The following is a 72,089-nucleotide window of genomic DNA, read 5'->3' on the forward strand; positions in this document are numbered from 1 at the left end:
GGTCAGGCGAACGCGGATGCGGGGTGTGACGCTGACCGGCGGGCCCGGGTGGTCGGTAGAGGAGGCAGGGTCGGGCGAGGCGAGCAACGCGCGAGGGTCGGCTGACAGGTGGGCCATCCTTGTCAGAGGACGCGGAACGCTGAGCAGTGCGGCGATGCGAGCGTGCGAGTGTGCGGCTGAGGCTGACATGCGGGGGCCGACTGATCAGCGACGGGGCAAGCGCTAACGCGGCGAGCAGGAGCCCGGGGCGCTGAGGAAGCTGGGACGCTTGCGGGTTTGGGCTAGGTCGAGCGCTGAAGGAAAGAGGGGAAAGGTAGGCTGGGCTGCGGAGAGGGGAGAGGGGGAACTGGGGCTGCCGGGTGAAAGGAAAAGGGGTAGCGGGTTGGGCCAAGGCTGAGTTGGGTTGGGTTTGGTTGGGCTGGGTTTTCCATTTCCTTTTTTCTCTTTTTCCTATTTCAAACCAAACTAAACCTATTTGAATTCAAACCACACTCAATCAAATAAAATTATGCACCAGCATGAATGCACAACATGTTTACCTAAGAAATTTTTTTTATTTACTTGTGAAACAAAAAATTAAATTAAATGCAAGGCTAAGCATATAAAACCTTAGAAAATCTGGTAATGCCAAAACTGGGGGAGTCAACATGGCTTGCTTTAGTTGCTGGAATGCTTGTTCCTGTGGATCAGACCAATGGAAGGCATCTTTTTTGAGAGCATCATACAATGGTCTGCAGATTGTGCCATAACCTTGAACAAATCTCCTATAATACCCAGTGAGGCCCAAGAAAGCTCTGAGTTGTGTAATTGTTTGAGGTGAGGGCCAATTTGCAATAGTACTCAGCTTCTGTGGGTCTGTTGCCACTCCATCCTTGCTTATAATGTGTCCCAGATATTCAATCTCTTCTTTGGCAAAAGAGAATTTGCTCATTTTAGCATACAAATTGTTGCATCTAAGAGCCTCCAAAACAACCCTTAAATGACTCACATGATCTTCTAATGTGGAACTGTAGATGAGTATGTCATCGAAAAATACTAGAGCAAACTTTCTGAGATACTGAGAAAGAACTGAATTCATGAGAGACTGGAATGTAGCAGGAGCATTAGTTAATCCAAATGGCATTGCCACATATTCAAAATGGCCCAAATGTGTAGAGAGAGCTGTTTTCTGGATGTCAGCCTCTTTCATTCTTATCTGGTGATATCCAGATCTCAAATCAATTTTAGAGAATAGTTTGGCTCCATGCAATTCATCCAACAAATCTTCAATGATGGGGATGGGATACTTGATTTTCACAGTATTGGCATTTAATTGTCTGTAGTCCACACAGAGTCTCCAAGTTCTATCTTTTTCTTAACCATAATGACTGGAGAAGAGTATGGGCTTAAACTTGGCCTGATCATATTGGATGTCAGCATGTGCTAAATTAATTCCTCCAGAGCATTATTCTTGTTATAGGGCAATCTATAGGGTCTTTGATTCACCACCTTTGAATTGTCCATCAACAGAATAGGATGATCCACTTCTCTGTGGGGTGGAAGGTCTGTAGGTTCCTGAAAAATGTCAGCAAATTCCTATAACACTGTGGAGATAGCTGGTGGAACCTCTTGTTGGTACTCAGCAGCAATGCTAGAATTTGTAGTTGAGAGAACTATGACAGATGAGCAAGCTTGCTTCTTCAGTAACTGATACAACTTCTTAGGCCCAATTAGCAGGTGTTTGGGTGGAATAGATTCATCCTGAAAGGTAAGGAGTGAGTGGCCATCCTTAGTGATAGTGAACTCCCATGTTTTCAGATTCAATCCAACTAGACTATGAACCAAAAGCCAATCTGCCCCTAAAATGACATCATAGCCTTGCAACTCCAATAGTCTGAAATCAGAGATGAAGTCATGTCCCTGAATGAAATAAGGGCAAGCAGAACATGCAGTTTCACTGAGCATTGTTGAACCATTAGCTGCTGCTACTTGTAGAGGAGAGGTAGTCGAAATATGAAACTTATGGCGTGCGGCAGATTTAGCATTTATAAAGGAAATGTCACTGCCAGTATCAACCAATGCTGTTGCTGAGTGTTTTCCAAACTTTAATTTCAGTGTGAAGACAGTGGCATGAGAAGTGGAGCCACATAAGGCATGCATAGAAACTTGTGCCACAGGAATAGGTTGTGCATCAAAATATTCTCCATCCTCTGATTGAGTTGTATCATCAACAACTGCAACTTCCTATTTGCCCTCGGCATTCTCCACCAAAATCATAGAAAAGTTTTGTTTGCCCTTACAAACTTTAGTGTGACCAGGAACCCATGGTTCTCTACATTTAAAGCATTTGCTAGCAGCTCTGAGATCTGCTATGGTCTGGTTAGTAGCATCTTTTTGCTCAGTTTGTTTTGGGTCCTTAACCCAAGGTTTCACTTGCTTTTGCACTGGTGGAAAGACAGTGTATCTCTTGGATTGATAGGTGGCCTGTTTCAATCTTCTGGCAAACCAGAAGGCTTGAGTTAATGTGGTTGGCTTGTGGCGTTGGAGGTGGTGCTGAATATAATCTTTCAATCCTGCAATGAAACTGGACAAAAAGTAATCTTCTGGCAAGGTGGAGTATAGTAATAAGTGGTATTTGGTTGCTGGGGTGGGCCAAAATGTAAAGATTTGTTGGCATGAACATTTGGCTTACTCTTGGCATTGGAGCCTTTGTCCTCTACCACAGGAGCAGTATCTGTGGAGTATAGTTTGTCAAGCTTGCCAAGGATCTTGTCCAATGTATTTTCCATTGCAACATTGCGTTGTTCCTGTGTCTTCATGAAAGAATCCAGAGTGCGACGAATGCCATTTACCTCCTCAGCTGTGGCATACTCGTCCAGTTCCCCATCTTGTGGTGTCGTCATCTTCTCCCTCTTACAGATATGGTTTGAGACTAGCTTTCCCCTTGTAGATCTGCAAGAATGGTCTACCGCCGCCTAGGTTACGGAAGAGGATACGGAATTTTACACAAGGACTCGCCTTGAAACCCTTTCCACAGAGTAACCTCGCTCCCGCCAACGCCTCCTCGGTCTAAAACAGCTTACCGGCTCCCGGAATTTTACGCAAGAACACCGTCCTGCAACCCTTGCCTCAGCAGAATCTCCCGATAGTGAAAGGGAAAAGAGGGGTGGTGTTCACGGATCAGGGTGGGATGGGTGGGATTTTACACGAGTGAGTCGAAACCACGAATCCACCGCGCCGATCGGACTTGATCCGGAACTATGGCTCTGGAACAACCGAATCTGGCCAAGGATAGCCGGCTCTGGATACCAATTGTGAGGAACGAACTAATCCTAACAGCTATACTACAATAGATCCATGGAGCAGAAGAACCAACGAGCATGAATTAAGCTAGGAGCAACTGCAATTCAGGGATTCAGTACCTATGACAAGACGAAGGTCTGATCTCCCGGCCGTCAGAGTGGCGGTGCCTACAGCTACAAACCCTAGCCTAAGAACGTGTTCTTCTTCCACGATAAAGTTCAACCACTCCTCCTCCGCCTTTTAACAGTTGGCGGGAAGTTACATTAGCGGTAAAAGTAAAACATAAATTAACTCTGCTTATTACAGTTCATTCAGAACCCAGGGAGCGCCTGAGCAGCTGTAGCTCGTCACCCGTTGCCATGAACCATTGGATGACGATCCTGCGATAGCTGGTAAGTCGACGAAGCGGTAAGTTGAGTGCCGGCTTTCACTTGCATGCGTAGACTGAACCTTCTGAAGAACTGAAGGGCATTGCCGAGCCTGACACTCGCCCTGCGCAAGTTGCTCCTTGATCTACCTCTCCCTGAATCCCCAAGGTGCGCAGATCGATCCAAGGATGCCCTACGAGCATGTTTTTCTTTCTAATTTCCTCTTTGCGAGCAGATAAAATATTCTTGGAGCGGAGGATCTTAACTAGTTCTAGTTTATTTGGAGCATGGCAGATGTGATTTCTGGATGGATATTGGTTGAGATTTTTTTTCAATCAACTGCTGTTTTACTCCCCGCTTGGTGCGATGGTGCCACCGCTGCCTGCTGGGATGACTGGATCTACCCTGGTGCCAACGACTATTCGACAATATGCTGAATGCCAAGACCTCCTTGCGAAACTGTCAGGTGATGCTTGCCAGTGCTGGTTCAGTCTCGTTCCCCATTGTCATCAGTTTGTACTTTAGCTCCTGCATATTTTGTTCTGGCTCCTGCATGAGATGGGTCCAGCAAACTGCAGTCTTTTTCTGCATTTATGTTTTTTTGTTAATAGTTCAAGTTATGCAGTAAAGGTTAGATCATGGTGCCAATTACATGATTTTCTTACAGAAATACCTTTTGTTTCCTGAAATCCTATCAGTATGTCTTCTTAGATTGCACCTATTAAACTTTGGGCATAATATGCAGTATCGATCAATCTATACTTATCTATATATAGGTGTTGATCGTTCAGATTTGAGGTTTCTGATTGTAACACTTTATGGCATGCTTAGTAGAATTTCTTGTGTGACAAAGAGGTGCTCATATGCTCATAAATCTTAGATCTGATGAACATTGTTGTCCATATGCATGCTTATGTATTCTGAAATTTCAGTATACAATTATGCATGCCACTTTGCTTGCTGAAAGGCATTTATATATTAGTTACTGAGATGCTTATCATTGAATATATGGACATCATTGCATCTTGCCAATTTGATGCACACCTCTACAACTTGCTGCCATATCTTGTCAATTTAATGCACACTATCCAACATTTTGACCGGGTGCCGATGCCTGTCCTCCTGCCATCCTAGTATTAGTCTGCCCCCGCCGCACCGCATCCTCGACTTACCCGCCTCCGGCTGCCCTGGAGAGACCCTACACGGATGAAGCCTTCCGGTGCATCATTGTCTCCCATTCACTGCTTGCTTCGATTCCTTATGTGTGCTTTTATGAAGATGTATTTCGATTCCCTACATCTCAATTTATGCAGTGATTAGTGGATAGTTGTAACACCCTAATTTAAATTTCAGCATTTAGTAATAAATTTAATTGGCTTTATTTAATTTTCTAAGGTTTATTGTGTTTAGCCTTGCATTTAATTTAATTTTGTTTCACAAGTAATTAAAATTTGTCTAAGTTTAAAAATTTGTGTTGCATTCATGCTGGTGCATACTTTTATTTGAGTGTGGTTTGAATTCAAATTTATATTTGAATTCAAACTTTGTTTGAATTAGAAATAGAAAAGAAAAAGAAATAGAAAAGGAACCCAAAACACCAGCCCAAACCCTCAGCCCGACCCAGCCTCACCCCGGCCCACTCCCACTTCCCCCACGGCCCGCTCGCAGCGCCGCGTCACCAGGCCCCCGCCAGCGCGTCCCGCTCCACTTCGGCCCAACTAGCGCTGGCCTGCTTCCGCTCGGTCGCGTCACGCAGCAGCCCAGCGACTCGCCCCCGCGCGTCGCCTCCCGCCACTGACCGAGCGGCCCCACACGTCGGCGCCTGCCATCGCAGCCTCCGCGTCACCCTCTCCCGCTGACCCGTGTGACCCACGCCGTCAGCTCCGTCTTCCCCGCAGAGCCGCAACGTCCGCCCGAGTTTTCCGCGACCTTCCCCGCGGGCGCGCATGCCGCAATCCCCGGCTCTGCCCTTCTTAACCCTAGCCGCAGCCCCTGCGCCCACCAACTCGCTCAGCTGCGCCGCCATAAACCCTAGCGCCGCCTCCATCCCGCTCCGCCGCGCTCCGCCACGCCGTGCCTCTGCGCCGCCGTGGCTACGGCACTCCACCACGCTCCAGCGCCACCGGAGCCGCGCGCTAGATCCGCCTGAGCCCCAGGAGGCCCCCCCGGGCCCTCCTACCCCGGCCGAGGCCCCTGCACCGCCGAATCTTCGCCGAAGACCGCCACGCCGGTGAGCTCTCTGACTTGAGCAATTACTCACCGCCGTTGAGTTCTGGGCCACGCTGACCCCCTGGCTCGCTTCGCCGTGCCACCAATCGTCGAGCCGAGCCATCCAGGGAGCCGGAGACGTCCTCCATCAACCGCGCCGCGAGCTCCGCCCCACCTCCGCCGCAGGTCCTCGACGCCGGCCGCCCTGCGCAACAGCTCCGGCCACCACAGGCCCTCGGTGAGCCTCACAACCACCCGCCCGTTCATTTGCGCTAGATGTTTTGGCCTAGGACGCCCCCTAGGTGCTGGTGCGCTGCTCGCCGGCGAAACACCGCCACGCCGAGCCGCCCTCGCCGTCGAGGAACCCCGTCCGAGCCCCGAGCCACCTCCCTGTGGCCACCAGTGCATTACGCACGCCACGGCGGTGCTCCACGGCCAAACCTCTTGCCAAAAGACCCTCGGTAGCGCCCAATCCCCCTCCTCCGGCGCTGCGCCGCCGCGGGAGTACACGCCGGCGGTGTTCCGCCGCCGCTCCACTCGCCCTTTGAACCCCAGCCGCCCGATCCGAAATAGATGGCCACGATTAGATCCCGCGACGATCTATTGCTAGCCCTCAGATCTAGATCCAGTGGCCAGAAACCGCGCATAACGGTTCGGCCTGGTTTAATTGCTAAAGAGCCCCTGCACTTTTTGTTATTCAACCCGCACTCCCAATCTGTTCAAAAATATTTCCTTTTTAGTCCAAAATTTGACGCCCAGCCCCCTGAGCTTTCTAAATATAGAACCCGCCGTCCTGCTCTGGTAGATTTGCGAGTTAGACCCTGGGATTAAAGTTTATTTACATTTAGACCCTCGGTTTTAGCATAAAAGTCCCTGGAACTTTAGTTTTCTTACAAATAAGCCCCTAGAACTTGTTTTTAGCCTAGATTATGCGTTTTAGCTCCGTTTTAAGCGTTCTTTATGTCCACGCGATCGTTGTAACGCGTAGAAGAGTTCTAGAGTAGTTTTGTGTGCTGTTTTCATGTATTGTTGTACTGTTTCTTAGTTTTTGTTAGTGTTTGCTTGTATGCTTATTGTTGTGCGTTGTTTTGGCCATGTGTTCGTGAGTAGACGTTGATCCATCTGAGGAGCCCCAGTACCAGTACCAGGAGCAGCCGTCTTCCGAGCAGTTTGAGCAGCAGCCAGAGCAGTACGAGGAAGGCAAGTATAACATGAACAACCTATCACTTTTAAATACAATTTCATACTGCATTTTAATACTGTATGCCTATAAGGACTTTCCTAGCCACTTTATATCCTTTATATATACCTTTGGGTTGCATTTTGGTTAGTTGTGCTAGGTTGCTGCGCTACAACATATTCTGGTCCTTTTTAATTAAATTGATTAATGTTTTACTTGAATTAAATTCTGAGAGTGGCACTCTGTGTGGCTTGAGTGGCTCACTTCTCGTTAAAATTGGTTTTGTTAGAAACATGGTTTAGGGGGCCAGCATGGTGCTTAGTGCTTGGTTGGCCACTCTCCATAAGGACCGGTTCATAGAGCGACAACCTGGGACAACAGCGCTACCACAAGACTGGAATGGGACGGTCTTGGCTTACTAATTAGGCCATTTTGGTTCGGGAGTAACTTACCGACGGGGCATGGGGTGTGGTGAGCTTCAATGGTGGCCAGGCTACGAGGCTGGTCTGTGTGTCTTGTACCCCCTCGAGGTGGTTACCATCGTTGCGGAGCCTGATTCCTTAGCGGTTACACCTTACCAACGTGTCCTTTGTAACGGCCTCGTAGTGAGTCGCTAGTCATCTCACCTAAGGAAGTGTGATGAACAACTGGCGTAGCTCACGACTTGTGGGTAAAGATGTGCAACCTCTGCAGAGTGTAAAACTGGTATACTAGCCGTGCTCACGGTTATGAGCGGCCCAGATCCTCCTTTTGATTAGTGGGGTTGTCTCCTTCCGACAAAGGAGGTGCCTCTCGGGGTTACCTTGGTGGCTTGGTTTCGGTTTGGTTCTCAGTAATAGTATGAATAATTCTGATAATTTACTATGTAACTGGGTTAATGGTAATTCATCAACTCGTAGTAAATAGTTTTAATAAAATTTTACCAACACTTAAAAGCTAATGCAGTTGAGTCAGCCAGCCTAGAGCCTCATAGTTTGTGTTATACTTGTTGAGTACAAGTTGTGTACTCACTCTTGCCTCTTCTCTACTTTTTCCTCTTGGTTACGCTACTGCTGCTCAGTTCCTGCCGACGCGAGGGAGTTCGCTTAGCGCTACCAGGACTACGAGGACTTCTAGGTGTTCGTCTCCCAGTTGACGTCCCTGTGGCGCCCTGCTTCAGCTTCGGAGAGTTTTATTCGTATTTTGTACTTCGCTTCCGCTGTATCAGACATTTATGTCATTATTGTAATAAATAGCATTCGTATTCGCTTTATTATATCTTTTTACGTGATATGTGCTACGATATACTGTTCATTCTGTTGTATATACGTGTGACTTGATCCTGGCACGTATATGATTGCTCGGTTTATGTTCTTTTATAAACCGGGCGTTACAGAGTGGTATCAGAGCCGTATCGACTGTAGGACGAAGCCTAGATAGAACTGGTCGAGTTTTAGGACTTCTTCTCACCAATCCTTGCCTGCTGAAACTATTTTACTATTATACCCCTTGACTTCTATGACCTTTACCCTTCTTGCCTCGACTTCTCTCTCTGAAGAATAGTTTTCGTAGATTTTGGCCTGAATCAGTCATCTGACCACCATGAGTTAGCTAGGAGACCCTTTTATAATAAAACGATAGCACGTTCTGCGACGCGTTGTGTTAGTCGAGTCTATTGCTAAACTCGGCTAAGTCGTGAAAATTGTTTGCTTGTTATTATGCTACATGTTTGATTTGGATTTTTGCCTGATTGCATAGCTTAGTAGTTTAAATTTGTTTAAAGAAAATCACTTAGATGTTAAAGTTAACTAATTAATAAAATGAGTTAGATCGTTGGGGGTAAAACAGTTCACTCTATCCTGTCTACTTTATCATGGCTGAGTCTTTTTCCGCAAAAGTTATCATATCCATCTGAATTTATTCCTGCAATATCCTTACTCGTGAAATCTTTTGTTCAAATCAGATGGTGAACACCAGGAGCACCAGTTCCGGTTCTGGCCAGCAGCACGGTCAGAACAACCAGGGTACCGGGATCCCGATGCCGCCGCCTTTGACTCCGGAGCAGTACTTCCAGCTCCAGATGCAGATGATGGCCACCCTGAACAACACTGTTCAGGCTCTTCAGCAGGCTCACACTCAGCCTCCGCCTCCTCCACCGCCGCAGCCTCGCGACAGGCGTGCTGAGTTCCTGAGGGGTCACCCGCCGACGTTCTCTCACACGTCCGACCCCCTTCAGGCTGACGACTGGCTCCGTGCAGTGGAGTGTCAGCTGGACATCGCCCAGTGCGATGATCGGGAGAGAGTTCTGTACGCAGCAGGACAGCTGCGAGGGGCAGCCTTGGACTGGTGGCAGTCCCACCCAGTTCATGACCGCGAGTCTCTTACTTGGCTCCAGTTCAGGGAGCGTTTCCGCAGCCACAACGTCCCCACGAGCGTTATGAAGATGAAGCAGAAGGAGTTCCTTGCACTAAAGCAGGTAATCTTAAATATAATCATTCAGCGGTTTCTTTTGAGCTAATGCCCCTTGTTCTATCCTTATGAAATCTTGAGTTAATCTTTCGATATCTATCTGTCTTTGTCACTTCAGGGGACTATGTCGGTCACGGAGTATCATGATCGCTTTCTGCAGCTTGCTCGCTACGCCCCTGCCGATGTTGCGGATGACCGCAAGAAGCAGGAGCACTTCATGGAGGGCCTTGAGGACTACCTCCAGTACGCGCTGCTCAACCTCCGCTTCGACGACTTCAACCATCTGGTTGACAGCGCGCTCAACACGGAGCGCAAACACCTGGAGATGGAGGACAAGAAGAGGAAGATTGTCCCCGTTGCTTCCGGCAGCAACACTCGTCCTCGCCTCCAGCCGCCTCAGCCGTACCAGCAGCAGCAGTACCGGCCTCCCCAGCAGTACCAGCAGAGGCCGCAGCAGTACCCGCCTCGACAGCAGCAGGCAGGTCAGGGCCCGAGGTTACCGGCACCTCCGGCTCGTGCTCCACCAGCTCCACCAGCACCGCAGGCTCCACGTCCGGCAGCTCCTACCGGACAGCAGGCTCCAGCACCTCCTCGCATCTGCTATCACTGCGGCCAGCCGGGGCACTATGCCAACACTTGCCCCCGGAAGGCGCAGGCGGGACAGCAGGGGCGCCCAGCTCAGCCCAGGGCGCCACTTCAGGGCAGAGTGAACCACGTGACGGCCGAGTCAGCGGCCGAGGCTCCCAACGTGGTTATTGGTACGTTCATGGTCAACTCCCATCCAGCTTCAGTGCTTTTCGATACTGGTGCTACTCATTCTTTCATCACCAAGTCATATGTTGAGGAGCATAGTTTCTTTACCACTGCATTAAGGAAGTGTCTGCTAGTCTCTTCACCGGGAGGGGAGTTGAGATCCCATATTATTTGCCCCCAAGTCAGTGTAGCCATAAGGGGGGCAACGTTCAGTGCTGATCTGAGGGTGCTAGACACCAAGGGTATCGATGTGATTTTGGGAATGGATACTCTTGCCAAGTGGGGAGTCAGAATTGATTGTGCTCATCGGGAAGTTCACCTGACAGCATCTGATGGCCAAGAGGTGACAGTCAGTGCTTCAGAGCCTTCTGGATTTCTTCATCAGATGGAGGCTAGACCCACGGACGGTATTCATGTGGTGTCTGAATTCCCGGATGTCTTTCCGGATGATCTGCCAGGTATGCCGCCTGAACGCGCCATTGAGTTTTGTATTGATCTCTTGCCTGGCACAGCTCCTATTGCAAAGCGGCCCTACCGTATGGCACCTATAGAGCATGAAGAAGTTAAGAAGACTATTGATGAGTTGCTAGCCAAGGGCTATATCCGTCGCAGCTTCTCTCCTTGGGCTTTTCCATTATTGCTGGTAGATAAGAAGGATGGCTCGAAGAGGATGTGTGTCGATTATCGGGAGCTGAATGCAGTCACTATCAAGAACAAGCATCCACTGCCCGGTATTGAGGATCTCTTCGATCTGCTTCGAGGTGCTCGTATATTCTCGAAGATTGATCTTCGTTCGGGTTATTTTCAGCTGAGGATCCGTCCTGGGGATATTTCGAAGACGGCATTCACCTGCAAGTACGGGCTATATGAGTATACAGTCATGTCCTTCGGCCTGACTAATGCCACGGCTTTCTTCATGCATCTGATGAACATGGTCTTCATGGATTATCTGGATGTCTTCGTGGTGATCTTTATTGATGATATTCTGATCTTTTCTAAGACAGAAGAAGAGCATGAGGAGCATCTGAGACTCGTATTGCAGAGATTGAGAGAGCATCAGCTGTATGCCAAGTTCAGCAAGTGCGAGTTCTGGATTGACGAGGTTCCATTCCTCGGTCATGTTATCTCTCAGGGAGGCATTGCTGTTGATCTGAGCAAGGTGAAAGATGTGCTCGAGTGGGAGACACCGCAGACAGTAAAGGAAGTCAGGTCTTTCTTGGGCTTAGCAGGATATTATCGGAGGTTCATTGAGAATTTCTCCAAGATCGCGAAGCCTTTGACTTCCTTGCTGGAGAAAAATGTGGCTTTCGTGTGGACTGATGATGTAACACCCTAATTTTAAATTTCCGTATTTATTAATAAATTAAATTGGCTTTATTTAATTTTCTAAGGTTTATTGTGTTTAGTTGGCATTTAATCTAATTTTTGTTCCTTAATTAATTAAAATTTATCATAAGTTTAAATTTTTGTTGCATTCATGCTGGTGCATAATTTTATTTGAGTGTGGTTTGAATTCAAACTCAACTTTGAATTCAAACTTTGTTTGGTTTAGAAATAGAAAAGGAGAAATAGAAAAGAATAAGACCCAAACCCAAATCTAGAAACCCAGCCCACCAGCCCAAACCCACCTCAGCCCAGTCCGATCCTCTTCCCCGGCCCGCTTTCCCCGGAAGCCCAAAACCCAGCCTCTCCCCGCGAGCCCAGCAACCCGGCCCTCACCTCGGCCCAACGCGCGCCAGCGCTGAAGCCCAGCGCAGCCCAGCACCCCGCGCCCCCGCCTCAGGCCCGCTGACGCCGCGGCCTGCCCCTCCCGCACACCCCGCCTGACGCCTGGGCCCTGCAGCTCAGCGCACGCGCGCAGCAGCATCCCGCGCGACGCGCCTCTCCGCCCGACTGCCAGGCGGGCCAGACCTGCCAGTCCCACACCGTGCGCCGTCTCGCTGCAGCCCGGGGCCCGCCTGCCAGCTCCTTCTTCCCCGCAACGCCCGCCCGCGACTCCCGCCTGGGATCTCGCCGGCCTTCCAACCGGGCACGCACGCCCAAGTTGGCCGCCGCCCTATAAGTAGCGCCCCCGCGGACCCCTTTCCCCCACCTCGCCTCACAGCCGCCGCACGAAGCCCTAGCTCCGCCAGCTCGCGCAGCTCCGCCGCGCAGAACCCCTGCGCCGCCGTGCTCCCACCGCCCTATTGCCCTCCGCTCCACCACGACCAGCGCAGAAGCTTCGCCAGGGTCCAGTGAAGTCCCCTGCTCCCTCCACACCGACCCCAGGCCTACCCCTCGCCGCAATTTCTTCGGCGACGCTCGGAGGTGAGAACGCTCCGCCGTTCAATTTCTCCTCGCCGCCGGTGGCAATCGTGTCCCTCTGACCCTGAAACGTTTCCGCAGGCCTCCACCGAGTCAGTCCGAGGAATTCCGGGGCCCGTCTCACCCCTCCAGCACCCGTCTCCGCGAGCTCCGCCCAGCACCGCCGCCAGTCCTCGCCGCCGGCACGTCTGCGCCACGTTTCCGACCACCCCACGCCTTCGGTGAGAACCCGTAGCCCGGCCATTTCCTTTGCGCTAGCTATGGAGGCGCCTAGGCCCAATCCAAGGCCGGAACGCCGCTCGCCGGCGTGTTCCGCCGCGCCAAACCGCCACCGTTGAACCCAGCGCCGCTCAGGCACCTGCCGAGTCCAGGTTTTGGCCCAGTTGTATCACGCACGCCTCGCTCGTCCTTTTGCGCTAAACCGTGACCCAAACCGGGCTTTGTAGCGCCGGATTCGCTCACTCCGGCGACCCCGCCGCCGCGGGAGCTCCGCTCCGGTAAGTTCCGCCGCCGCCCCGCGCCCAAAACCGCTGGAGCCGTCCGATCTGGAACCCGTGGCTGAGATTAGATCCCAAACCGATCAGATCTGGACCTTCAGATCCGAATCCAACGGCTGAGATCCAACCGTACCCCTTCGGCCTGTCACATTTGCTAAAGAGCCCTCGCCTTTCCTTGAAATCAACCCGCGGTCCATCGGTTTAGAAAAATATTTACTTACAGGTCCTGTTTTTAATGTTTAGGCCCCTGCCCTTTCCGGAAATAGTGCCCGCCGTTCCTGTCCTTGTGTTTTTGCACGTTAGCCCCTATAGCTACGCTTTAATTATGTTTTAGCCCTCGGTTTTAGCAGAAAAGCCCCTGGAACTTCAGTTTTATTACAAATAAGCCCCTAGAACTTGTTTTTAGCCCAGAAAATGCGTTTTAGCTCCGTTTTTAGCGTTCTTTATATCCACGCGATCGTTGTAACGCGTAGAACAGTATTAGACTAGTTTAGTGTGCTGTTTTTATGTATTGATGTACTGTTTCTTAGTTTTTGTTAATGTTTGTTTGTATGCTTATTTTCGTGCATTGTTTTGGCCATGTGTTCGTGAGTAGACGTTGATCCATCTGAGGAGCCCCAGTACCCGTACCCGGAGCAGCCGTCTTCCGAGCACTTTGAGCAGCAGCCAGAGCAGTACGAGGAAGGCAAGTATAACATGAACAACCTATCACCTTTAAATACAATTTCATACTGCATTTTAATACTGTATGCCTTTAAGGATTTCCTAGCCAGTTTATATCCTTTATATATACCTTTGGGATGCATTTTGGTTAGTTGTGCTAGGTTGCTGTGCTATAACACACTCTGGTCCTTTTTAATTAAATTGATTAATGTTTTACTTGAACTTAATTCTGAGAGTGGCACTCTGTGTGGCTTGAGTGGCTCACTTCTCGTTAAAAGATGTTTTTTTAGAAACATGGTTTAGGGGGCCAGCACGGTGCTTACTGCCTGGTTGGCCACTCTCCATAAGGACCGGTTCATAGAGCGACAACCTGGGACAACAGCGCTACCACAAGGCTAGAATGGGATAGACTTGGCGTAATAACTAGATCTTTTTGGTTTGGAGTAACTTACCTGCGGGGCAAGAGTAGTAAGCTTCAATGGTCCCTGCTCCTCCGGCTTGGTCTGTGCTTGGATTGCGCTCCTGTGCTTGTACCCCCGGAGGTGGGCCCCATCGTCGCCGACCTAACTCTCGCGGTTACGCCTTACCAACGAGATTCTTTTTAAAGGCCTCGTAGTGAGTCGCTGGCCATCTCACCTAAGAAAGTGTGATGAACAACTGGCGTAGCTCACGACTTGTGGGTAAAGATGTGCAACCTCTGCAGAGTGTAAAACTGGTATACTAGCCGTGCTCACGGTTATGAGCGGCCCAGATCCTCCTTTTGATTAGTGAAGTTATCTCCTTCCGACGAGGGAGGTGCTTCTCGGGGTTTACCTTGGTGGCTTGGTTTTGGGTATGGTTCTCAGTAGTAGTATAATTAATTCTGATTAATTACTATGTAACTGGGTTAATGGTAATTCATCAACTCGTAGTAAATAGCTTTAATAAAACTTTGCCAACACTTAAAAGCTAATGCAGTTGAGTCAGCCAGCCTAGAGCCTCATAGTTTGTGTTATACTTGTTGAGTACAAGTTGTGTACTCACTCTTGCCTCTTCTCTACTTTTTCCTCTTGGCTACGCTACTGCTGCTCAGTTCCTGCCGACACGAGGGAGTTCGTCCAGCGCTACCAGGACTACGAGGACTTCTAGGTGCTTCGTCTCCCAGTCGACGTCCCTGTGGCGCCCTGCTTCAGCTTCGGAGAGCTTTTATCGTATTTTGTACTTCGCTTCCGCTGTATCAGACATTTTGTCATTATTGTAATAAATAACATTCGTATTCGCTTTATTATGTCTTTTTACGTGATATGTGCTATGATATACTGTTCATTCTGTTGTATATACGTGTGACTTGATCCTGGCACGTATATGATTGCTCGGTTTATGTTCTTTTATAAACCGGGTGTTACAGAGTGGTATCAGAGCCATATCGACTGTAGGACGAAGCCTAGATAGAACTGGTCGAGTTTTAGGACTTCTTCTCTCCAATCCTTGTCTGCTGAAACTATTTTACTATTATACCCCTTGACTTCTATGACCTTTTACCCTTCTGCCTTGATTTTTCTCTCTGAAGAATAGTTTTCGTAGATTTGGCCTGAATCAGTCATCTGACCACCATGAGTTAGCTAGGTGACCTTTCTAATAATAACACGATAGCACGTTCTGCGACGCGTTGTGTTAGTCGAGTCTATTGCTAAACTCGGCTAAGTTGTGAAAATTGTCTGCTTGTTATTATGCTACATGCTTGATTTGGATTTTTGACTGATTGCATAGCTTAGTAGTTTAAATTTTGCTTAAAGAAAATCACTCAGATGTTAAAGTTAACTAATTAATAAAATGAGTTAGATCGTTGGGGGTAAAACAGTCAACTCTATCCTGTCTACTTTATCATGGCTGAGTCTTTTTCCGCAAAGAGTTATCATATCCATCTGAATTTGTTCCTGCAATATCCTTACTCGTGAAATCTTTTGATCAAATCAGATGGTGAACACCAGGAGCACCGGTTCCGGTTCTGGCCAGCAGCAGGGTCAGAACAACCAGGGTACTGGGATCCCGATGCCTCCGCCTTTGACTCCGGAGCAGTACTTCCAGCTTCAGATGCAGATGATGGCTACCCTGAACAACACTGTTCAGGCTCTTCAGCACGCTCACACTCAGCCCCCGCCTCCTCCACCGCCGCAGCCTCGTGACAGGCGTGCTGAGTTCCTGAGGGGTCACCCGCCGACGTTCTCTCACACGTCCGACCCTCTTCAGGCTGACGACTGGCTCCGTGCAGTGGAGCGTCAGCTGGACATCGCCCAGTGCGATGATCGTGAGCGCGTCTTGTACGCAGCAGGACAGCTGCGAGGGGCAGCTTTGGACTGGTGGGAGTCCCATCCAGTTCACGACCGCGAGGCTCTCACTTGGCTCCAGTTCAGGGAGCGTTTCCGCAGCCACAACGTCCCCGCGGGCGTTATGAAGATGAAGCAGAAGGAGTTCCTTGCACTGAAGCAGGTAATCCTAAGTATAATCATTCAGCGTTTTCTTTTGAGCTTATGCCCCTTGTTCTATCCTTATGAATCTTGAGTTAATCTTCCGATATCTATCTGTCTTTGTCAATTCAGGGGACTATGTCGGTCACGGAGTATCGTGATCGCTTTCTTCAGCTGGCACGCTACGCCCCTGCCGAGGTTGCGGATGACCGCAAGAAGCAGGAGCACTTCATGGAGGGCCTTGAGGACTACCTCCAGTACGCGTTGCTCAACCTCCGCTTCGACGACTTCAACCATCTGGTTGACAGCGTGCTCAACACTGAGCGCAAGCACTTGGAGATGGAGGACAAGAAGAGTAAGGTTGTCCCCGTTGCTTCCGGCAGCAACACTCGTCCTCGACTCCAGCAGCCCCAGCAGTACCAGCCTCAGTACCGGCCTCCTCAGCAGTACCAGCAGAGGCCACCGCAGCAGTACCCGCCTCGACAGCAGCAGGCAGGTCAGGGCCCGAGGTTACCGGCACCTCCGGCTCGTGCTACTCCACCAGCTCCACCGGCACCGCAGGCTCCACGTCCGGCAGCTCCTACCGGACAGCAGGCTCAGGGACCTCCTCGCACCTGCTTTCACTGCGGCCAGCCGGGGCACTACGCCAACGCTTGCCCCCGGAAGGCGCAGGCGGGACAGCAGGGGCGCCCAGCTCAGCCCAGGGCGCCAGCACAGGGCAGGGTGAACCACGTGACGGCCGAGTCAGCGGCCGAAGCTCCCAACGTGGTTATTGGTACGTTCATGGTTAATTCATATCCAGCTACAGTGCTTTTTGATACTGGTGCTACGCATTCCTTCATTACTCAGTCTTTTGTCGAGCATCATGGTATTCATACTAGCACATTAAAGAGGTGCCTGTTAGTATCTTCACCGGGAGGACAGTTGAGGTCTCACACTTACTGCCCGAGAGTCAGTGTTTCTTTGAGGGGAGTAGAGTTCTGTACTGATCTGATGGTGCTAGACACCAAGGGCATTGATGTCATTCTGGGAATGGAGACTCTGACCAAATGGGGAGTTCGTATAGATTGTGCTCAGCGGACAGTCTTGTTATCAGCTTCCAGTGGCCAAGAGGTTGTTATCAGTGCGGTAGAGCCTTCGGGATTTCTTCATCAGATGGAGGCTAGACCCACAGACGGTATTCGCGTGGTGTCTGAATTCCCGGATGTCTTTCCGGATGATTTGCCAGGTATGCCGCCTGAACGCGCCATTGAGTTTTGTATTGATCTCTTGCCTGGCACAGCTCCTATTGCAAAGCGGCCCTACCGTATGGCACCTATAGAGCATGAAGAAGTAAAGAAGACTATCGATGAGTTGCTAGCCAAGGGCTATATCCGTCGCAGCTTCTCTCCTTGGGCTTTTCCATTGCTGCTAGTAGATAAGAAGGATGGCTCGAAGAGGATGTGTGTGGATTATCGTGAGCTGAATGCAGTCACTATCAAGAACAAGCATCCACTGCCCCGTATTGAGGATCTCTTCGATTTGCTTCGAGGTGCTCGTATATTCTCGAAGATTGATCTTCGTTCGGGATATTTTCAGCTGAGGATCCGTCCTGGGGATATTCCGAAGACGGCATTCACCTGCAAGTACGGGCTATATGAGTATACAGTCATGTCCTTCGGCTTGACTAATGCCCCGGCTTACTTCATGCATCTGATGAACATGGTCTTCATGGATTATCTGGATGTTTTCGTGGTGATCTTTATTGATGATATTCTGATCTTCTCCAAGACAGAGGAAGAGCATGAAGAGCATCTGAGGCTCGTGTTGCAGAGATTGAGAGAGCATCAGCTGTATGCCAAGTTCAGCAAGTGCGAGTTCTGGATTGACGAGGTGCCATTCCTCGGTCATGTTATCTCTCAGGGAGGCATTGCTGTTGATCCGAGTAAGGTGAAGGATGTGCTCGAGTGGGAGACACCGCAGACAGTGAAGGAAGTCAGATCTTTCTTGGGCTTAGCTGGATATTATCGGAGATTCATTGAGAATTTCTCCAAGATCGCGAAGCCTTTGACTTCTTTGCTGGAGAAGAATGTGGCTTTTGTATGGACTGAGGAGCGTCAGATGGCCTTTGATGAGTTGAAGAAAAGGTTGACTACGGCGCCAGTCCTGACTCTGCCAGACCAGACGAAGAGGTTCACCGTATATTGTGACGCTTCGAAGGATGGTCTTGGGTGTGTTCTGATGCAGGAGGGCAGAGTGATAGCTTATGCTTCACGGCAGTTACGTCGGCATGAGCTGAATTATCCTACTCATGATCTTGAGTTAGCCGCAGTTGTGCATGCTCTGAAGATTTGGAGGCATTACTTGTTTGGGCAGCGGTGTGATATCTACACTGATCACAAGAGCCTCAAGTATATTTTCACGCAGAATGAGCTGAACATGCGGCAGAGGAGATGGTTAGAGTTGGTCAAGGACTATGATCTGGAGATTCACTATCATCCGGGCAAGGCCAATGTTGTAGCAGATGCTCTGAGCAGGAGAAGTTATGTCAACATGGCCGTGGCTTTCCAGATGCCTCCAGAGTTATGCGAGGAGTTCGAGCAGTTGAGTCTGGGCTTCTTGCATCATACCTCCAGTGCAGCATTCGAGGCGGTACCGACTCTAGAGTCAGAGATCAGGCAGCATCAGAAAGATGATGAGAAGCTGCAGGAGATTCGTGAGTTGCTCAAGAAGGGCAAGGCTCCTCATTTCAGAGAGGATGATCAGGGTACTTTGTGGTACAAGAACCGGATCTGCGTGCCTGATGTGCATGATCTTCGGAAGTTGATTCTGAGTGAGGCCCATGATACAGCATACTCTATTCATCCGGGCAGCACGAAGATGTACTATGATCTGAAGGAACGTTTCTGGTGGTATGGGATGAAGCGTTCAGTGGCAGAGTACGTGGCTATTTGTGACACCTGTCAGCGTGTCAAGGCTGAGCATCAGAGGCCAGCAGGTCTGTTACAGCCTTTGAAGATTCCGGAGTGGAAATGGGAGGAAATCACTATGGACTTCATTGTTGGATTGCCTCGTACTCAGAAAGGGTACAACTCCATTTGGGTAGTAGTGGATCGTCTGACGAAGGTTGCTCACTTCATTCCAGTGAACACTACCTACTCCGGTGCTAGACTTGCAGAGTTGTACATCTCTCGGATTGTCTGCTTGCATGGTGTGCCCAAGAAGATCATATCTGACAGAGGGTCTCAGTTCACTTCTCGGTTCTGGGAGCAGCTCCATGATTCATTGGATACGAAGCTGCGTTTCAGTACGGCTTATCACCCTCAGACAGATGGGCAGACAGAGAGAACCAACCAAGTGTTGGAGGATATGCTGAGAGCTTGTGCCATTCAGTACGGCACTAGTTGGGATAAGTGCCTGTCATATGCTGAGTTCTCATATAACAACAGCTATCAGGCCAGTCTGAAGAAGTCTCCCTTTGAGGCATTGTATGGCAGAAAATGCAGGATTCCTCTCTATTGGGATCAGATCGGTGAAAAGCAGCTCTTTGGCCCTGAGATCATAGATGATGCAGAGCAGATGGTTCAGGCTGTGCGAGAAAATCTGAGGATTGCACAGAGCAGGCAGAAGAGCTATGCTGATGGCAAACGGAGAGACCTGACTTTCAGTGTCGGTGATTATGTATACCTGAAGGTGTCTCCGATGAGAGGAATCCGCAGATTTAATGTCAAGGGAAAGTTAGCACCTCGTTATGTGGGGCCATTCAAGGTGCTAGAGCGGAAAGGCGAAGTTGCGTATCGCCTGGAGTTACCTCTCAGCCTCTCAGGAGTTCATGATGTCTTCCATATATCTCAGCTGAAGAGGTGTCTGCGAGTACCCGAGGAGCAGGCACCCCTGGATGGAGTCGATGTCCAGGAGGATCTGACTTATACTGAGCATCCGGTGAAGATTCTGGAAACATCAGAGAGGGTTACTCGGAACAAACGCATCAAGATGTGCAGAGTTCAGTGGAGTCATCACAGTGAAGCTGAGGCTACATGGGAGCGAGAAGATGAGTTGAAGAAGACCTATCCAGATCTCTTTGCTAGCCAGCCCAGCTAAATCTCGGGACGAGATTTCTTTAAGGGGGTAGGGTATGTAACACCCTAATTTTAAATTTCAGTATTTATTAATAAATTAAATTGGCTTTATTTAATTTTCTAAGGTTTATTGTGTTTAGTTGGCATTTAATCTAATTTTTGTTCCTTAATTAATTAAAATTTATCATAAGTTTAAATTTTTGTTGCATTCATGCTGGTGCATAATTTTATTTGAGTGTGGTTTGAATTCAAACTCAACTTTGAATTCAAACTTTGTTTGGTTTAGAAATAGAAAAGGAGAAATAGAAAAGAATAAGACCCAAACCCAAATCTAGAAACCCAGCCCACCAGCCCAAACCCACCTCAGCCCAGTCCGATCCTCTTCCCCGGCCCGCTTTCCCCGGAAGCCCAAAACCCAGCCTCTCCCCGCGAGCCCAGCAACCCGGCCCTCACCTCGGCCCAACGCGCGCCAGCGCTGAAGCCCAGCGCAGCCCAGCACCCCGCGCCCCCGCCTCAGGCCCGCTGACGCCGCGGCCTGCCCCTCCCGCACACCCCGCCTGACGCCTGGGCCCTGCAGCTCAGCGCACGCGCGCAGCAGCATCCCGCGCGACGCGCCTCTCCGCCCGACTGCCAGGCGGGCCAGACCTGCCAGTCCCACACCGTGCGCCGTCTCGCTGCAGCCCGGGGCCCGCCTGCCAGCTCCTTCTTCCCCGCAACGCCCGCCCGCGACTCCCGCCTGGGATCTCGCCGGCCTTCCAACCGGGCACGCACGCCCAAGTTGGCCGCCGCCCTATAAGTAGCGCCCCCGCGGACCCCTTTCCCCCACCTCGCCTCACAGCCGCCGCACGAAGCCCTAGCTCCGCCAGCTCGCGCAGCTCCGCTGCGCAGAACCCCTGCGCCGCCGTGCTCCCGCCGCCCCGTTGCCCTCCGCTCCACCACGACCAGCGCAGAAGCTTCGCCAGGGTCCAGTGAAGTCCCCTGCTCCCTCCACACCGACCCCAGGCCTACCCCTCGCCGCAATTTCTTCGGCGACGCTCGGAGGTGAGAACGCTCCGCCGTTCAATTTCTCCTCGCCGCCGGTGGCAATCGTGTCCCTCTGACCCTGAAACGTTTCCGCAGGCCTCCACCGAGTCAGTCCGAGGAATTCCGGGGCCCGTCTCACCCCTCCAGCACCCGTCTCCGCGAGCTCCGCCCAGCACCGCCGCCAGTCCTCGCCGCCGGCACGTCTGCGCCACGTTTCCGACCACCCCACGCCTTCGGTGAGAACCCGTAGCCCGGCCATTTCCTTTGCGCTAGCTATGGAGGCGCCTAGGCCCAATCCAAGGCCGGAACGCCGCTCGCCGGCGTGTTCCGCCACGCCAAACCGCCACCGTTGAACCCAGCGCCGCTCAGGCACCTGCCGAGTCCAGGTTTTGGCCCAGTTGTATCACGCACGCCTCGCTCGTCCTTTTGCGCTAAACCGTGACCCAAACCGGGCTCTGTAGCGCCGGATTCGCTCACTCCGGCGACCCCGCCGCCGCGGGAGCTCCGCTCCGGTAAGTTCCGCCGCCGCCCCGCGCCCAAAACCGCTGGAGCCGTCCGATCTGGAACCCGTGGCTGAGATTAGATCCCAAACCGATCAGATCTGGACCTTCAGATCCGAATCCAACGGCTGAGATCCAACCGTACCCCTTCGGCCTGTCACATTTGCTAAAGAGCCCTCGCCTTTCCTTGAAATCAACCCGCGGTCCATCGGTTTAGAAAAATATTTACTTACAGGTCCTGTTTTTAATGTTTAGGCCCCTGCCCTTTCCGGAAATAGTGCCCGCCGTCCCTGTCCTTGTGTTTTTGCACGTTAGCCCCTATAGCTTCGCTTTAATTACGTTTTAGCCCTCGGTTTTAGCAGAAAAGCCCCTGGAACTTCAGTTTTATTACAAATAAGCCCCTAGAACTTGTTTTTAGCCCAGAAAATGCGTTTTAGCTCCGTTTTTAGCGTTCTTTATATCCACGCGATCGTTGTAACGCATAGAACAGTATTAGACTAGTTTAGTGTGCTGTTTTTATGTATTGATGTACTGTTTCTTAGTTTTTGTTAATGTTTGTTTGTATGCTTATTTTCGTGCATTGTTTTGGCCATGTGTTCGTGAGTAGACGTTGATCCATCTGAGGAGCCCCAGTACCCGTACCCGGAGCAGCCGTCTTCCGAGCACTTTGAGCAGCAGCCAGAGCAGTACGAGGAAGGCAAGTATAACATGAACAACCTATCACCTTTAAATACAATTTCATACTGCATTTTAATACTGTATGCCTTTAAGGATTTCCTAGCCAGTTTATATCCTTTATATATACCTTTGGGATGCATTTTGGTTAGTTGTGCTAGGTTGCTGCGCTATAACACACTCTGGTCCTTTTTAATTAAATTGATTAATGTTTTACTTGAACTTAATTCTGAGAGTGGCACTCTGTGTGGCTTGAGTGGCTCACTTCTCGTTAAAAGATGTTTTTTTAGAAACATGGTTTAGGGGGCCAGCACGGTGCTTACTGCCTGGTTGGCCACTCTCCATAAGGACCGGTTCATAGAGCGACAACCTGGGACAACAGCGCTACCACAAGGCTAGAATGGGATAGACTTGGCGTAATAACTAGATCTTTTTGGTTTGGAGTAACTTACCTGCGGGGCAAGAGTAGTAAGCTTCAATGGTCCCTGCTCCTCCGGCTTGGTCTGTGCTTGGATTGCGCTCCTGTGCTTGTACCCCCGGAGGTGGGCCCCATCGTCGCCGACCTAACTCTCGCGGTTACGCCTTACCAACGAGATTCTTTTTAAAGGCCTCGTAGTGAGTCGCTGGCCATCTCACCTAAGGAAGTGTGATGAACAACTGGCGTAGCTCACGACTTGTGGGTAAAGATGTGCAACCTCTGCAGAGTGTAAAACTGGTATACTAGCCGTGCTCACGGTTATGAGCGGCCCAGATCCTCCTTTTGATTAGTGAAGTTATCTCCTTCCGACGAGGGAGGTGCTTCTCGGGGTTTACCTTGGTGGCTTGGTTTTGGGTATGGTTCTCAGTAGTAGTATAATTAATTCTGATTAATTACTATGTAACTGGGTTAATGGTAATTCATCAACTCGTAGTAAATAGCTTTAATAAAACTTTGCCAACACTTAAAAGCTAATGCAGTTGAGTCAGCCAGCCTAGAGCCTCATAGTTTGTGTTATACTTGTTGAGTACAAGTTGTGTACTCACTCTTGCCTCTTCTCTACTTTTTCCTCTTGGCTACGCTACTGCTGCTCAGTTCCTGCCGACACGAGGGAGTTCGTCCAGCGCTACCAGGACTACGAGGACTTCTAGGTGCTTCGTCTCCCAGTCGACGTCCCTGTGGCGCCCTGCTTCAGCTTCGGAGAGCTTTTATCGTATTTTGTACTTCGCTTCCGCTGTATCAGACATTTTGTCATTATTGTAATAAATAACATTCGTATTCGCTTTATTATGTCTTTTTACGTGATATGTGCTATGATATACTGTTCATTCTGTTGTATATACGTGTGACTTGATCCTGGCACGTATATGATTGCTCGGTTTATGTTCTTTTATAAACCGGGTGTTACAGATGAGCGTCAGAGGGCCTTTGATGAGCTGAAGAAAAGGTTGACTACGGCGCCAGTCCTGACTCTGCCAGACCAGACGAAGAGGTTCACGGTGTATTGTGATGCTTCGAAGGATGGTCTTGGGTGTGTTCTGATGCAGGAGGGCAGAGTGATTGCTTATGCTTCACGACAGCTACGCCGGCATGAGCTGAACTATCCTACTCATGATCTTGAGTTAGCCGCAGTTGTGCATGCTCTGAAGATTTGGAGGCATTACTTGTATGGGCAGCGGTGTGATATCTACACTGATCACAAGAGTCTCAAGTACATTTTCACGCAGAATGAGCTGAACATGCGGCAGGGAAGATGGCTAGAGTTAGTCAAGGATTATGACCTGGAGATTCACTATCATCCGGGCAAGGCCAATGTTGTAGCAGATGCTCTGAGCAGAAGAAGTTATGTCAACATGGCCGTGGCTTTCCAGATGCCTCCAGAGTTATGCGAGGAGTTCGAGCAGTTGAGTCTGGGCTTCTTGCATCATACTTCGAGTGCAGCGTTTGAGGCAGTACCGACTCTAGAGTCCGAGATCAGGCAGCATAAGAAAGATGACGAAAAGCTGCAGGAGATTCGTGAGTTGCTCAAGAAGGGCAAGGCTCCTCATTTCAGAGAGGATGATCAGGGTACCTTGTGGTACAAGAACCGGATCTGTGTGCCAGATGTGAAGGATCTTCGGAAGTTCATTCTGAGTGAGGCCCATGATACAGCTTACTCTATTCATCCGGGCAGCACGAAGATGTATTATGATCTGAAGGAACGTTTCTGGTGGTATGGGATGAAGCGTTCAGTGGTAGAGTACGTGGCTATTTGTGACACTTGTCAGCGTGTCAAGGCTGAGCATCAGAGGCCAGCAGGTCTATTGCAGCCTTTGAAGATTCCAGAGTGGAAATGGGAGGAAATCACTATGGACTTCATTGTTGGATTGCCTCGTACTCAGAAAGGGTACAACTCCATTTGGGTAGTAGTGGATCGATTGACTAAGGTTGCTCACTTCATTCCAGTGAACACTACTTACTCCGGTGCTAGACTTGCAGAGTTGTACATCTCTCGGATTGTCTGCTTGCATGGTGTGCCCAAGAAGATCATATCTGACAGAGGGTCTCAGTTCACTTCTCGGTTCTGGGAGCAGCTTCATGATTCGCTGGATACGAAGCTGCGTTTCAGTACGGCTTATCACCCTCAGACCGATGGGCAGACAGAGAGAACCAACCAAGTGTTGGAGGATATGCTGAGAGCTTGTGCTATTCAGTATGGTACTAGTTGGGATAAGTGCCTGTCATATGCTGAGTTCTCATATAACAATAGCTATCAGGCCAGTCTGAAGAAGTCCCCCTTTGAGGCATTGTATGGCAGAAAGTGCAGGACTCCTCTCTATTGGGATCAGATTGGTGAGAAACAGCTCTTTGGCCCTGAGATCATAGATGATGCAGAGCAAATGGTTCAGGCTGTGCGAGAAAATCTGAGGATTGCACAGAGCAGACAGAAGAGCTATGCTGATGGCAAACGGAGAGACCTGACTTTCAGTGTCGGTGATTATGTATACCTGAAGGTGTCTCCGATGAGAGGAATCCGCAGATTCAATGTCAAAGGGAAGTTAGCACCTCGGTATGTGGGGCCATTCAAGGTGCTAGAGCGGAAAGGCGAAGTTGCTTATCGCCTGGAGTTACCTCTCAGCCTTTCGGGAGTTCATGATGTCTTCCATATATCGCAGCTGAAGAGGTGTCTGCGAGTACCTGTGGAGCAGGCACCACTGGATGGAGTAGATGTCCAGGAAGATCTGATGTATACTGAGCATCCGGTGAAGATTCTGGAGACATCAGAGAGGGTTACTCGGAACAAGCGCATCAAGATGTGCAGAGTTCAGTGGAGCCATCACAGTGAAGCTGAGGCAACTTGGGAGCGAGAAGATGAGCTGAAGAAGACATATCCAGATCTCTTTGCTAGCCAGCCCAGCTAAATCTCGGGGACGAGATTTCTTTAAGGGGGTAGGGTATGTAACACCCTAATTTAAATTTCAGCATTTAGTAATAAATTTAATTGGATTTATTTAATTTTCTAAGGTTTATTGTGTTTAGCCTTGCATTTAATTTAATTTTGTTTCACAAGTAATTAAAATTTGTCTAAGTTTAAAAATTTGTGTTGCATTCATGCTGGTGCATACTTTTATTTGAGTGTGGTTTGAATTCAAATTTATATTTGAATTCAAACTTTGTTTGAATTAGAAATAGAAAAGAAAAAGAAATAGAAAAGGAACCCAAAACACCAGCCCAAACCCTCAGCCCGACCCAGCCTCACCCCGGCCCACTCCCACTTCCCCCACCGCCCGCTCGCAGCGCCGCGTCACCAGGCCCCCGCCAGCGCGTCCCGCTCCACTTCGGCCCAGCTAGCGCTCGGCCGCGTCACGCAGCAGCCCAGCGACTCGCCCCCGCGCGTCACCTCCCGCCACTGACCGAGCGGCCCCACACGTCGGCGCCTGCCATCGCAGCCTCCGCGTCTCCCTCTCCCGCTGACCCGTGGGACCCACGCCGTCAGCTCCGTCTTCCCCGCAGAGCCGCAACGTCCGCCCGAGTTTTTCGCGACCTTCCCCGCGGGCGTGCATGCCGCAATCCCCGGCTCTGCCCTTCTTAACCCCAGCCGCAGCCCCTGCGCCCACCAACTCGCTCAGCTGCGCCGCCATAAACCCTAGCGCCGCCTCCATCCCGCTCCGCCGCGCTCCGCCACGCCGTGCCTCTGCGCCGCCGCGGCTACGGCACTCCACAACGCTCCAGCGCCACCGGAGCCGCGCGCTAGATCCGCCTGAGCCCCAGGAGGCCCCCCCGGGCCCTCCTACCCCGGCCGAGGCCCCTGCACCGCCGAATCTTCACCGAAGACCGCCACGCCGGTGAGCTCTCTGACTTGAGCAATTACTCACCGCCGTTGAGTTCTGGGCCACGCTGACCCCCTGGCTCGCTTCGCCGTGCCACCAATCGTCGAGCCGAGCCATCCAGGGAGCCGGAGACGTCCTCCATCAACCGCGCCGCGAGCTCCGCCCCACCTCCGCCGCAGGTCCTCGACGCCGGCCGCCCTGCGCAACAGCTCCGGCCACCACAGGCCCTCGGTGAGCCTCACAACCACCCGCCCATTCATTTGCACTAGATGTTTTGGCCTAGGACGCCCCCTAGGTGCTGGTGCGCTGCTCGCCGGCGAAACACCGCCACGCCGAGCCGCCCTCGCCGTCGAGGAACCCCGTCCGAGCCCCGAGCCACCTCCCTGTGGCCACCAGTGCATTACGCATGCCACGGCGGTGCTCCACGGCCAAACCTCTTGCCAAAAGACCCTCGGTAGCGCCCAATCCCCCTCCTCCGGCGCTGCGCTGCCGTGAGAGTACACGCCGGCGGTGTTCCGCCGCCGCTCCACTTGCCCTTTGAACCCCAGCCGCCCGATCCGAAATAGATGGCCACGATTAGATCCCGCGACGATCTATTGCTAGCCCTCAGGTCTAGATCCAGTGGCCAGAAACCGCGCATAATGGTTCAGCCTGGTTTAATTGGTAAAGAGCCCCTGCACTTTTTGTTATTCAACCCGCACTCCCAATCTGTTCAAAAATATTTCCTTTTTAGTCCAAAATTTGACGCCCAGCCCCCTGAGCTTTCTAAATATAGAACCCGCCGTCCTGCTCTGGTAGATTTGCGAGTTAGACCCTGGGATTAAAGTTTATTTACATTTAGACCCTCGGTTTTAGCAGAAAAGTCCCTGGAACTTCAGTTTTCTTACAAATAAGCCCCTAGAAATTGTTTTTAGCCTAGATTATGCGTTTTAGCTCTGTTTTAAGCATTCTTTATGTCCACGCGATCGTTGTAACGCGTAGAAGAGTTCTAGAGTAGTTTTGTGCGCTGTTTTCATGTATTGTTGTACTGTTTCTTAGTTTTTGTTAGTGTTTGCTTGTATGCTTATTGTTGTGCGTTGTTTTGGCCATGTGTTCGTGAGTAGACGTTGGTCCATCTGAGGAGCCCCAGTAAAAGTACCAGGAGCAGCCATCTTCCGAGCAGTTTGAGCAGCAGCCAGAGCAGTACGAGGAAGGCAAGTATAACATGAACAACCTATCACTTTTAAATACAATTTCATACTGCATTTTAATACTGTATGCCTATAAGGACTTTCCTAGCCACTTAATATCCTTTATATATACCTTTGGATTGCATTTTGGTTAGTTGTGCTAGGTTGCTGCGCTACAACATATTCTAGTCCTTTTTAATTAAATTGATTAATGTTTTACTTGAATTAAATTCTGAGAGTGGCACTCTGTGTGGCTTGAGTGGCTCACTTCTCGTTAAAATTGGTTTTGTTAGAAACATGGTTTAGGGGGCCAGCACGGTGCTTAGTGCTTGGTTGGCCACTCTCCATAAGGACTGGTTCATAGAGCGACAACCTGGGACAACAGCGCTACCACAAGACTGGAATGGGACGGTCTTGGCTTACTAATTAGGCCATTTTGGTTCGGGAGTAACTTACCGACGGGGCATGGGGGGTGGTGAGCTTCAATGGTGGCCAGGCTACGAGGCTGGTCTGTGTGTCTTGTACCCCCTCGAGGTGGTTACCATCGTTGCGGAGCCTGATTCCTTAGCGGTTACACCTTACCAACGTGTCCTTTGTAACGGCCTCGTAGTGAGTCGCTAGTCATCTCACCTAAGAAAGTGTGATGAACAACTGGCGTAGCTCACGACTTGTGGGTAAAGATGTGCAACCTCTGCAGAGTGTAAAACTGGTATACTAGCCGTGCTCACAGTTATGAGCGGCCCAGATCCTCCTTTTCATTAGTGGGGTTGTCTCCTTCCGACGAAGGAGGTGCCTCTCGGGGTTACCTTGGTGGCTTGGTTTCGGTTTGGTTCTCAGTAATAGTATGAATAATTCTGATAATTTACTATGTAACTGGGTTAATGGTAATTCATCAACTCGTAGTAAATAGTTTTAATAAAATTTTGCCAACACTTAAAAGCTAATGCAGTTGAGTCAGCCAGCCTAGAGCCTCATAGTTTGTGTTATACTTGTTGAGTACAAGTTGTGTACTCACTCTTGCCTCTTCTCTACTTTTTCCTCTTGGTTACGCTACTGCTGCTCAGTTCCTGCCGACGCGAGGGAGTTCGCTCAGCGCTACCAGGACTACGAGGACTTTTAGGTGTTCGTCTCCCAGTCGACGTCCCTGTGGCGCCCTGCTTCAGCTTCGGAGAGTTTTATTCGTATTTTGTACTTCGCTTCCGCTGTATCAGACATTTATGTCATTATTGTAATAAATAGCATTCGTATTCGCTTTATTATATCTTTTTACGTGATATGTGCTACGATATACTGTTCATTCTGTTGTATATACGTGTGACTTGATCCTGGCACGTATATGATTGCTCGGTTTATGTTCTTTTATAAACCGGGCGTTACAATAGTACTACAATCCCATGTTTTTGCTAACTGATCTAGCCTTTTGGTCAGTTTTATGAATTCAAATGGGCAATGCATCCTGAAACTTTCTGATATTCAGGTTGCAGTTCCTAAATGGCACAGCAGGAACAAGAAACAATTGTCCCAAACAATTTATGACTGTGCTTGCCTCCTGATCGTAAGTTTTCTTTATGCATTTGTACCCAAATATTTTATTTGTACACAGTTTAGATGAAATGAGTATGGTATATAGTTGTCAACTCCATTCTCAACGGGTATTATATTTGGACAACCTACATCAGACACTCTCCCAGATGATTGGATTTCCACACTCCGTGTGAGATTCTATCACAAGTCCCTGATTGTGTGGCTAACAAATGCGGACCGAATTAGGTGCAGGGATTGAACCGATCCGTACAGTTTCCTACCAGTGAGTCGTTCTTCAAATTTGGTTGCTGGTCCAAATATTTAAATTTTTTTTTCCATTGTAGCTGATGAACTCATCTTGAATTGTGAATTGCAGTTTAAGCTGGGCAAGCACTTATCAAGCTGCAGCTGGCAGTGCACCGGATGAATTTTGCACATGGACATGAAGTGCATCAGAGAAGGTAAGGTACAGTCCACCAACTGCAAGTGCCTGCATTATCTTACTAAGGTTCATTAATATTTGTTAGACTTTGTGTGATTACAGAATCCCTGTTATGCCATATCACGAGCTCCCTAACTAATTGACCGTAAATAAGGTAGTATAGTATAGATAAAAGAACATGCTATCTCTGTTATTTCAGCTGGCCTGATATTATCGATTAGTTCAGATAAAGTCCCTTGCTAGTGATGACATCCTGATAAATTTCCTTTTCCTCACACAATTGACACAAAAGGTTAGTGCATATTGACTTGCTGACTGCAGTCTTAATTGAACCTGTCCACTTGGATTATCGATAATTAGTTCATCCTGAGTCTGAGATTCACATAGACTTCTCTTCAATTCTGCAGTTTATTGATGAGGTGACCTGTGGTTCTGAGCTTAGCCGCGAGCTAGATGTCATGTATAGTGTCAACTCTGGGTAGCAGGAGTCCGTCACCCACAGCCACTAGGCAAGCTTGAGTGCGCCCGCACCCGCCGGTGACCACTCCGGCCCCGGCGGCCACCGCCCCGCTCCTGCATCAACCTCGAGTACGTTGGCTCCGGCGCCGTCACACGGTGTGCTAAACTAGTCCTGTATGGCGCCGCCCAAGCTGGTGGAGCTTGAGCACGACAAGGAGCTGAGAGAACTCGTGAGCAGTTGGGATTTTGATGCCGGCAAGCGTTTCCAAGACAAGGTTCTTTCTTCTCTCAACTCTTCGGTCCACCATCCCTCATCCACCCCCCGTGGATCTTTCTCGTTGCTTGCGGTCTTTCAGCGCTTCACCTTCAAGCTGACGGTGGAGACAGTCAGCTTGGCGCTTCATGCTTGCCTTGGTGGATCACCAGCTAGTTTTCATGTTTCTTATGTGCAAGATAGGCACTTTCGCTTTGTCGTTTCCTGCAAGCAAGTTGGTTTCATGGTATGTAATCTTAAGAGGTTTATCACGGATCATTTTGATGTTTACTTTCATCTCTGGAGAGATGGAGGGGATTCTTAGGTTCGTGAAGAAAGAAGATGGTTAAGGGAGGAGGCTCAGAGTTGGAATGAAGTCTCGTACAGAAAAAAGAAGAAGACAACTACTCATAAGAAGAAGGTTACTTTCAGAAATCCCGTTGTGTAGGAATCTCGAAACAAATCCAAATGCGGAGAGGATGACCAGCATACAAAGGTCATCAAATTTGGCAGTTTCGAATGCAGAATTCCAGTTCAACATTTCTCATCTACAAGTTCTAAAGAAAACATCTCTGCACAAGATAGGTCTACTACAAGCTTCCTGGACAATATCCATGGCAGTTCTTCTTGCCGAGAGAGAGAGAGATAGAAGATGACATTCAAATCAAAAGAGTCTTTGGTAATTGCAAACGTGACCTTTGCATTAACTCCATGGTTGGACACATGCCTAACAGAGCAAAGCATGCGCCTCCATCTGAGTTTACTGGTACAACTTCCAAGAGGGTTGGGTCGATTTGCTATAATTGCCTTGGGAGAGGCCACTTTGCTCGTGAATGTAAAGAGGAAATTAGATGCATGTTTTGCTTTAACTATGGGCATCGTGCCGAGAGTGCTTCCGGCGGCTTTCAAGTCGCCACTTCGCTTGGGCCCCCAAGAGAGTGTTGTCAAATACAAAAAGTCCTGACACCACACCTGAGAAGGCAGCTAACGTTAACACAACCAATATCTCATCACCTCCACCTGGCTCGTCACTCGCCCCAGCCTTGCTCGTACCCAACACTTCCCCCTCAACTCCTCACACCATCTCTCCTTTGCCTAGAACCACCATTGCCTTTTCCTGCTCAGCTCGCGATTCAGAGTCAAGTACAATGGCGGACTTTCCTGCTGAGGACAATGATCATAATGATGAAAAGAATAATGACTCTGATGTTAGCTCTGATCACTATCCCAACCAGGCACATTTTGCCTTTTCAGCTGGTAATATTGAGGAAGTTGAAGTCCCTATGATGCCACTAAATAATAATGGTCCTCATCTTCAGCACTCTATTATGATCAACAATGTAAATCAAGTTGAGATGGACAGTCAAAATGAAGCTAAGCAGAGCAATAACATCATGTTAGTTGAACCTGAAACACACCCCATACAAGACCCAGTCCAAGTCGAGGTGGTGAATATTCAGAACACTAATCAGATTTTACTCGAGAGGGATGACAATATTATAGTAGTTGAACCTGAAGTACAACCCAAGCAAGATTATTCTTCATCTGACAAGACCAACAAGGCCGAGATAGCAGAGCAAGAAGTCACAACTCAAGAGGCATGTGTGCAGGCTCTGTCTCTTATCTCACCTAGTCAGATGGATATCTCAGGAAAGCAGACAATGACTGAGGAAGGAAGTAGTAGCCAGAAAACTGGGCAGTTCGCTGATCAGATAATTAGCGGCCTCAAAACTATCATCAGCAATCTTGCTCATCAGGCTCTTGCACCTAGTAGATGCATAAGTGTCATCAATATCCCTACTCCCTCTTTTAGGCTCACCCTCAATGATCATGGCTTAGAAAGCATACAACTTATTCCAGTAGAGGGCCAAGGGGCTAACATAGTGACTACAGCAGCCACATTTACTGTGCAATCAACTCAGCTGCTGGCAGCCTGAGACACTGAGCGAGACCATCATGGGCTTCAGATGTCTATAGCCGTGACACCTTCTCAGATACCAGATACAGTACGGAACATCTACATCAAGCCCCCTATAAAGCACACCTACTGTAGGCGAGTCAGGGCTCCCATGCAGCAAGTTCTTGGAGAAGAGTTACCCATCTTTGGGACAAACCCAATCTCTAAAGACACCATTCGTTCAGTAACTAGATCAGTTGCTGCTAGGAAAAGAAAAGAAGCTCCAGAAACACCAATCACTGTCAAGAATCTCAGAAGAAGCTCAAGATTGGAACACATCAACAATGGCCACAGGTCCACATCTTCCACTGATCCAGTAAGCAGCAACACCAGGGCTGCTAAGAAGAAGAAGGTTGCTAGCTAGTCATCCCTTGCTGGCAATCTACTCCTTCCTCCCATGATTCTGTCAAATGATTTTCCTGGCCTAGATGAATTGGACAAGAGCAACGAAATATATCCTCAACTGTCTGTGGCCCAGATTCAGGAAGTTGCAACATCAAGGTGCGGTCTTGCTCCTTCGGAGGTGACTGCAGAGCTATTGCTAGCAAGAAGTGAAGGAATGCCCTGCCCAAGTGTCGTGGCCAGCTCTGACGCTACCACCAACCTAATCAATGGATAATACAATATTTAGAAACAAGAGGGCCTGGAACGTTTTGAACTGGAACATAAGGGGAATTAAAGGAGATGACAAATGTAATGCTGTTAGATCAAAAATTGAAGAAAGCAATTGTTCAGTCTATTGTATTCAAGAAACAAAGAGAAGCCACTTTGATCACTCATTCATTAGGAAGATAGCGCCAAAACGCTATGATAAATTTGCCTATGCACCATCGGAAGGAGCTTCAGGTGGCATTTTGATGGGATGGAACAGCTCTCTCCTGGAGGGCGAGGTCATCCACAATCTCAGATTTGCAGTAACAGTTAAATTCACTTCCAAACATGACAAATCAGTCTGGTTCCTCACTACAGTTTATGGAACTTGCAGTGGTCCTGAAAGAGATAACTTTGTCAACTGGCTCAACAACCTTCAGATACAAGATGATGACGATTGGATGCTAATTGGTGATTTCAATTTTACAGAACCCTGGAAAATAGAAACAGGGAAGGGGGAAATATGAATGATATCTTCATCTTCAATGAAATAATCAATAATTTAGGTCTGCTAGAAATTCCTCTCAAAGGAAGGCAATTTACTTGGAGTAACATGCAGGATAACCCTTTGCTTGAGCAGTTAGACTGGTGTTTTACTTCCTCTCATTGGATCAGTGCATACCCAAATACATTATTGTTGCCCCTAGCCAAGCCTCTCTCAGATAACTTGCCATGTGTGGTTCAGATTGATACAGCAATCCCTAAATAAAACTTGTTCAGATTTGAAAACTTTTGGGTGGAACAACCAGGATTCTTTGAATTAGTTGAAGAAATTTGGAAGACTGAGACCAACACGAACAATAGTGTGGCAAGAGTGTCAGCCAAGCTCAAGCTACTCAGAAAGGCACTCAAAAAGTGGAGCAAAAACATCTCTCAACTCAACAAATTAATTCAAGAATGCAATACAGTTCTAGCAGTGCTTGATAAACTAGAAGATCAGAGACCTCTCTTCACACAAGAAAGCAATTTCAAAAAGATTCTCAAAGCACATATACTGAAGTTACTTCAATTCAAGAAAAAATATTGGAGGAAAAGATATACTGTAAGATGGACAAAATTTGGAGATGAAAGTACTAGCTTCTTTCACGCAGCAGCAACAGAAAAATATAGACATAATACAATCACCAGTTTGCAAACTCTAGATGATAGAACAGTCACCGAACACTTTGAAAAGGCCACCCTCTTGTGGCAAACTTACAAGCAAAGAATGCGCCTTTCTATGAACCCCAATATGCATTATGAACTGCCAAATTTGGTACAAAGGAGTGACAGCATGAGTCACCTTTCTGAACCTTTCACAAGGGAGGAGATAGATGAAGCTGTCAAAAGAATGCTAACTGACAAAGCGCCTGGTCCAGATGGATACAATGGCATGTTCATCAAAAAATGTTGGCACATTATTAAGCATGATATCTATGAGCTCTGCAATGATTTCTTTAAAGGTACAGTAAGCCTACAGGCAATAAACAGCTCATTCATCACTCTTGTGCCCAAATGCAATAACCCCACAACTGTCAATGATTTTAGGCCAGTTTCTTTACTGAATTCTATATTGAAACTGATCACTAAGCTGCTTGTTGACAGACTACAAAAATAGATTATTCCTCTCATCCACAGGAATCAATACGGTTTCATCAAGACTCAATCAATCCAAGACTGTGTGGCCTGGGCTTTTGAATATATTCATCAATGCCAACAATCTAAAAGGGAATTGGTAATCCTCAAACTCGACTTCAAAAAGGCTTTTGACACTATTGAGCACAATACCATCCTTGCAATGCTTCATCATTTGGGGTTCGATGACACTTGGATAAATTGGATAAAAAGAATCCTTGAAACTGGTTCATCTGCTGTGCTACTTAATGGGGTCCCAGGAAAGAATTTTCCATGCAAGAGAGGTGTACGCCAGGGTGATCCTCTATCACCATTGCTTTTTGTTTTAGCTACAGTTCTCCTACAATGCATTGTTAATAAAGCATATCAGTAAAACCTCTTCTCATTGCCCATTGAAGCTGATCCAAGCAACAAGTTTCCCATAATACAGTATGCTGATGATACAATCATAATTATGAAAGCTTCTCAGAGAGAGTTGTTCTGCCTCAAAGGATTACTGCAATCATTCTCTGACTCTACTGGACTCAAGATTAACTATGCCAAATCCAACATGCTGCCTCTTAACATAACTGATGATCATGCAAAAATGCTAGCACAAACATTTGGTTGCAGGTTGGCAACCCTACCTTTCACTTATCTAGGGCTTCCACTGGGCACAAACTCTGTGATCACTTCAGAGGCATTCCAACTTGTCAAATAGGTGATGGCACAACTGTCTTATTCTGGCATGACATCTGGAATGGGCATTGTCTCCAGCAAAAATTCCCAAGGCTTTTCACCAATGCCAAAAATGACAAAATTTCAGCAGCTGCTTTTCTCAGAAACAACGTTATCAATGACCAGTTTTTCTTGCCCCTCTCTGAGGAGGCATTTCAGGAATACCATGAGCTCCAAACCATAATACAAAACTTACAAATTCAAAAACACAGCAGGGACAAGTGGACTTATATCTGGGGATCTGCTCAATACTCCTCCAAAAAATTCTACATATACCCTTACAAGAATGTCCAGCCTCCTCCTCCCTTTCTGTGGATCTGGAGCTCAAAATGCTGCAACAAGCTGAGGATATTTGCCTGGTTGTTACTAATGGACAAACTAAATACTAGAAATATCCTCAAGAGAAAAAACTTCGCCATTCAAGATTCAAACTATGATTGTGTGCTGTGCTCCAATAATACTGAAGAAACTGCATATCACCACTTCTTTGGATGTCCATTCAGTAAAGAATGTTGGCAGAGGATTGGTCTACAATAGAATTCTCTACTGCCTTTCTATGATATGCTGTCAGCTTCAAAAATCAGTTTCTATAAGCAGTTTTTCATGGAGGTCTTTATCATCTCAGCCTGGTGCATCTGGAAGCAAAGGAATGGCTTTGTCTTTGATAACGGGCCACCCACAATTGACAACTAGAAGAGCAATGAATGCTTTTTACAGGCTCATAGGTTCAGTCAAGCTCTCAAGACACCTTTCTTAGAATGGGTCAATTCAAGGATTTAGTCCATTATACTTGTATAGTACACAGTCTGTTTTCTCTTTCTGCTATTTTCTTTAGCTCTATCACAGCTTTATAGCACTCTGTAAGTTTTCCTTTTCTTTTGTTTTTTTAATAAAGTTACAGCAGGGGCCTCCCTTGCTGTGTTTCCCTCAAAAAAAAAAGATGTCATGTATAGCAGATTACAAAGTTTTGATTGGATGTACAGGCACCATAGGGTGTCCTGGTGCTGATTCTTGTGGCGACGAGTTGCCATATATTCGTTTAGCACATGTCTTTGCAATACCAACGGATGTTTCACCTGATACTGAATTTTTCTTTAGGGAAACTATTCAACTGAAACTGATTAGGATTTGCCAATTTTGGTTTATTATCCCATCATGTGTAGACCAATGTTAGATCATAGGTTTACCCATCATCAACAGCATCCACTAGTGAAACTGTATCCAAATAAACCATGCCATGAGATTAGGAGGCTGTGAGCATACAAATTATAGCAGATTGTGCAAATAGAGTCAATGAAAAATTAACTTGTGCTCTGTGTTTAGGAATGCAATCATGTACCAATCTTTAGCAAAATGTACTCAATTTTGTTATTAAATTTTGGATGAATCAACCATATGTGTCGCTGCCCCTCCTCTTTCCTGAACGGTAGCTCTTTAGTTGGCAGCACGCCCACTCAGTCTGTAACTCTGCATCTCCCATCCAATTTGTCTGCACTAGTACTTGATTTGATTCCACCTTAAATAAATCTAAGCAGACCATTTGAGATCTGATTGGTCTATATTGCTTCATGTTGTAATTACATACCATTTTGCTGCATTGTCTCCTAGACCAAGCAATTTATTACCAATCATCGCTTTCCTGTAAAGTTTGGCTGTTGAGTACCTGTTGTGAAGATGAGTGCCTGTTGAGAATTCAGATATACAACATGTTTTTGTTCAGAGACGGTGATGTCCAGATGCGCATTGTTGCAGCAAACTTATGTTTGATAAGGTTTCTTTCTAGAGAAACTACCTTTATTCAGACTCCTTAGATGCATACCGATGACTATCTACAATAATGATGGTGATAATTTTTTGGATAATAATATAGATTAATCAATAGAATGCACCTCGGGTACCCAGACCTATCCAGTTCGACTTCTATGCAATCATTTGGCAATGCTGATGTTATTAATGGAAAATATAGTCTGAATTTGATGGTACAGTCCTAATGTTCATTAACTTCAGGGATTTGCTATTCCAATATTTTCTTGACAAGAAAAAATATCCAGTATCATGCTTGAAACAGAATTGTTTGGATTTATTGCAATGTGCCAATCTGAAATCTTGATACAGCTCAAATCGGTCAGGTTTTTCTCATCATCAAATTACTGATTTCAGTATTATCTACGGATGTGGAGAGCGAGGGTAAGAATGTGGAAAGCCATCAGGGAGGTTGCCAAGTGAAATGACACGACATCTGCAAAGGTGCGACTAGTTTAATGTTACATGTTTATTTCAGTTCATCAGCTCCTAGCACATATCTCATTTAATGTGTACCTGCACTTCTATATGCTTAGTCGTTCACATATCACAAATCTGCTGGAGAGGGATCGCATCTGAAAATGAATTGTTTTGTGCAGCAAGTTGGACGCCAGGACTGCTTGCTGTAAATTGCACATGCTGGAGTTGCCTGCTCGCTGGAGAACGCCTATTCTAAAGCCTGGAGTTGCTTGCTTGCTGGAGATGGCGCGTGCACAGACTTTTTTTTAGGGAGAATAGAGCTTCGTGCACAGATATTCATTTGCCAATCTCAAACAATCCTTTTCTGTACATAAATCAATCAGCCGTATGAGGGGCACAAGAACATGGAGTACAAACGACGGAATTAGTTTGCTTTGGATCGTAAATACTGAATTTTACAACATCAATGAATGACTGGAGCATGTGCATGCAATATTTGTGTTTTGATGACTTCTTTTTTAGAAAAAAGGAAGAACGTCGGTAGCTACCTACCTGGTAGTATATGTCCCTAATCGGCTACTGACGTATTGATCACTACGAGTGAGAAATCATCGCACGCCATCAGCTTTTAATTTAAATTAGTCCAGCTGGTTCTAATTGCTTCGCAAGAGGAAACATCCATTGCACACCCCGGATAAAACACGTCTCCGTGAATTCCTCAGAATAAAAAAAACAGCCTGTTCGGCTGGTCTAGGCTTGGCTTATTACGGTTTATTTCCTCTCACACAATACTATTCAATCTACCAGCCGAGCACTATTCATTCTAAAAGCCGAACAGGCTCAAAGTATTTAATACTAGCACTCGTTGGAAAACCAGACAGAAAAAAGGAACATGTGAAAAACCAGTGCTCGGTGGAAAACCAGACGTGCGAACGTAGGAAGGAAAGAAAAAAAACTGCAAACACGGACACGGACCGTGGGGCACAGCAGGCTATTCCATACCCAGGGTATTGAATAGCCCTGTCATACTGGTCTATTTAGCATCCTAGTTGTTGAATAGTTATTTAACACCTACGGCGGCGCACAGTCTGACTCCGGTGAGTGCAATACACTGGAAAAATTACAGTGAGCTAGTTTCTCGGATGTAAAATCTCTGGATGAGTGTATTTAATGGATTAAATTGACCTGAGACCCTTGATTGTCGCGGCCATGGTCTCCATTATTGTATTAAAGCAGTATTGAATGAGTAGCAATTTTAAAAAAATTCCGAATGACCAATGGAAATGGTAGTTGAACTGTTATCACGTAAGGAGTTACGGGATAGTAGGAAATGGTAGTAAGTAAAAAGTGGAATGTAGGAAGTAAAAACTTACTGGTTTGTTTAATTTGAGTGGTCTGAAAAGTAATTCCCTCTTTTATGTGGCCCTTGCATGGTTTTGTAGCCAGGTGTAGTTGGGTTTAAAGTTTTTTCTTTAATGTGAATGATTGAAAGGAAAAAAAAGATATTTTGGTATGTGCATGTATTTCGGCATTCACTTGTTCGTAGTCACGGGAAGTATAAATTGAAGCATGGAAGAGTAAAATGGCATTCACACATAAGGTGGTGGAGCTTCCACCGGAGCTCCCGTGAGCACTCGGGCAACAAAAAATTACTCCATTTTTATTGTGCAGGACTCCCTTCATCCAATTTTGATAGATATATTTCCATATGGCACAATCAATCTAATAAATGCAACATAGACTTTTTATTGGCTCTCCAATATTTGAACTGGGAACTCTTCGTTACTAGTGCTATTTATTGCCACAGCTCATGCTATCATTTATGGACATTTGAGTTTTTGAAATATATCTATCAAAATTGAATGAAGGGAGTAGTAAAATGGAATCCAGCCTTTATTGCGCATGTGTTTTAGTGCCCTTTCGATTCACCGGCGCCGCGTGGGTAGTGTAAGGCCCTGTTTAGTTTGGAAAAAATTTTACATAGCACCTATCACATCGAATTTTCGGACACATGTATGGAGCATTAAATGCAGTTGAAAAAATAACTAATTACACAGTCTAACTGATTAGCACGAGCTGAATCTTTTAAACCTAATTAATTCATAATTGGATATTATTTGTTAAATAACAACGAAATGTGTTACAGTACTAAAACCCAATCTTTTTCACCAACTAAACACACCCTAAATGGGATACTCCACGTTTTAATGCCCAGCTGACCAGTCGGCATTGATTTTCGCTTTGATTGCGTTAATTACTGGCTGAGCCCCCTCGCAATGTTTTTATTTCCGGAGCGATTTCAACTTTCTGGTCAGCGGCCACATACCAGACTGATTTCTGGCAAGCTAAATATTTACTACGTTGCGGTGTCGTGGAAGTATAAAGCAGCCCTCACTATTCTGTGGCTAATCTGGTTGTCACGACCGATTATTCTGTGACCGATCCGTGATGGGTGCTTCTTGATCCAAACTTGATGGTAGTAAAAAATAAAAGCTTGCCGTAAAAGCTAATGTTTACTATGTTGTGGAGGAGTCCTTCCTATTCTGTGGATAATATGGGTTCTGTTGTCATGGGAGTAAAAAAGTGACCATTGTGTGACTGATCCGACTAATCCTTTCCGAGATACCAGACTATCTGGGATCGTGATAATCTTGAGACAATTTAGGCAATACTGAGGAAGAAATATTCATTGTTTGGAACAATAAAAACATAAAACATTGTTGTGAGGAACTTGCGCGGAGCATGATGATCTCGTTATCACTGAGCGAGCGGTCTTCGTCCTCAGGGAGTGTGATGTCCTGCAGGGTGTCTACGTACGAGTGCCGGAACATGATCTCGCTCATCAGCGCCTGGCCTTCCTCCTTGACCTGTCTCTAGTACGCTCGCCGCGCACTGAACAGCAGCATGAAGAGCTCCAACTGGCGCAACCGAAGGGCGTGTGCGGCCTGCTAGAGGTGTCGTCCGCGAAAGATGTGATTGGTGATATGGACGCGAAGAATAAGATGCTCATCTGCTGGGAAATGTAGAGCAGTAAGGCGTGCTCGCCGTACTCGATGGTGCGCAACTGTGGATTATTCGCCGAAGCACATGAGCGTGAGGAGGCAGTGGAACACCTCCATGGTGCCGCCGGGTGCGTCGGGCTGCACGCAGGTTGACCAGGAGCACGCCGCGCACCCAGACGCGTGCGGGCTCCGTGCGACAGGTGCAGCGTCTCCACGACCAGAAAATATGGGAGGGACCAAGCTGCCGGCGGCTCGTCGGAGTGGAGCACTACTACAAAACAGTCCTTTGTTCCAGGCCATTTGTCCCGGCAGCCTTTGGGCCCGGGACAATAGGTGGCTTTTGTCCCGGGTCCAACGGCTAGCCGGGCCAGCGGGGGGACAGGGGCCATTTGTCCCGGTTGGAGACACCAACCGGGACAAAATGGGGGCCTTTTGTCCCAGTTGGTGGTTCCAACCGGGACAAAAGGCCCGCGTAGCCTTTTGTCCCGATTGGAACCACCAACCGGGACAAAAGTCCCCCCTTTTGTCCCGGTTGGTGCTTCCAATCGGGACAAAAGGTCTTGGGCCCCTTATCCCCTTCCCTCTCCCACCGCCCGAGCCATTCAGCTCACTTGTTTTCTTGCTGTTCTTGGCTCGGGATAGAGGAGTGCTCATTTCTTCACCACATTTGTGAAGATCTTTGATTCCCCGTCCATCCATCGGCGCTAAAGGTTTGGAGCTTGTTTTTCTCTTCTTCCTTGGCTTGTATAGCTCATTTCATGCTTTAGAAATAGAGAAAATGTGTAGCTAGCTCATTTCTTGGACATTTAGCTAGCTAGATTGCATATGTAGGTGTGATTTTCTTTTAGATTTAGATGAGTATGTGGATAGTACAAATTTTTAGAATGAGTGTAGACACTTCATGTGATGTACTTGTATATATGACCATATTGTGGATAGTTGATTTTTTTATTCATGAATGAATTAATGAAATAAGTATATTAGAATTTTTTAATTATGAATGGATTATTTTGACACTCTGGTGATGTATTTATTCAGGATCACATTGAAACCATCTAGAAGCTAAAAAAATCTTTATTTCGAAACAAGTATACGTCGTTAATCTCCATCCAATGGTGATGGCACTACCTTTTGGGGATACACGATGCGCTATAAGGACACCGCGAATCGGTTGGTCGTATCACCAGCACTTCCGATTGATACGAAGACAGCATTTGACGCAGTCAGCGTGGCCGTTGTTGCACTGAGAGCATATCAACGAGCACGCTGCCTGTGCCTGGTGCTGTGTTCCTATTAACCGGAAATGTTGGTGCTGCGACTGGCCGATTCATGACATCCTTGTACCTCACCGTGTCCCCCCGAAAGGCAGTGTCATCACCGCAGGGTTGAGGTTACTGACATATACATTTTCAGAAATAAAGGTTTATTTTTCTTCTAGAGGGTTTCTGGATATTCAAAAGAGTGTACTCCAGGAACTGAAGGGTGTCAAAGTAATTAGAAGTTATAGAGATTTCTTTCAATTAATTAGAGATTTCTTGAGGATTAATGATACATTTCGTCTTTTTTATATGATTTCATTGTTATTTGCAAGAGTTATTAATTTGATCATTGTAATTGTAATAGTAAATAATTTTTGCATTGTAATGGTAAGAATTTATAATTTTGTGGAAAATAAAGGTATTTTTCAGTAAAATATGGCTTCAGCAGCTGGAGGGAGTGGCGCCGGTGGGGGTGATTGTTGTCCTTCTGGAGAGAAGGGCACAACTCAAGTAGGTCGTCGGTCCAAAAAACCTAGTGCTTTTCATAGGGCAGCAGCGCTCCATTATTTGGAAAAAGAATATAGAGAATGCATGGCAAGGGGCGAGGAACCTCCGTTTGATCTTGAGGATTTATTGCGGCGTTACGGTTCGTCACCACCAAACTCGGAGGTTTTAGCTCCGCCATCTTCTGCGCCAGCAAGAAATCCGTTAGAGCATTCTGCGTTCCAATGCAAGGACGGTTGAAAACCTATGTGTTGTTGACCGAATTTTTAAGTTTCATGTATAGTACTCCTTTGTTAAGTTCTGTAATGAATTAAGTACTCCTTTTAATTAATCAAGATGTATGATGGATATTGCATATTTTTAATTATTCATGTTATGTTACATTTAGTTTAATTTAGGTTTGATATATTTTATTTATTCGATACGTGTAAATAATTCAAATCGATTTATTTAAAATGCAGATGGACCGGCAATGGATGTACAATGCTGACTGACGTTCGAAAGAATTCATTGATGGCCTGCATTATTTTTTGTCTGTGGCTGAGGCAAACAAGCAGAATGGTTTTATGTGCTGCCCGTGTGTTCATTGCAAAAATAACAAGGATTACTCATCTTCAAGAATCCTACACAGCCACATTTTCGCAAATGGTTTCATGGAGAAGTATGTTTGTTGGACGAAGCACGGAAAACAGGGGGTTACCATGGAAGACAATGAAGAAGAAGATTTTGACGACCACTTTCCTGGGAATGCTGGAATCGGTGCATTCGAGGACGATATTCCCATGGAAGAGCCCGAAGTAGATGTAGCAGAAAATGATCCCAGCGACGATCTGGGGCAGGCATTGCACAATGTGCAGGCAGACTGTGAGAGTGAAACGGAGAGGTTGAAGTTCCAGAAGTTGTTAGAGGACCACCATAAGTTGTTGTACACAGATTGTCAAAATGGATTGAAGAAACTTGACACCACCTTGGAGTTGCTGCAATGGAAGGCGACAAATGGTGTATCCGACAAGGGATTTGGTGAATTACTCAAACTTGTTAAAAAAAGCTTCCTAAGGACAACGAATTGCCTGCCACAACGTATGAAGCCAAAAAACTTGTTTGCCCTTTAGGACTGGAAGTGCAAAAGATACATGCATGCCCCAACGACTGTATCCTCTACCGAGGCGAGTACGAGAATTTGGATGCATGTCCCGTATGCAGTGCATTGCGTTACAAGATTAGAAAAGATGATCCTGGAGATGTCGAGGGGGAGCCTCCCCAGAAGAGAGTTCCTGCGAAGGTCATATGGTATTCGCCTATAATACCACGTTTGAAGTGTCTGTTTAGAAATAAAGATAATGCTAAGTTGATGCGATGGCACAAAGAGGAACGCAAGAAAGACTCAATGTTGAGACACCCCGCTGATGGGTCGCAGTGGAGAAAAATAGATAGAACGTACCCTGAATTTGATTTGGATGCGAGAAACATAAGGTTCGGTTTGAGTACGGATGGCATGAATCCTTTTGGTAAGATGAGCAGTGGTCATAGCACTTGGCCTGTGACTCTTTGTCTGTACAATCTTCCACCATGGCTCTGCATGAAACGAAAGTTCATCATGATGCCAGTGCTTATCCAGGGTCCAAAGCAGCCCGGAAATGACATTGATGTGTACCTAAGACCATTGGTCGAAGAACTCTTATTGCTCTGGGGCGATGAAGGTGTACGGATGTGGGATGAATACAAACAGGAAAACTTCAACCTACGAGCATTGCTGTTCGTAACGATCAATGACTGGCCTGCTCTTAGTAACTTGTCAGGACATTCGAACAAGGGATACAAAGCATGCACACACTGTTTAGATGATACCGATAATATATGGTTGACTCACTGTAAGAAAGTTGTATACATGGGTCATCGTCGGTTTCTTCCCATCAGGCATGCGGTACGAAAGAAGGGCAAGCATTTCAAAGGCCAAGCGGACCACCGAACAAAACCGGTGCACCGTAGTGGTAAAGACGTCTTCAACATGGTAAAAGATCTAGAAGTTATTTTTGGAAAGGAATCTGGTAGCCAACCTGTTCCTAATGAAAACGGAATGGCGCCCATGTGGAAGAAGAAATCTATATTTTGGGAGCTATCATATTGGGAAGTCTTAGATGTTCGTCATGCAATTGATGTGATGCACCTCACGAAGAATTTTTGCGTCAACCTGATAGCATTCTTGGGAGTGTACGGAAAGACAAAAGATACAGTAGAAGCACGTCAAGAATTGCAATGTATGGAAGAACGAGATGTCTTACATCCACAACAGTGAGATAATGGATGACAATATTTAAGTCCTGCCAGCTATACTCTTAGCAAGGAAGAGAAAGAAACCATGTTTGACTGCTTGAGCAGTATAAAGGTTCCATCTGGATACTCATCCAATATAAAAGGAATCTTAAATTTGGCAGAGAAGAAATTTACAAATCTCAAGTCCCATGACTGCCATGTGCTTATGACCGAACTTCTTCCGGTTGTGCTGCGGGGGATTCTGCCTGATAATGTCCGGTTAACCATCGTGAAGATATGTGCCTTCATCAATGCAGTTTGTCAGAAGATAATTGACCCGGAGAATTTGATAAAGCTGCAAAACGATGTGGTGCAATGTCTTATTGGCTTTGAGCTGATATTTCCACCATCTTTCTTCAACATCATGACACATCTTCTAGTGCACCTTGTCAAAGAGATTGATATCCTCGGACCACTATTTCTACACAACATGTTCCCATTCGAAAGGTTCATGGGGGTACTCAAGAAATGTGTTCGTAATAGAGCTCGTCCAGAAGGAAGCATCGCCAGTGCCTACGGAACTGAGGAGGTCATTGACTTTTGTGTTGACTTTATTGATGACCTTAAACCGATTGGAGTCCCTGAATCGCGATATGAGGGGAGACTAGCTGGAAAGGGTACATTAGGAAAGAAATCTTATGTCTGCACAGATGATTTCTCATTCAAGAAAGCACATTATACGGTTCTTCAACAATCATCCTTGGTTGACCCATATATCGAGGAACACAAGAAAATTCTGCTCTCCAATTTCCCGGAAAAGTCTGAGGCATGGATTACACGTGAGCACATGAACACTTTCTGCAGCTGGTTGCGGAAGCATCTAATGCATAACATGGATATAAGTGAACAACTGTTCTTATTGGCTAGGGGACCATCTTGGAATATCTTAACATACCAAGGGTACGAGATAAATGGAAACATATTTTATGCGATAACCCAAGATAAAAAGAGTACCAACCAAAACAGCGGTGTTCATATGGATGCCACGGACAATAATGGAAAAAAGACACATATTACGGCTATATTGAAGAGATATGAGAGCTGGATTACGGTCCCAATTTCAAGGTGCCTCTATTTCGTTGCCAATGGGTTAAGCTATCTGGAGGAGGGGTAACAAAAGATGAGTATGGGATGACAATAGTTGATCTCAACAATCTTGGGTATAGAGATGAGCCATTTGTCCTAGCCCAGGATGTCGCTCAGGTTTTCTACATTAAGGACATGTCCAGCAAGCCAAAGAAAGGGATAAACAAGCAAAAGGATGAGCCTAAGCGACACATAGTTCTATCAGGAAAGAGAAATATCGTTGGAGTGGAGGACAAGACAGACTTGTCAGAAGAATATAATAATTTTGTTGCCATTCCACCTTTTGAAGTAAATGCTGATCCATGCATCCTGCTAGCCAATGATGATGCTCCATACTTGCGCCGTGATCATAATCAAGGGACATTTGTGAAGAGAAAGTCTGTTACCGCTAATCCTTCATGTACTTGAATCATTTTATATTATTGTATAAAAACATAATCGCAATTCGAATACTTTTATTATATATGTACTGTACAATTATACTTTATGTGTTATATATATTATTTTATATATTTTTCACTTAATTACCAGACTCAATTATAATTTTCATTCAATAATGGATTACTCAACTAATTTTATTTATTTCATGAAATTACATTCACATTAACACACTATACTCTCTCACTAACACACACAATCTCACTAACACAAACTATCTCTCAAACTCACACACTACTCATTAATATCATAAAATTGCTTAATTTTATCTAAAATTCACTTTTTAAACGTTAATATCGTGATAGAATCCACTTTCTGTCGAAAAGTAACAGTTTGAAAAAAATTGTTCACCTAATATATTTTTGCATGGTCAAAATAACAAATATGATTTCAAAAAAGTTAGATATTTCATTGACCCAATCACTTGAATGAAAATTAATTATTTTTGTTGCGTGTATCAAGTTTATATAGAGATAAGAGATTTTGTTCCATAATTTTATTAACTGAATTAACAAATGAAAGCCAATTTTAAAAGAGAAGTAAAGAAGAAACAAAAACAAACATAAGATTAGGCAGGAAACGAGGGAAAACGGGCCCCTTTTGTCCCGGGTGGTAGATCTACCCGGGACTAAAGGTGGGCCGCGGGCTGGGAATTTTACCAGCCCGCCCAAAAACCCCTTTTGTCCCAGGTGAAGCCACGACCCGGGACAAAAGGTCCTTTTGTCCCGGGTGGTGGCTTCACCCGGGACAAAAGGGGGGGGGCCTTTTGTCCCGGGTGAATCCACGACCCGGGACAAAAGGACCTTTTGTCCCGGGTCATGGCTTCACTCGGGACAAAAGGCCCCCCCCATATATTTCCTTTCTCCTTCGCCCTTCCCCAAACACTTGGTTTCTCATCTGCGCCTGGTGCCGCCGCCGTCCTGCTCCCCCCACCGCACGAGCCGAGCACCGCCACCATCGACGTCGCCCAGAGCCCCGACCAACCCACCGGAGACCCGCCGGAACACCGCCGCCGCCGTAACGCCCTCGCCACCATCCCCTGCTCGCCGTTGACCCGCCGCTACAGGCCATCCCAGCCACGCCGTGACTACCCAAAGGTAGAGCTCGATCTCCTGAGTCCCCTCGACACCTTCTCCATTCCATTGAACCCTAGAACCTCTCGCTACGTTGGGAAGCTCCTGCCTCTGTATAGTTCCCCAATGTTCTTTTTAGTTTTCAGAGTGTGTCGAGTGTTTACTTATTTATGTGATATCACTTCCCTGTAAAACTACTTCTCCTTAAATAAATTGGCAGAGCCCCTGCCATTTCAAAAAAAAACATTGGGAAGCTTAGGAAGCTACTGCTTAATCACTATGAAATGACAACTGCTTGTTACTGCAAGATACCTTGGTTCATGCCTGCAAATCCAAAATTATATATATAAGACATGGCTATACTGATGTTTTCGTCTGGGTTAAGCACTGACCACCTTCAGGACTGCTGTTAGTGATCCCCATATTTGGTGAAAACATGCATGTTCGCTACTGCCTTAGCCCAGTGAAGCTTCAACGATATCCATGGCTCAAGGTTCTGCAACCTCAAGTGCAAATTAAAGTTTGTGGAGGCAGCCGGAGGGACCGGCAGCAAGTCAATCGGCGAGCACAAAGAAGGCCCAAGATGGATGCTATCTTTGCGATCGTTAGATGACCTTTTCTACCATTGACACTGCGGGGCCTGGATGAAGACATCTGGTCCTTCTATATGCAATATTGATGGATTTTACTATATAAGCCGTGCTGCCTTATCATTTCCACAGTTAGCATTGCAACTGGCAGCTCTAAGATCGACATCGTCGACCAATTATGGCTCATTTTCAGTAGCTAGGAAGCTACACTCATGTAACTTTGGGACATGCTCATAATTTGAAATCATAATTTAGAGTTCATGTTATTTAGAGTGAAATCATAATTTGTTGTTAAGAGTGAAATCATAATTTGTTGTGTAAATAAAGGTATATTTACAAATTTTTAAATGTATGAATGTATGTATGTATGTGTAAAGTGAGTTTAAATTTCTTTTAAATATTTCATGTATATTTCTTGAATTACTTAGTGAAAAAACCGTCTAGAATATTTCACAGTCGATACTTAGTGAAATTATAGATAGAATAATTCGTGTATATTTTTTGAATTACTTAGAGAATATTTCTCGACCTCATCCATCGATCAGTACTTAGTGAAATTATCGATAGAATATTTCAAGTTTATTTCTTGAATTACTTAGAGAATATTACTCGACCTCGTCCATCGATCGGTACTTAGTCAAATGCTCGCAAATATGTGGATTATTTAGAGAATTTTTTAAGGGTTTTATTTGTATTCATATTTTAGTTATGATGGACCCGCGACACACAGACGCGGAAGACGAACAGTTCCTGTTGAATATCATTGGCGAAGGTCAAGGAGATGTCCCTGAACAAGCTGATGATGGCAGCAATACCGACATATATTTGAATATGTCCGGTGATGGAATTGAGCCACCATCTATTCAGAATGACGCTGCTGCTGAACAAAGTCCTAATGTACATATCACAACTATACTTATTTGTAGTGACAATCATATTTTCATCTGAATCTATATGAATACTATGAATGTTTTTTTATAGCCATCTGGATCATCATCGCAGCAGAAAAAGATGAAGCGAGGCCCAACAAAGAAACTTGAAGGGCGGTTCATTATAACGGAAGTTGGTCCAGATGGCGAACCGATCGCTCCAGAAGCTGCCGCCAAAAAATTCATAAGACAATCCGGATGTATTGTCAGGGACCACATCTCGATCAGCTTCAGGCTCTGGAAAGCTTACAATCCAAGCGAGGAACGGGATGCGGTACCCGAAAGAGAAAAAGAATGGTGCTGGCGGGAGCTTAAGAAAAACTTCACGGTTCCAGCTGAATCCGAAGAGATATGCAAGCGCTGGACCCTGAGTAAGATGGCCGAACAGCTGCAATCATTCAAGAAAATTTTGATGAAGAAATATATCAAGACCGGGACCACACCCGTATTTACCGGCGAGCTCGAAAAGCTCAGGGGTCACTGGGATGCATTTGTGGAATACAAGTCTTCAGAGCTTGGGCTTCAGAAGGTGCAGAAGGCCAAAGACAACGCCTCGAAGAAAGTGTACCATCACACTCTAGGCCAAGGAGGCTACAAGCTTGCAATACCCAAATGGGAGAAGATGGAGCAGGATCTGCTTGACAGAGGCATCCAACCTGCGACCATGAACTGGCCTGAAAGGTCAAGGACCTGGTTTTATGGTCACGGGGGAAGCTTGGACCCATTGACTGGTGACTGCATCTATGGGCCAAACATCCAGCGAGCAGCCCAGAGACTACAGGAGGCGATGCAAGCAGCGGCCGAGGGAAAATTCCAGCCGGATAGAGAGAGGTACGAGCTGACTTACGCCCTTGGGAATCCAGAGCATCCGGGCCGCACAAGAGGCAAAGGCGTGGTTCCGTGGAAGTATGGGTTCAGGGATTACATTGAATCATATAGAAGCCGGCAAAGTAGAAAGAATGATGAGTGGGAGCACATGCGAAGGCTAGAGGAACGGCTCATGTCACACGATCAAAGACTGGAGGAAGAGGTTCAACGCCAAGTGGCCATAGCAATGAGCCAGCAACAACAAGCGCAAACGGTGCCTCCAGAGCCTAATGTCGCAGCCGATCACCTGTCTCAGCGGAAAAGCAGCTGCGCTTCCACAGACGTTGCCGTCGCCGAGCCAACGGGGATCCAGGCCGTAGTTGAAGCGTCGGGCCCGCAGCGATTTCCAGTGGATGAGATCACCCAGCGGACACCTTGTGACCTGCAGACTGCCGTTAAGAACTTAATGTTCACTGTTGCGTACGGTACCGCCATGCCAACCCAACCAGGCGACGAGTACCACGGGCAGCAAATTCCACCTAGATACACACGAGTTGGTGTGGAGCAGGTGTGCCAGGGTTGGGAGACGCTCGAGCTTGATATTCCTGGAGGCGATGGGGAGAGGACACTAGCAGAAGCCATTCATGGCTACATCCTATGGGATAAGCGCTACATTGTCCTAAAGTCGGATGATCAAACACCAAGACCGGCATCTCAGCATGCCTCTCCAAGGCCGGCATCTCCGCAAAACTCCCCAAGGGCAGCACTGTCTCGGCAAGAATCACCGGCACATTCTCCATCACCATCATCTCATGCGTCGATGAACACTCAAGCGTCACCGTCGCCTCCATGGTCACCCCCTCCGCCGCCGGCAAAGAAGGTAGCTGCACCGGCTAAGGAGCCTCCAAAGAAGAAGAAAAAGGAGAAGAAAACCAAGGAGGCTCCTATTAAACCCTGGGACATGAGTATTGAAGAATGCGATCGGATAACTCAAGAAAGAGTTAAAGAGCACTTCAAGCCGAAGCCGAAGCCGGAGCCCGAGAAAGTCATAAATCTGATAGATTTGAAATTTTTTAAGGGAATGTGCGAAGCAAATAAGAGAAAATTCATTCCGAGAGACCCCCCTTCAGACTACGAATGCACAATTATCAAAACTACTGAGAAAAAGAAGAGACAATCAAAGTCATCGTCGTCCGACGTTCCACAGCTCGGAGCCCAAAAGAAACAATCAATAGAGCCTCTCGTAGTGGGACAGACGAAGCAAGAACAAGACTTTGTTACATTTTTGAAAGAATCAAACCTGACGGCGGCTCAGATTGCAGGGGGAGAAGATATTCCAAAGGCCGATGTGGTCGTCAAATGGACATTTGAGATCGGCAAAACTCTTGTACCCCCGAAGTAGTGTCTGTGCTTCCAACGCAAATGTATAAGCTGCACCAGCACTACATGCATGCGATGGCCGATTGCATCTTCATGCAGGGCGCAAAGATTAAAGATGACGATTTCTTACGGGGGGAGGCCATTATATGGATAAACTGGGAAGAAATTTACCAACTATTCCATCAGGAGGCCCTCGACATCTCTATGGTTGGCTTGTGGGTTCTGTAAGTATTTTACTCTCCTTACGTATTGTTTTGCATGATCTCAACATACTGATCTCTTGATTTATTCGGTATCATGTAGAATGGAGATACATACTTGCAGAAGAAAGGGATACTCTCACCTCGGCTTTATCGACCCAATTACTTGTAATTGGAGGCTTCTACGCGACAATACCGATGAGATATTCCAAAACTTGTTCAAGTACATAAGCATTCATCACAACAAGCAAATGATATTGTTTCCTTACAACTTTGCGTGAGTGATTCCTTCCGTCTAACTCTTTCTATTCTGTAATCGAATTGTTTAAACCTTAACTACCAAGAACTACCTCCGTATAATCTTGCAGTGAACACTGGTTCCTAATTGTCATAATTCCCGAGAAGAGCCTACTCGTGGTTATGGACTCATTGAGGAGACCTCCAGAACAATACGAAAATCTTCTTAACATGATGAAAAAGTAATTCTACCACTACTCCGTCGGTGATCGATAATTTGAATCACTTTGTTACTTGACTATAATTGTTCTAATCATTCACAGGGTTTGGAAAGAATTCGCTAAAAATCATCCAGGCAAATTTGACAAGGAATTGAAGATCAAGACAGATTTTCCGGTACGCACTTGGATGATTCGTTGCACGATTCATTATTTTTATTATATATTCATGTAAATACCTGATAATGTCTACTCTCTTAAAGTGTATGAGACAGAAACAAGGCACTGTATTGTGCACATACTATGTATGCGAGAACATCCATGGTCTGGTAGGTCCTCCAAAGGGCTGGACAGATTGGGAGGAGGAAGTAAGTAAAAAACTTGTTAATATTTGAACTCGTATTTTAATTAGTCGAAATTAATTATCCCCTTTTTCCATAGGTCGGGGAGATGCGCGATAAACTCATACCGGAGGAAAAGATTATGGCGATTCAAGAACAATTCTCTGGATTTATTGTTGAGCAAGTCCTCGATCCAAAAGGCGAATTCTACTATGATGGAATATCTAATATTGACAATCACAGCAAATATGACAATATACGCGTATATATGTAATTAAGAACGAATATACCTATGTAAATATATATGTGTGTCTATGTATTAAATTTCCAAAAGGCGAATTCTACTATGTAATTAAGAACGAATATACCTATGTAATTAAGAACGAATATACCTATGCAAATATGATGGAGTATATATGTATTATATATATAAGCACTCCAATAATATATATGTGTATATATATATATTTATATAATATTGGTCCTAGACATTTTCATATGTAAAGGAATTCACATGTATAGATATGTGTATATATATATAAGTGAATTAATTTATATATGGAAACTATCTAGGACAAATATTATATAAGTAACTATATATATGTATATATTAGTGGAGATCATACACACTGAATTCCAATACATAAGTTTAATTGAAATGCAAAAGTATAATTGAAATAGAAAAAAAATTGAGAAAAGGAAAACATGAAAAAAAAGGATCTTTTGTCCCGGTTGGTAACACCAACCGGGACAAAAGGGTGCGCTAGCCACGTGGGCGCTGACTGCACCTTTTGTCCCGGACTGGCGTTCCCGGTTGGGAAACCGGGACAACAGGGGGTTTCCCAACCGGGACAAATCAACGTTTTTGTAGTAGTGGAGGGATCAGGGCCAGCATTAGCCGTGGCACCACTGAGAGGAGAACACCAAGAGAGAGAATGGAAGGATCTAAATTAAACGGTTGACAGACAGAGGTGAAGGGTGGGAACTTTATTTATACCAGGTGGTTTGTGGTGGTGGAGTTTTTACGGTTTTGTTTCACATAAATACGGTTTATGTAACTCGCAGGGTATCAAATATTATTTAACTCATTTTAACTCGCAGGGTATCAAATAGACAATAGGTATATGTGTGTGTACACACACACAGGTCATCAGAGCAAGCATAGTTTACTGGGCAAAGCAATCATCTCATTTTCCCCTCCCTTTTTGGGCTCTCTACTCAATCGTTTTTTGCTAAGACCGGCATAAAAATATGCCGCTCCTTTTTTCTAGTATTTACTAGAAAATTTCGTCATATACATATATAATAAAAACATTTTATTTCATTGGCAATATAATGAATCATGCCATAAAGCTTTCAAAGCATTTGAAAAAGAGTACGCACTGAATCATCGTAGCACATGACAATCCAAATGTAAATGCTTGTACATTCAGGTAACAGGGCCCTATTCTAGAAGAATCTTATGGAAACTCAACAATATCTTCAACTGTGTTGGTTCTGATGTTGTTTACTTGGTTCAGTTGAGCACCATGGCCAATGTCCGACCTCTCCACCTTAGATTATCCTCCAGTTGAAATGAGATTGAACTAATAAAGTAAGAAAAAGACTGAGACAGACTACATTATTGAACTCTACCACGGAACAAGCAAATTAACACTATAAGAGCAGAGCAATAGGATCAATATATCCATGTAGAATAATTTCAAAGCAGAATTGATAAGATGGTATTCACTTCTTTTCCAATCCTAACAAAAAAAAACTACAGGAGTGCAAGATTCCACATTATATTTGAGTCTAAAGTGAACAGGCAAGCATACATGTGAAAGAGACGAACAAGGGAGGTGGCTCAAAACATCATTGACATGCACACCAAATTATTAGAAAGGTAACAATCCATGTCTCTTGTCAATTAGGCTTATTCACTTTGACAACTATGGCCTTCATTTGGCTCAGTGCCTAACTTCTGGTAACAGCCCATTCACATCTAAAAACAAATTCATTTACTTGCAAACCCATGACAAACAAGATGTTAGCACGGCAATCTATGGTACAAAAAGCTGAGAGAATCATGGAAGGAATAGAAGTCATCTGAATTCAGAAAATGAAGCATCTAGACTAAAATTCCCATTGCAATCATGAGACAAACAAACAGGGTACATCCCTGCTTCACAAATGAGTCACACAGTCAACATAATACAGTTACCTATTTGCATACAGAGATGTACTAATAGATCATGGTTCAGCAAAATGGGAGCATGCTTGATTGTTTGCACATACAGAAACAGATTAACAGGGCAATCAATGGACGAGACAAACTAATAAACATAACTGACACCACTACGATGGACCAGGGAACACCAAATTTGAGTCTAAAGTGAACAAGCAAGCAAATGTGACAGCATACAAGATTAACATGGATAGAAATAAAATTCAATTATGATTTTTCCAACTTCCTTGCACTATTACCGAGTCATTCCTTGCCCATGAACGAGTTTTAGCAGCAGTAGCCCTCAGGTGCTGTGGAGAAATAAAAGTATTTGTATTGTTAGGTGTTGTTGCGTTTATTTCTTACAAAAGTTCAGTGAACCTCATCTCATCTTTAGCCCATGATACTAGCATCTTTGACAGGAATAATTTCCTTGATCCAGAGAGTATTCTTGAGATAATTGTGTCATTAAAGTGTGTTTGCAGTTCTTAAATTTTTTTACCAGTTCTCAATGATGGTCCATGCACAAACATTTGGGCTACATGCTCTAAATGATGGTCCAATAATTTTGGGATTCTATGTACTTGAGTGCATTTTATACTAATAGCATAAATACTTGGAGCCTCTGATGTAGCTGTTTGATATTTGACATCCAATTCGCAAGCCTTTCAAGATTTGACACTCATCACAATGACATGTGGGGTCAATCTAAGTTATTCATGTGGGTCAGGATGTCAAATCTTGAAAGGCGCATGAATTGGATGTCAAATCTTAGAAGGAAAAGAAGTTCAAACTCCCATGGATTATTTGTAGTCACACAGGATGGCTTTTATATGGACTGAGATCTTGTGTATTGTCAATCCATTGTTGTTTATTTTTGCATAAAAGAAGGATATCTATGCCAATTAATTAATTATTTCTGTCATGCAGGTAACAGTGTTTAAACGACAAAAGGGGAGATCTGCAGGTAGGGTAACTTTTTCAGAACCCTGATCCCCCCCCCCCCCCTCTAGTGAATGCACGGGGCAATGTATATACAAAAAGAGATGGAAACTCCAAAATAATCTTTCCCTGGTCTTGGCTAAACTTTGAATTCCCCTGTCCTCCCGCCTATTCTTTGTTAAACTATAAAATATTTCATGTTCTGATAGTTGGGTCGTTAGGAAAATAAGGTCAAAGCACTTGTAATTGATTGGTTTAACATGTTTTAGACCCTGGTCGCGAACATTTCTTTTTGGTGCCTGAGTGAACATATGCCTAATGCCATTACAGATATATTTCTACTAAAAAAGATTTTGGAAAGGAGGGCTATAATGTCTTTCAGATTGATTCTTCAATGGATGCCCTCCAGGTTACCCCTGTGTGTACATCCAATTAGACCACCACACATATAGAAAATGATAGGGTTGGTGATTAACTAATATTTCTCTTGCAGGAATTGACTTGGTGGATCTTCCCATTGTGTGAGCCTGTGAGGATTATGTGTTGGTAATCCAATTGGGGAGTCCAGACTCCAGATCACATTTCAAGAATGCTCTGGTCAGATCAACCATGCTCTGGCTGCAAAACATTCCTACTGGCGTAACCTCTGTCTGTAGAAATAAAATTTGAAAAATGATTCTATGCTCTTGTGACAGCTAAGTTGTGTGAATATTGAAGCACTGTACTCTACTCTTGTTAGCAGAATGTTGAGTGGATGCAAATCAGGCCCTCAATCTGCTTTTAACGTTTGTGACTTTTTACTATTTAAGGAGAACATCGAAGCACCCTTTTGAACTTTATATGTGATTGCAAACTTTCTTCTATTTGGAAAGTCGATGGAATAAAAAAAAGAATAGGTGTATCATAAGCTAGACTGACATGGATTTTTATTCATGAGTTGTATATACTGTCCTTGAAATAATCTATGTTAAGACACCGACATTCTTAGTCACTATACATTGTCATCAGGGAAAGTCTATGTCAGTATAACTATATTGGTCCTTATCTATGAATTTCAAGGAAGGTCTAAGTCAGTATAGCTGTATTGGTGCTTATTGTAAATTATGCAATTTACAAAAAACCAATTAGTGTTGTTTTCCATTCTTTCTAAATGAAAAGAACAATTGGAATTATGAGGTAAAGGTTTCTCATCTGAAGCACTAGTTCCATTTTTGAAAACTTTTTGTTCGGGGATTATGGTTTATTTTGTCAAGTGAGTTTTCATTTACTGCAGTATCCTTACTTCTTACTTCGATTAGTGGCATAGCATTGAAAATTATCTTTGCTCTTTTCTAGAGGATGAGTTCATTGAGTGCAGAACTGTCACTTCGCCAACGTGGAGCTCTGGCGAGGCAAGGAGGTTGCCGCTGACAACATGCCAACACGGACCTTTGGTGAGGCCTACCTTGCTAGCGATGAGGCACTGGAAGCAAGCTGCCAACCTAGGTGGTGCGCGGGGAGATGGAAGTATAGAGCGAGAAGAAAGCAATGAAATTGCATTGTTTTGTACTTTGTTTTATTATTGTGTTCACACGTTTCTAATTATTTGTTTGCATACTTTGAAATACGTACATTGAACATGGTTATTATTCACCTCAAAGTGTATGTCTATCTAGATGCAAGTCATTTAAAAATATTTTATATGACAAAAATTGACACCACATAGGGAATATATTTTGCTTGAGCAATGAATCGATATAGACTTATTCATAAAGTACAAATATATGATTGGACTGAACTGAATTTCCGCTCAACTCATCCATCTTGGATCTGAATCTACTAGGTAAATTTTCAATACATCTGCAAAGTTTTGGTTTACATAAATAAATCGTTTTACCGGTAGCAACGCATAGGCAGATACCTAGTAACAAATAAAATAAAATAGTAGATTTTGCACAAACATACATGACGTGTAGTGGTAGTGGTAGTGTTGATACTACCACCATTGGGGTTTGGTGAGATGAGATTGTGGTTTCAAATCTTGGTGATGTCATCATTTGATATTTTCGTGCTAAATTTGAATTTCATAATATGAAAATTTCAAATGGAATTTTGGGAGTGTAAATGATTTCAAAAGAATTCTCTTATCATTTTTTCCACACCGTGATATATTTGAATTTAAATATGAAAACTTCGAATAGAATTTTGGTACGTTTCAAAGGCCCACCAAATACAAGTGTCACGACCAAACATTGTATTACAACAAACAAATTGATCTATGGCAACAGCATCCATTAATGATTGTAGTTGCAATAATAAGAAACTAACAATTACAGCGCCACAAAAGTTGTTACAACCCCAAAAAACCATGGAAATATTAGGAACATGCTACTGCAACTATTTCAAAATTCTTGTTGCAATTACCACATAGTGATTGCAACACTACCTAAGATTATTGCAACCCAGAATAACCATAGCAATAGTTAGAAGTATAAGCAACCAAATCCAATATAGTTGCAATAACACCAAGTAACTGCAATGAAAATAGATACTAATGCAACTCCAAAGCACCATGGCATTAATGCCAACTTATTGCAACAAAATTCCAAAATAGTTGAAGTAGCACACTCCTGTTGCAAATGAAAAATCGCACATATTGCAGCACATTTAGTTTGTTGGATTATATGCACATATTGCAACCATTTTACAGAAAAGTTGCAATATGATCCCCTATGGCAACCAAAATAGTGGTGTTGCAATTGTGTGGCACGATATTAGAGGGGAATCCTTGTAGTGATACTGACTTTATTTTTAAACACGCGTAGGCTGTCATATTGACTCTATTGGATCCAATTCAACTCCAAGTACTCCAACATCATGCCTATGCTCCACCAAATCCACCGCACGCACCTTGGTAAGCATCGGCAAGGAAGTTCAACATATTTGCTGAAATTTTTTGATTTCGCAAAAAATATAGAGGAAAAAAAATAATAAAAGAGGTGAGGAGCAGGAGGCAGGGGCGGCGTGGTCTGGGGGGCGGTGGGGGCAGCCGCGACGGCGGGGGATGACCTCGAGGGGCGGCTGCACGGACCGGGGCGGCGAGGTGCACGGCGGCGCGGGCGAGGAAGAAGGCGGCCGGGGAAGAAGGCGGCGGCGCACGCGGGCGGGTTTGTTGGGCGATCTGAAAAATATGGCGAAGGGGGTAATTTGTTGGGCGGGGGATGGCTCGGTTAGTGCCGGCTAGCCTAACCAGCCGGCACTAACGTGCCCTCGTGACGTCAGATTGGCACGTTAGTGCCGGCTAGTAATCCTAGCCGGCACTAACTTTCGCAGTTTAGTGCCGGCTAGGTTTACTAGCCGGCACTAACGTGCCAATCTGACGTCACGAGGGCACGTTAGTGCCGGCTGGTAAGGCTAGCCGGCACTAACGTGTTCCATGAAAAATGGCCAGTCAGTTCCCATTTACACTAAATTTTATAATATTTTTAAATTTATTCATAACAAACTTAATAATTAGAATAATATAACAAAAATTTATATCTTAATTTTTTAAGCTGAACAATAATTATAGTAATTATATCTACACAATAATAATAGCAATTGAAGTAAATTAACAAATATGCTACCATTATCAATTATGTGTAGCTTATAGAGTTTATATGTTAGTATGCTTCTATTATTCGTAATAAATCAAAAAAAATTCAGTTTGATCCATGCAAAAATATTCAAAAGTCTTTTCTGTAATAGCCTATACAATGATGTAATCAATTCGCAAATTACTTGATTATTTGTTTATAATTTAATGTTTCAACACTCCTAGTAATGCAAAATTAGTGAAAGTAAATAATATTTATATCATGCAAAAATATAATATTATCTGAAGATGATATTGTGTTCTAATTGGACGAATAGTATCGAGAATTGAGACAAATACGACGCGGTGCGTTACATTACATCACTGATTGAGAGAAATCAATATATAAATTATATAAAACTACTACTCATTATTATTATCTACTGGAACATTGATAATCTTCCTTTTGACGAAAGTGCCTTGAGCGTGATCACAACGTAAGTAAGGTGTGTCCTCTTTGGATAAGAGGATGCTAGGGTCAACGTCAACTGAGAATGGAGGAAGGTTATCAATCTGGTCATAATCTTCCGAATTGTCCGAAATATCCTCAACTCCAACTACTTTTCTTTTTCCGGGAAGAACTATGTGCCGTTTCGGCTCATTTCCAGCCTTGTCTGCTTCAGGCGTCTTATCCGACTTCTTCTTCGGTTTGCTCGACATGTCCTTCACATAGAACACTTGTGTCACATCCTTGGCTAGAACGAATGGTTCATCTTTATATCCAATCTTTTTAAAGTCAACTATGGTCATCCCATACCGGTCCTTCGTTACGCCTCCTCCAGCCACCCATTCACAACGAAATAAAGGGACAACTATGGGTCCATATTCAAGTTCCCATATCTCTTCTATGACACCATAGTAGTTGTTTTTTTCTCCATTACTGTTTACTATACACATACGGACACCACTGTTTTGGTTGGTGCTTTTTTTGTCTTGAGCTCTCGTATAAAATGTATACCCATTTATTTCGTACCCTTGGTATTGCTGGACAGTGATTGATGGTCCCCTAGCCAGCCATTGAAGTTCTTGATCAACTGTATTGTTGCCCAATAATTTTCGTCTGAACCAACCGTCAAAAGTTTTTATATGTTGGCGTGTAATCCAAGCAAGATTCTTCTGTGGATTTTCAGACTGTATAATATTCATGTGCTCATCAATATATGGAGCCACCTTGGATGAATTCTGAAGAACCGTGAAGTTTGCTTGGCTGAATTCACTACAAGAGATGTTCATATTACATTTCTTTCCTAGTGTGCCTTTTCCCTTTAGTCGCCCCTCATGGTGTGACACGGGGAGCCCAATCGGATTGAGATCAGGAAGATAGTCAACGCAAAACTCAATGACCTCCTCTGTTCCATAGCCCTTAGCAATGCATCCTTCTGGGCGAGAACGTTTGCGCACGTACTTCTTCAATACGGCCATGAACCTCTCAAAAGGGAACATATTGTGTAGAAAAACAGGACCCAAGATAGTTATTTCTGTCACAATATGAACTAGAAGGTGTGTCATAATATTGAAGAAGGAAGGTGGGAAGACCATCTCGAAGCTGACAAGACATCCGACAATGTCTTTCTGCAGCTTTATTAGATTATTTGGATTAATTGCTTTTTGCGAAATTTCATTCATGAATGCACAAAGCTTTACAACTGCCAATCTCACATTTTCCGGTAGAACACCCCTCAGTATAACCGGAAGTAATTGTGTCATCAGGACGTGGCAGTCATGAGACTTCAAGTTTTGGATTTTTTTCTCTTTCACATTTATTATGCCCTGTATATTTGAGGAGTACCCAGACGGGACCTTGATACTGTTCAAGCAATCGAACATACTTTCCTTCTCCTCTTTGCTCAGATTATAGCTGGCAGGTTTTAAATAGTGGCATCCTTTGTCTCTCTTCTCGGGTTGCAAGCCTTGTCGTCCAGCTAGCTGCTGCATGTCGCGCCTTGCTTCCAATGTATCTTTTGACTTACCATACACTCCCAGAAAGCCTAGTAGGTTCACGCAAAGATTCTTCGACAGATGCATCACATCAATTGCGTTGCGAACCTGTAAGACTTGCCAATAAGGTAGGTTCCACATTATAGACTTCTTCTTCCACATTGAAACATGTCCCTGGTCATCCTTCGGAACAGGTTGGCTACCGGGACCCTTTCCAAATACTACCTTCACATCCTTGATCATCGAGAACACACGCTTTCCATTACGGAACAGAGGCTTAGGACGAGTTTCGGACTCTCCTTTGAAATGCTTCCCTTCGGTTCTTAGGGGGTGATTGGTAGGAAGGAATCGGCGATGGCCCATGTATACACACTTCTTACAGTGTTTCAAATAAATGCCATCGGTTTCATCATAACAGTGGGTGCAAGCCATGTATCCCATGTTCGACTGTCCAGAAAGTTTTGCAAGTGCAGGCCAATCATTGATGCATACAAAAAGCAAAGCTCGGAGGTTGAAAGACTCCTGTTTATACTCATCCCACACATGTACTCCTTCTTTCCAGAGCAGTAAGAGATCATCCATCAAGGGTTGCAGGAACACATCAATATCGTTGCCAGGTTCTTTTGGCCCTTCTATAAGCACCGGCATCATGATGAACTTTCGCTTCAGGCACAACCAAGGAGGAAGGTTGAACATACATAGGGTCACGGGCCATGTACTATAAGCGCTGCCAAACTCACCGTACGGATTCATTCCATCCGCACTTAGAGCAAATCTTATATTCCTTGGGTCGTTGTCAAATTGAGGATACTCTCGGTTAAGGTTTCTCCACTGGGACCCATCTGCTGGGTGTCTGATCATGTGATCCTCCTTACGGTCTTCTTTGTGCCACCGTATCAACTTAGCGTTATCCTTGTTTTTGAAAAAGCGCTTCAGACGTGGTATTATAGGGAAGTACCACACCAACTTTGCAGGAACTCTCTTCTTTACCGGCTGCCCATCAACATCACCTGGATCATCTCGCCTGATCTTATACCGCAATGCGCTACAAACAGGACAAGCTTCCAAGTTCTCGTATTCGCCGCGATACAGGATGCAGTCGTTAGGACATGCGTGAATCTTCTGCACGTCCAATCCAAGAGGGCAAACCATCTTTTTAGCTTCGTATGTTGTTGACGGCAGTTCATTACCCTCAGGAAGCATGTTCTTTACAATCTTTAATAGCTCACCAAATCCCTTATCGGTGACACCATTAGTTGCCTTCCATTTCAGCATCTCTAGCGTGGTACCCAACTTCTTCTGCTCCGGTTTGCAACTAGGGAACAACGACCTTTTGTGATCCTCCAACATCTTCTCCAACTTTAATGCCTCCTTCACAGTTTCACTGTCTTTCTGTGCATCAAGCAACTCCTGACCTAGCTCGTCAGGTGACTCCTCTTGTGCAACATTTGCTTCCACCCTCGTCCATTGGTTCATCTTGAAAGCCACCTGCTTCATGAACCCATGCCCAATCTGGAAGATTGTTATCACCATCGTCATCTTCTTCATTATCTTCCATCATAACTCCAACTTCGCCGTGCTTAGTCCAAAGGCTATAGTTACTCATGAAACCATTCAAGGCCAGGTGATTCCATAGAGTATCTCTTTTTCGGAATTCCTTTTTATTTTTGCAAACACTGCATGGACAATACATTAAACCCTTTGGCGACCTATTTGCCATTGCCGCCTTGAGAAAAGAATCTAAACCCTGAATCCACGCTGAGGTGCTCCGGCTTCCGTGCATCCATTGCCGGTCCATCTGTACAAATTAAAAAAAATCATGCTCATTATCCCTAAAAAGTAAAAACAGGTTACTATGAAGTAATTCAAAAAAAATGTAAATGTGTCATAGGCCACCTATTTAGTAAATTTAAACTAAATAGCAAAATAAATTGGCACAATAACATATACACATGTCACCATGAAATAATTCAAAAAAATCATTCTAAATGTGTGATAGTCAAACTATATAGTAATCATTCTCTAAAAAGCAACAAATCAATTCTACCTTGCTCAAATTAATGAACAAATTAATAAATCATGCCCATTTTCCCTCATCCTTAAAATCCTTAAAATTTTGCATAATAACATATACACATGTCCCCGTGAAATAATTCAAAAAAATCATTCTAAATGTGTCATAGTCAAATTATCTAGAAAACCTTCTCTAAAAAGTAACAAATTGATTCTATTTTGCTCAAATTAATGAACAAATCGGAAAATTATGCTCATTTTTCCTCAACCTTAAAATCACTATTTTCTTTATCTAGAAAGCATGAAACAAAGAATAAACACCGTGAAAAGAAGAGTGAAAGAAGCTACTAACCTTTGGTGCACTTGGATAGGTGAAATCCTCACAAATTTGGAGGGAAATGGGCAGCACCTCCCCTCTAACACGCCATGAGAGAGAGGAGGAGCTCGGCCAAATGAAATGGTCGGGCTGGGGAAGAAGGAGTGCCTGGCTTATGCGGGGCAAGTTAGTGCCGGTTGATGGATTTAGCCGGCACTAAGTGTGTACGTTTAGTGCCGGCTAGAACTACCAGCCGGCACTAACATGCAATTGACCAAGTTAGTGCCGGCTAGATTTCCCAGCTGGCACTAACGTGTCTCTTGACCGTTGTGGCAGACGGGCTGACCGTTGGGGGATGGCACGTTAGTGCCGGCTGGAGTGTCTAGCCGGCACTAACGTGCCCGCTTTGTATGGTTCATGCACGTTAGTGCCGGCTCCAATTGGACCGGCACTAACGTGCTGGTACCAATGTACCATTCTCCAACAGTGTGCCTATGGATGAGCCTTAGGTACCGGTTGGTAACACCAACCGGTATCTTAGGAGCCTTAGGTACCGGTTGGTGTTACCAACCGGTATCTTAGGGTCCTTCACAGGCTATTTCAGAAGAAAAATATCTCTCTTTCTATCACATGTGTTGTGTAGATGAGTTAATAAGAGAGGTACGTGCGAGGCAAGAGATCACTGGTTCGAATCCTAGCTACACTGTGTTAATATTTTTGTTTGACGAGAGCCTTAGGCACCGGTTGTTTTACCCGATGCCTAAGGCCCAGACTTTTGGTCTCGGCTACGGAGTACCGGTTTAAAAAACCGGTACCCAAGAGCCTCAACAACCGGTACAATAAGCCTATTTTCCAGTAGTGCCCGGTCCTATTTGGTTCTGCTTATTAGCAGCTTAATAGTGAAAAAAGCACAAATTCCACCCAAACACTTTGTTTATTATTCACTTACCACAGAATCCGCTTATATCCTAAGCGGCTTAAGTCCTGTATTTCTGATAAGCGAAAATAATCAGGTCTATCAAATAATCTGCCCTACGTTTCTCCGCACAGCTTATTAGAAAAGCTTGCTTCAAAAATGCATAACCCAAACAGGGACAATTTTCTAAATAGGATCGAATATACTCCCTCAGTTCCAAAAAAAACTGTTCGTTTAGCCTTTAAATTTTGTCCATGAAAAACTATTTATTTACATTTAATTAGATAGATTTTTACTACAATCTAAATGAATAATTTATGGGATAAAATTTGAAGACTAAGAGCGTCTCTAACCTAACCGTTCCCAATATTTTCTCCCCAAATCTTATTGTTTGCCAACTCCTTAAATTACAGGGAGATAAAAAAGAGTCTATCTCCAATAGTTATCCATTTTTACTCAAAAAATGAGAAGTTGTGGATGTTTTGTTTGAGGACGATGGCATGTGGCGACCTCATCGCTGCCATGGACGCGCGGGGCAGCGTGCTTACCTGTTGCACCCAAGTCCTGGACCAGCAGCTCCAGCGAGCCCCACTACTGCTTGGCCCCGAGCAGCTGCACGGTCAGCGTGTTGGTCGTATTCTTCTCCAGCAGGAACCCCGACTGCAGTAGCGCCCTCCGGTAGCACTCAAAGGCGAGCTGCTCGGTCTGCGGGTCGCTGCAGAGACCCCGGATGAACTGTTGGATGTGTAGAGCTTCGGGGCGGCGTCCGGCAGCGGCGCCAGCTCCAGCGCCGCCGGCACGGCCAAGAACTCATCGCGCAGGTTCTTGGGCTCGAGGAGAGGGGACGCGTAGGACCTGGAGCAGTGGAGCACGAAGGACGCGAGCTGCCACCTGATCGCGCACAGGGAGGCGTGGAATTGCAGCGGCGTTCTTCGCGACGGACGCTGACGCGGAATCGGGGCGCAATCGGAGTAGCATTTGGCCATGCGGGAGGAAGAGCGGAGCTCGGTGAGGCGGCGCGTCTGGGCGCAGGCGAGGGCCTGCAGTCGCAGCGCGGGGAAGACGACCGCGCGGCGGAGGCGCGATTGAGGGCGATGGTGGCGTGCGTATTTTTTTACGCACGAGGAAGACTAATTTACTAATTATTAGTAGATGAGGAGTTGAGCATCTCCAAAAGTTTGGCATTCCATCTTGGCATCTTTCTTTTTTCGGCAAATGGAAAAAAATACTCTCTAATAATTTGGCAACCAACTTGACATTTTTGAGAACTTAGCAAATTCTTGGCGTTGGATTGGCAAATATGCGCGCGGAAACAATTGGCATCCCTCTCTCCGACCTCTCAGCAACTCTTGGCGCAGGCTTCTTCTCCCGCGTGAATCACGCCGGCAGGGAGATCACGCCAACAGAACACGAATCCACGGCAGCGGCCGGGAGCAGGCCGTGAATTGGCACGTGAAACAGGTTACCAAGCGACAACAATTTTCTGTGAGCCGTGTAACTCACCAAAGGACAACAATTTCTTGTGGCCCGTGTAGCTCTTGGACATGAAAAGGCCGGCAACAATTTCTTTTGGGCCTTTTTTCTCATTTTGCCAAGTCTAAAATAGCAAATTATTGGAGATGTGCTTTGTTTTTATTTGGCATATAGTTTTGGGAGTTGGCAAATCACAAGATTTACCAAGTTGAATTCGCCAAACTCTTGGAGATGCTCGGATGGGAATTATTGGAGAGTGTTTTTTTTTTCAAATAAAGCGAGGATGGGGAAGAGAGATTGGAAACTGTTGGAGATGCTTTTACCCAACAATGTTTACGGGACGGAGGGAGTAAGAGAGAAATTCATGGCCAATTTTATGTAGATAAAATATAGTATTCACTTTATCAAAATCAGAAACAATCATGATTGGACGATTTGTTGCTCAGATTTGATTAGGTTCCGATCTTGCAATGTACTGCTGTTCGGTGATATACAAACAATACGTGATTTGACTGGTTTTTTTCCTCCTTTCGGTTGCATTTTATACGCTTCGTTTCCTGATCGATTTATTTTCGGGTTTGGGGCTTGCTCAAAAATCAATCCACCGCACGCTCCTTCCAGCCATGCCCACCCCCACGCTTCATTTCCGAACCCAACCCTACAAGAGGCCGCCGCCACCGCTGATGCCCTGAAAAAAAAGAACGGCAGAGATCCCGTGCGCAGGCCACACGATTCCCGCCAAGAGTCTCGCCATGGCGCCCTCGTCGACCCGCGGCAAGGAGCCGCCGAGGCCTCTGGCGGCGCTGGCGTCCAAGTGCCCCGAGGCGCCGCCCGAGCAAAAGAAGAGAAAGACGCCGCCGCCGCATCCGCCCGAGGCGAAGCCGCCCAAGCGGGTGTTCCAGTGTACGTGGCCCCCCCGCGACGAGATCCGCTTCCTGGAGGCCATCGCCGCGCACCGCCGCGCCCACGGCGGCGACTTCCCAACAGCCGTCGAGCTCCTCGCGGCGCTCGACGGCCGCCTCGAAATGAAGGGCGTCGGCTGATGTAAACAAGAAGCAGCGCAGCCTCATGCGCCGCTACCATCGCCACGCCAAGAAGGCCGAACCACCGGTAGATGAACACGAGCGTCACATTTATTTCCTCTCCAGGGACGTGTGGGCCGACGACTCCCCGCCCAAACCACCGGTCGCTCAGGCAAAAAGCATCAGGGGAGGCTCCCCGCTGAAACCACGGACCACCGAAGCCACCAAGGACAGCAAGGATGCCACCCAGGCGAAGAGCGCCGGCGAGCCAGCCAAGGACGAGTCCAAGCCCAGGACTTTGGCAGAGATGCGTGAGCAGTACCCGTACCTTGTTGATGAGTCTATGGTCCTCGTGGATCCGCCGATCCTCCAGAAACTCCTCCCCAGCATCGAAGACAACAAGGCCCAGGCACTGAACAAGAAGATCATGAAGGCGAGGAAGCAGCTCGTCAAGGCCATCACGGAATCGGTAAATACAGTACACCCTTCTTGCCATTAATTAATTATATATTAAAGCTTGGGAAGGGCTAGGATTTCCTTTTTAATTGCTTTGTTGTGCTTAGGTTCCAAGATTTCTGGTCTGAATTTGTTTAATGATTCTGGTTGAAAAGTGAAAGCTTTTTCCTCTTCGGGTTAATTCTTTGATGGAGTACGTTCTAGGTGATTGTGCTTGTGTTTCCAATGATTAGTTTACTTGACCAGGTTGCCTCCATGTTATTTATCATCAGTGAAAGGTTGTGGATTTTGTGCCCGCCATGATATTTAACTACTTTTAGACATGTTTCACCTTCATGTACAAAGGATGATCAAGATCCTTTTATGGCACCGATGGTCCACATTAAAAAAAATGTTGTGATGGAACTGGGGCACCATTTGAATAAAATGAATGAAAGTTAACAAGTACGGCAGCCAATAATTACTGTGCTATGCTGATCTCAAGAATTCTAGTCCTTGGCTAAGAATTGACTTCATAAAGTTGCACGTTTTCTTGTCTGGTTCACAGAAGACGTAGGTTGTTAGTTATAAGTGACCATCCTCCAGCTTCCAAGGATTAATTTACATGACTAGGCAATCTCAAAGTACTACTTGACTGTAAACTATGGCTATTTGATAGTGAAAAGAATATAGCAAATCTTTTTGTGCAGTTACAATCATCGCGTGCAATTAGTTTGCCTTGGACACTGTAAAATATGGGGTGCTTCGCTATTCTCAAAATGCTGCCCTGTTATTTCCCACATTATGATGACCACCCTTTTCAAGGCACTGATTGTCCACTTTAGCACAATTAGTACAATGTGGAAAATTCTGTTTAGAAAAAGGAAATATTTTCAGCAAAATGTTCCAGAATCTAAACTGAGGATGCCGATTGGGGAAAGAACTGTTCAAGTGAGATTAAAGTTAACTAACAAACTTCCTTCTTTGAAGGTACCAAATTTGGCAAAGACCCGAAATTTGTGATGTCAACCTCAGCAAAATAAACTGAAACTCGTCAATAGTATTTGTCACCCCTTTTGTCTTGTTAGCTGCCATTTGTATTGGATCTTTTTCCTGCTCATCTTGAAATAAAAAATACACATTTTTTGAGGCGATAAGAAAAATTCTATGCTAACAGATGAATGTTAGATTTGTGTTACCCTTAATGGGGTCTTGTTTGTTTACCTTTTACAAGTGATTTTTTAATTTATCATGTACTTTTTTTTCTCAAACATGCAGTAGAGCTGCGTATTATTGTATTAATCGAAGAGGAGTCTTGCATAGACCCAAACACACGCACACACCCACTAAACCTGTAGGAACTTAATCACCTATGCCTGTCATGGCAAAACTTGACGACAAAAGCCCATTAAACAACAGCACCACTAGCTGTGTACCAGCTAGACTCCACAAATGGGCTTCCTCTATGACGAGAGATAGTGCCGCAGGTATGCTAGGGGCATCTCCATGGAACACACAATCATTTCCAAGTTTTCAGATGGTCCAAGCATCAAGGGTTATAAGGGAATTTAGACCCTTTTGCACATCACCGCTAACTATCAAAGCCGCCTTGTCCCACCATGCATCAAAAGAAGAGTCAACCTGTGGGGCAAGCAGTGCAAGGCCGCTTTGCAGGAGTTCAAACCAGAATTGTCTTGTAAACACACAACTTATGAGAAGGTGTTGAATACTCTCCTGATCACATAAGCACATCGGTCCGGGTGAGGAAGGTGTCGCCGAGCGAGCCAGTCTGCTGTCTAGTATCAGTTGTGAGCATCCAGCCACATAAAGAAACAACATTTAGGAGGTGCCCAAGACTTCTAGATGTGTTCATAGGGAGTGAAGCCGATGGCGTCCTCAAATTGGGTATTGTATGCAAATTTGGCAGTGTAATCTCCTGAGGCAGATAATCTCAAAATATGCTTATCCAAAGTCCCTTCATGCAACTACTCATCAGGCACATATCCTGAACCTCTCGGCCTCCACGATAGCTACTTCGTCGATACCGACGAACTACCATGGCGGGTTAGGCGACCCAAATTGGCGCACTGCCATGGTTGAGGAGTTTCAAGCTCTTGTCGAAAATGACACATGGCACCTCATCCCTTGCCCCCTTGGGGCTAACATTGTGATAGGCAAGTGGATCTTCAAATAGTGTAGTACTGATGGTACTCTTGCCCGACACAAAGCACGCTGGGTGATCTGTGGCTTCTACCAGCGCCACGACATCGAACACGATCAGACCCTTAGTCGCATCATCAAGCCAGAGATGATTTGAGTCATCCTCATCATCGTCGCCTCCTGAGCCTAGCCCATTCACCAGCTGGATATGAAGAACACATTTTTTCATGGACACCTTGACGAGACTGTCTATTGCCAGCAGCCTCCTGGCTTTGTCGACCCTATTGCACCTGACCATGTTTCACTGCTGCCGCGATCACTCTATGGTCTGAAGCAGGCACCCTGAGCATGGTACCAGTGGTTTGCCACCTCGGCTTCAATGCATCGACCTTAGACACCTCTAAACATCGAGGGTGACCATGTTGCCTACCTGCTGCTCGACGTAGATGACATCATCCTCACCGCACCCTCGGCAAACCTTCTCCAACGCATTATCACACGTCTTCACTCCGAGTTCATCTTGATGGACCTTGACGACCTTCACCACTTCCTCGGCATTGCCGTCACGCACTCCTCCAAAGGCTACTCTTGTCCTAGTGAAAGTACGCCCTTGAAACCTATTGACACTCGGGCCAAGCTTTGCGCTATTGTCGGCTCCGTTGTTTCCGATCCATCCAGGAGTCTCGCTAGAAAACTTCAGTACTTGATGCTCACTCGGCCCGGTCTATTACCTGATGCTCACTCGGCCCGGTCTAGTACCTAATGCTTACTAGGCCCAGTTTAGCATATGCCATCCAGCAGGTGTGCCTCTTCATTCATGATCCCCGCGAGCCTCACCTTGTGCTGATCAAGCACATCCACCTCTATGTGAAGGGCACACTCTCTTCTAGACTCCACATCAGCACCGAGCTCACATTGACGCTGACCGCTTAGTCCAACGCAGACTGGGCTAGCTTCCCACACTCTCGACATCATCTGGTATCTTGGTCATCCAAACACCAGACCATCATCTCCTGTTCCAGCACAGAGGCCGAGTACCGCGCCGTCGCGGAGTGTTGTTGGCTCCACCTGCTGCTCCAAGAACTCGTGCTCCTCTCTCCATAGCGACCGTTGTATACTGCGATAACGTTAGCATCATCTACATGATCGCTGACCCTGTCAATCAAAGGCACACGAAGCATATTTAGATCGACATCCAATTCTTGCGCGAGAAGATCACCATGGGGAATGTCCGTGTCCTTCACATTCCTTCGTCACATCAGTACGTGGACATCATGACCAAATGGCTTCCTGTACAACTGTTAACTAACTTTAGGGCCAGTCTTTGCGTTCGCGATCCTCTCGCTGTGACTCTAGGTGGGTATTAGGAATTATAACCCTTGATTCTAGTTGTGTTTATAGCTGTGTTATAGGTGATATAACCTTCCATGTATACTCAACATTATTGGCTTTATATATGAAATCCACCCCCTTATTGGGTGTGAAATGTCTCTATAGGTTGGTCTTTTCCTCTCTATTAATACAAAGATATGTAGCTCTCCTGCATGTTCGTGAAAAAAATGTTTGTGTTATGTACTTATATCACTCCTCCAATTCCAAAAGGTCCAGGGGCACATATTCTCATACTTTCTTTTGGGTACTAATTTCTTTTATTACTGATAGTGAGACCCTATGTTGCCAGAATATATAACATTAGGATATTTCAACAACAGGTGAGGCTTGGTCTCAAATCCCATTCACAGGCTAAAGTGCTATTTTGGGAAAGTGCAACTTTGCTAGTAGTATGATGGATTGGACACACGAAAATATGAATATTTTTTTTGAAAGAAGGTTTAAAATCCATTAGAACAGAAATAAAAAAACTCGGCCGGGTGGGGAAAGACCGCCCCACCGGTATTAAGTTAAGAAGAAGCCTCGGCTTCCCCGACCGAGAAAATCCCCGAACCCCAGCCCCGCTCTGACACTGGGAATCGTAACCCCTGGGAATTGCCTGGGCCATACACGGTCCTCAGGCCGACCTGGGCCGGCTCTTAACCAGTGCTTTGGCACACGGGACCGGCGAGAGGATTTTTTTAACCACAGCCTGAAATTCGCTCCCACGGGGATTCGAACTCAGGACCTGTGGAGTGCCGCTCGAGTGTCTTAACTGCTAGGCTAAGCACCCTTTGGCATTAAAACAGAAATAACATGTCAAAGCTTCTTATTTCGGTTGTGCATTTGCTCTACAACCAGATGGATTCCCGCATATTGCATTTCATGCTTGCTGCATAGAATACATGATTTCTAACAACACTTACTTCCTTCATGTGCACCCAAATTTATATACCGAGTTTGTAATTTGCCTTCTTATGCAGTGTAAATTTACTCCGCTATCATTCATATGCGAGCTTGACAAAATGTTGCAGTAGTAACTCGATTGATGAACTAGTTTTAATAACCTACTAGTTTATTTGTAGCCTTTCAGATAATGTATTTGTTATGGATCTGGATCGGGATGGCCCTGGACCCAAGGAGCGCGGCCTCGCAACGGCGGCGGCCGCACTCCAAGGGCAGGGATAATAGGTACTAGATCTAATCTATTCTCCGCCTATCCTTGATGACTCCCTAATCTCTCCTTAAATAGACTACTAACCCTAGGCGTGCTACAGTAGCCGCGCCGCAACAGTAGACATGATGCTACAGTACTGGGCCGGCTACTGTAGCCCGCCGGCCCATAAGTCTGTCCGTGACGTTTCACCCCTCCTTTTTAAGCAGCTCATCCTCGAGCTGCAGATTGGGCGGTCACAGTGACTCGACTCAACTAACCAACCAAGACACAATACTCAGCCTTTTACATCTCGACTGAGTATTTTATTGACAACTAAAACAATGAATAAACCAAAAGCCATTATCTGTGGGGGTGGCGTGATGCTTGTTTCTCCTGGATCCCATGGAAAACCACCAAACTTGCCTGCAGCCATCCAGAGCCAAGACCAA

General features: G+C 45.7%; 1 protein-coding gene and 1 long non-coding RNA gene across 7 annotated transcripts in view; both read left to right on the top strand.

Moving 5' to 3' along the window:
• Positions 1-3,910: 3,910 nt before the first annotated feature.
• Positions 3,911-37,855, top strand: LOC120639826. Of its 2 annotated transcripts, XR_005661688.1 has the most exons (4): positions 3,911-4,116; positions 29,542-29,669; positions 29,763-29,847; positions 37,640-37,855. It is a non-coding gene; the product is annotated as an uncharacterized LOC120639826 (long non-coding RNA). The 2 variants fall into 2 exon arrangements; XR_005661687.1 differs by lacking the exon at positions 29,542-29,669.
• Positions 37,856-66,423: 28,568 nt separating this feature from the next.
• LOC120639827 overlaps positions 66,424-72,089 on the top strand; it is a 10,727-nt gene continuing 5,061 nt past the window's right edge. For all 5 annotated transcript variants that reach the window (XR_005661690.1, XR_005661689.1, XR_005661691.1 and 2 more), the window contains exon 1: positions 66,424-66,987. Coding sequence is in view for 1 of the 5 variants with exons in the window: in XM_039915764.1 (XP_039771698.1) it covers positions 66,565-66,987 (423 nt within the window). In the remaining 4 variants the exon portion in view is untranslated. The remainder of the gene's footprint in view (positions 66,988-72,089) is intronic.

Source organism: Panicum virgatum, chromosome 7K, assembly GCF_016808335.1.
Source record: "Panicum virgatum strain AP13 chromosome 7K, P.virgatum_v5, whole genome shotgun sequence".
In the NCBI taxonomy this organism is placed as follows: domain Eukaryota; kingdom Viridiplantae; phylum Streptophyta; class Magnoliopsida; order Poales; family Poaceae; genus Panicum; species Panicum virgatum.